The following is a 64,675-nucleotide window of genomic DNA, read 5'->3' as shown; positions in this document are numbered from 1 at the left end:
TAGGCTTGCCTGGAATCATGTCAACAATGGCAGCATCTCCGGATTTGAGGAATTTGGGGCCATCTTCCAGTTTCTTACCAGAACGACGGTCAATTTTCTCCTTCAGCTCAGCAAATTTGCAGGCAATATGGGCAGTGTGGCAATCGAGCACAGGGGCATAGCCAGCGCTGATCTGGCCTGGGTGGTTCAGGATGATAACCTGCAGAATGGTTAAAGACCATTAAGCGGCATTCTTACTATTTAGGGTGTGCACACATCACTTAAAGAACCTTCTACACACAGCACCTTCATCAAATTACCTGTGCTGTGAACCCAGCAGCTTCCATCGGGGGATCGTTTTTGCTGTCACCTGCGACATTTCCACGACGGACATCTTTAACAGACACATTCTTCACGTTGAAGCCAACGTTGTCACCAGGAAGAGCTTCGCTCAGAGCCTCGTGATGCATTTCCACGGACTTCACTTCAGTAGTCACGTTGACTGGCGCAAAGGTGACCACCATACCTGGCTTCAGGATACCAGTTTCCACACGACCAACGGGCACAGTTCCAATCCCTAATAAAGTAAGGCAACAGCAGAATCAGAATTAGGCAGAGAGGGGAAAGAACTGTCATAAAGTTTCAGACAGGCCATTAAGGACTTAAGATGAAAAACTTTTAAATCTTGTAAGCAGGAAACCAGGAAATGTAGAAACCATGTGCACAATGAAGATCTTTCTTCATAAAGACTCAATGTAAGTTTGTTGTGATACATACCACCAATTTTGTAGACATCCTGAAGTGGCAGACGCAGGGGTTTGTCAGTGGGACGGGTTGGTGGCAAGATAGAATCCAAGGCCTCCAACAGCGTAGTTCCACTGGCACTGCCATCCTTACGGGTCACTTTCCACCCCTTGAACCAGGGCATCTGCAAAGAAACAATGTACTATGTGCATTTTTTTCTTCCAGGAGCACAGAATCACAATTTCTGACAAGTACATGCTGAAAATCCAATCTGTAGATCAGATTTTAAGTCTTCATTCAGTCTTAATCTGTTATATTACCATTATATCACATCAGTTAAGCAAAGTAAAAAATCTTCATTATTACTTTTATAAATCTCAAGTGTAACAAAATTGGTTTGTCAAATCTTAATCAGTAATCACTTACATTAGAGCTGGGCTCCAACATGTTGTCCCCGTTCCAGCCAGAAATGGGCACGAAAGCAACTGTATCGGGGTTGTAGCCAATTTTCTTGATGTATGTGCTGACTTCTTTGACAATTTCCTCATATCTCTTCTGGCTGTAAGGTGGCTCAGTAGAATCCATCTTGTTGACACCAACAATAAGCTGTTTCACACCCAGAGTATAGGCCAGAAGGGCATGCTCACGAGTCTGCCCATTCTTAGAGATACCTGCTTCAAATTCACCAACACCAGCAGCAACAATAAGGACAGCACAGTCGGCCTGTAGAGAAAAGACAGTAATAAATTGAATGTATTTTCTCAACACAGGTAAATCTTACTCTAGATTCCCAAAACACCATAATCTGCTTACCTGGGAGGTTCCAGTAATCATGTTCTTGATGAAGTCTCTGTGTCCAGGGGCATCAATGATAGTGACATAGTATTTGCTTGTTTCAAACTTCCAGAGTGAAATGTCAATAGTGATACCACGTTCACGTTCCGCTTTCAGTTTGTCCAACACCCAGGCATACTTGAAGGAGCCTTTGCCCATCTGTTTATTGAACAAGAAAAAGGCAATTAGATTAACACATCTTACAGAGAAGTTAACTGTTGCCAGAAAGAACTTGCTCAAGACGTCAAGCATCAAACACACTGAAATGTAATACACACATTACTATATTTAGCACAGTTTGGCAGAGGCAGTGTGAGATTCCAAATCTGTTTTGCTTACTTAACCCAGTGACACTTAATACAGTGCTGAACTGTTTAATTACTTAACAGCTACTTCAAAGCTTACAGATGTAACAGCCAAATAACTGACAAGATACATGGCACATTCACTGGCTCCTCCATATATTTTCTATGTCCATTTAACTTGTGAATTCTGCTAAGCATCCCATTCTAAACTAAAGCCAGAAGATTATTATATTTATGTAGCCCGGCAGGTTTTTAGGACCCCAACTACCAGAAGCCCTAGTCAGGTTGTCCCTTAGTCCAGAATTCTGGCACCTGGAGGACTACAAGACTGACATAGATACACAAAACATCTCGTGGTGCATTTTTAAAATTACACATTTTAGATGTTTACCATTTACAATTTACCACAATAAATGAACTCCTTAAATACAAGCAGAAGAGACTTGGGAAATCAAGTATACTGGTTGCATTGTAGTAGAGATTAAATAGTGTAGCTATAATGTAAGATCTGAGAGGCCCCATCTACAATGACCATTTAATGCCATTTTGATTACAGAAATCAGCCTGGGGCCTGGCGATTACCACAAACCAGTGATGTGTATAAAGGGCTTCCTTTTGTGTACTTTTCTGAGCGTTTCTTGCCTGGCTACCACAAGCCCCTACTACACTGCTATATAAAATCCATTATCTGCTTTAATAATGATTTATTGCATCACCACCACCCCATTACAGACTCAGGGCAGCTGCTTTGAAATGGATTATATGGCAGTGTAGAAGGGACCACAGTTTGAAGGGAACTGGCAAGGGTAGGTGGGGCCCTAGACTAATTTTCCCTTGAAACCTAGGGAACAGTCCTCTTAAACTACACAGGTTCACATCAATGTAGCCTTACATTCTCATCCTTTTTTATTCCATTTAATTTTTTTACATAAAGCACCAACATTTAATAAATTTAATATCAGAAAAATTAAAAGAAAAATTATAATTGATCAAAAATCCCTTGTTTTGATGTTAGACTGGAAATTACACCAGGGGTGCCATACCCACCTCAGCAGCTTCCTTCTCAAACTTCTCAATGGTCCTCTTGTCGATCCCACCACATTTGTAGATCAGGTGACCAGTGGTGGTGGACTTGCCAGAGTCGACATGCCCGATGACCACAATGTTGATGTGGGTCTTTTCCTTTCCCATTTTGGCAGATGAATAAGGTGGTTCTCGCCCGCTTCAGATAAAAAACCTTTTGTTTTTTGGGGGGATAAATAAAAAATCATTTAAAATTAAAATTAAAAGAGATCAGAGCCTGCTAATTAACAATACGCAAAAAGGCAAAATATTTATCTACTGCAGTGGTTCTCAACCTGTGGGTCCCCAGGTATTTTGGCCTACAACTCCCAGAAATCCCAGCCAGTTTACTAGCTGTTAAGATTTCTGGGAGTTGTAGGCCAAAATACCTGGGGACCCACAGGTTGAGAACCATTGCGTTAGAGGAAAGCGCGCAGGCAGATGCTGTTTGAGGTGTAGGCCTGAGCTAGGCCCGAAGCCTGCCTCGAGTTGCTCAACTCCACCCACCGCTCCAAGGTGGCGGCAGTGAGGAGGAGGAGGGGCGTTGCGTCAGCGGGGCGGAAACCCAAGCTCCCCCCACTCTTCCTCACCGAAGTCTTTCGCGTGTCGTCGTGGCCGCAAGAGTTTAAAAAGGCCCAGTTAATAAGGGGTTGAGGCAGAGAAAGAGGAAAAACTGAGCGAGGGCGGCTCGAGACTCCCTTTGTGTGCGAAGCCGCGCATGCGCACTCAAGGGCCCGGCTCGCGCTCGCTTCCTCCCTCCCTCCTTCTCCCTCCGGCCGGCACGCGCCCCGCCCGCGCGCCCTCCATTTTGTGGCAGCGACAGCCGCCGCCATTTTTTCCCCACAGCGAAGCGAGAGAAGGCAAAAGGCTTCTTCCCAGAGAACGAGAGAGAGGCAGGGCGAGAGGGAGTGCGGCATCAGTGGCTCCCCATGGAAAGGCGCCCCAATTACTCTGTGTAGTGATTACACACACAGAGTAATAGAAAAGAACGCTGAGTTGAATATGCAACAACGAGGGCGTCAGGAACGCAATTACAACGAAGGCCAGCCAATACAACCACACAAAAGGGGAGTGGGGATTGACGAGATGAGGAGCAGAAACAAAGCGTCGCGCTATCCTCAAAACGACAGCATTTCAATCCGAAATTGAGACACGTGTTTGCCAAGCTCGACACGGAAAAGCAAGACACGCGTTCCCGAAAAAGCTTTCCCCAAGCCCCCATTCCTTCCCAATCCCTCTCACAAGCCCCCATTCCCTCCCGACCCCTCTCACATACACGTAACGTGTGTACGCGCTGACACGCGTGTCCCATCCCCTCCCCCCACAAGTCCCCTCCCTTTCAGGCGTCGAACGCCATTGTCCCCGATGGAAACACGTGGGCCCCGCCCGGCCTAGGCCCAGGCCTCCTCCCCTTCCCGCAACACACGTGGCAGAGACTCACCTCCGAAGCAGCGGCAAACCCGTAGCGAAAAAGACCGAAGCGGTGAGCGGCGCCCTTTATATAGCTTGTGCCGAGGGGGCGGGGCTTGTAGGGCAGACGTCACGCCTCCCAGAGTTCCATTCGGCGCTCCGGGCTCCCTCCTCTCCTCCCGGCTCCCTGCCTCGCCCTGGACTACCCCTCCCACCGAGCACTCCCTCCAAGGGAGAGGGGGGAAATTCCCCCTTTGTGACGAAAGCGCGCTCTTTCTCTCCCCCTCCCCTCCCTCCGCCGCCTTGACAATCCTCGCCTGTGACGTCACGCGCGCCACCCTTCTGCCGCACAAATTTCCTGATAGTTTGTAGACGTTCCCTTTAGAGGCGAAGAATGAGCTGAGTGAGAGCAGTGGGGCTTCAACCACTTTCGCCCTTTGCCTTTCTCTGCCCTCGGCCATGTCCTCTCTCTCTCTCTCCTCCTCCTCCTTTCCCTCCCAGCTTCTAAACATTTTATCCTCTCGTCCTCTTTAAGGATCCTTCTTCATCCCATACTGAATCAATTAATTTATTTATCATACTGCATTTGGGGTGTTTAGGATGAAGAGGGATCCTTAAAGGAGAAGATGTGATATTTCAAGCAAGTGGCAGCAACAGTTGAGATCTTCCCATTTCCACCATGGGAGTCATCCTTTTTTGTGCCCCTCACTATACTCATCCATCCAGTCATTTATGCATACATACATATTTATATATGAAACTCATATTTTTGTGCCCCTCACTATACTAATCAATTCATTCACTTTACATATTCATATATGAAAGTCATCTTTTTTGTGCCTCTCACTATACTCATCCATTCATTTATACATAGTCATATATGACATTCCTCAGCATCACACTAAACTTCACTCTTCAATTTTCTGTGTCAAACCCCTTCTCCCAAATTAATTGGGATTCTAGATCTGTTTGACAAATAAAGCTGCCCAAAATGGCACTCTCAGTGTTACCTGATGAGATACAAACTTTCACTTAATTGGTGTTCCATGAGATATACTTTTTTCTTCTTTTTAAATTCTCCCTCCTTCCCTTTTTGTGTGTATACACACACACAGAGATTCTTGCTTATCCAACCTTTGTTCATCCAACGTTCTGTATTATCCAACGTATTCTGCTTCCCATCCGGATCCACAGCTGTTTCAATACATTGCGATGTTTTGGTGCTAAATTCCTAAATACAGTAATTACTACATAACATTACCATATATTGAACTGCTTTTTCTGTGGATTGGTTGTAAAACATGATGTTTTGGCGCTTAATTTGTAAAATCATAACGTAATTTGACATTTAATAGGATTTCCCTTAATCCCTCCTTATTATCCAACATTTTTGCTTATCCAATGTTCTGCTGGTCTGTTTATGTTGAATAAGTGAGACTCTACTGTATATACACACGCACGTACACATACACACATACTTGCAAAGATATGTTGGATAATGCATTTCTAAAAACTGCAGAGGAAAATCAGCCTGTGTTTTAAATATTAGTAGCTTGGTAGCTGGCATTGTCCGGGTTATTTGAAAAGACTATTTTTTAATTGTACAAAATACATAAGGTAGTGGGTAAACTACAACTCACATTATGCCAGGTTAACCCCAAAAGCTCCATCAGTACTTAAAAGTTTGTTATGTTGGGCAAGTTTCTTCTAGGACAGTGGTTCTCATCCTATGGGTCCCCAGGTGTTGTTTTTTTTGGGGGGGGGAGGGGGGTTGGTGGCCTACAACTCCCAGAAATCCCAGCCAGTTTACCAGCTGTTAGGATTTCTGGGAGTTGAAGGCCAAAACATCTGGGGACCCACAGGTTGAGAACCACTGGTCTAGATGCATCATTGATGGGGTTCAATTCGCTCTCTGGCTGTAGGGTAAACTACAACTCCTACTATGGTGAGTCAGTCCCCTAAAACCCCTCCAGTAGGTTGTGTTAGTCATGGGGCTTTGAGCACCAAGTTTGGTCGAGGTCCCTCATTAGTGGAAGTCACAGTTTCTCTGGTTGTGGGTGATCTACAACTTCCAGAAAGGAATGCCAACTCCCCCAAACCCCTCCAATAATCATATTTCCGCATATCAGGTCTGTGTGCCTAGTTTGGTCCAGATCAATCGATGTTTGGGTTTACAGTGCTCTCTCGATGTAGGCGAACTACAACTCCCCCAAATCAAGGTAAATTTCTCCCAAATACCTCCAGTATTTTTTGCTGGTCATGGGGGCTCTGTGTGCCAAGCTTGGTTTAATTACATCTTTAATGGAGTTTGAAGTGTTTGTTGATAGCAGGTGTACTATACATCCCAGTACCTACAACTCCAAAATGTCAAGGCTAATTCCCCTCAAAACCCACCAGTATTCAAATTTTGACATATCAGGTATGCATGCCAAGTTTGGTCCAGATCCATCGCTATTTAGGTTCATAGTGCGCTCTGGATGTAGGTGAACTACAACTCCTATAAATTGCTCCAAGTCCAGTATGTTTTGTTGGTCATGGGGGTTCTATGTGCCAAGTTAGTTCCAGGTCCATAGTTGCTGGAGTTCAGAGTGCTCTTAGGGTGCAGGTGAACTATACATCCCAGTACCTACAGCTTCTATAAATAATAGTGAATTCTCCCCAAACCTCTCTGATCAATTCCTCTGCTTCTGTGTGCTAGAGAAAAGAATAGGAAAGGGTTAAGGGAGAGGCAGTGGGTGGGGTCATGCAAATTCCACACTAATGGAAAGAGTCAGAAATACTGGGATGCCTGTGGTGGAGGAAAAACAGAAACTCTAGGGTGAAAATGTACCCATATGAAAGCTTTCACTTGGGTGGTGGGCAGGCTTGTGTTTGTGGAAGACACTGACAGGGCTCGTGGTAGGCCCGTAGCCAGGATTTCATTTCGGGGGGGGGGGGGGGCTGATTTTTTTTCAGGGGGGGTTTTGGGGGGGGGCTGATTTTCGGGGGGGGGCTGAGTCTGAGTGAAAGAGGGTCTAGCCTAGCAAACCTTTTGTATCATTACCCCAATATCCCCATGCATATGGGATATATTGAGTATGGTGATCAGATCATGATATGAATAAACATAACAGTTTAAATAATGCACCAATAAGGCCTTTTCGCGAACCACCATGAAAATTTCGGGGGGGGGGGGGGGCTGAAGCCCCCCGAGCCCCCCCCCCCCCCCCCCCCGGCTACATGCCTGGCTCTTGGGCATGTTCATGGTGCTCTCTATAACCTTCAATGTCACTGGAGGGAGGGCCATTTGTGTCTCCTGAGCAGTGGGAGCTATAGCTGTTTGTGGAGGCAGGAGCTTGTCTCTGTAAGTGGACACCCTAGCCACATACACACATATATATTATGTGGATGGATAGATAGGTAGATAGATAGATAGATAGATAGATAGATAGATAGATAGATAGAAAGATAGATGATAGCAAACCTATGAATGTGATTTTTTCCCCCAAAATTATACATCTCTCTTAAGGCTGCAACATTTTATTGTCCTGCTCTATTCTCATTCTGTCCATGTGGACAGAATGTGGACAAACAGAGAGTGCATCTATATTGTAGAATTAATCTAGTTTGACACCATTTTAACTGCCATAGCTGAACGCTAAGGAAGCGTGGAAGTTGTAGTTTGGTGAGGCATCAGCATTCATTGGCAGAGAAGGTGAAAGACCTTGTAAAGCTACAAAACCCATGAACCCATGGCACTGAACGGTGTCAAACTGGATTAATTCTACAATGTAGAGGGCCCAGAGTGGTTTCCAGTTGCCAGAAAGGTCAGGTAAAACCGCCTTTTATCACTTTTATGCTGAATATATCCTACCTAAAACAGGAGGAAAGAGGAGTGAACACTGAAGGAATATCAACAATTTAAGATATGCAGATGACACTATACCACTATGCAGGGGGGGGGAAAGACTCGGAAGGGTTATAGAATAAAGTCACGAAGGGAAGTGTAAAGGATTGGGCAGCTTCATAAATTAATAAAAATTATGACTGCAGATTATTTACATAACTTTCAAGTAGACAATCAATACATTAGCCTCTTTTACACTGTCATATAATCTAGATTATCAAAGCAGATGATTCACATTATCTGCTTTAAACTGGATTATATGAATCTACACTGCCATATAATCCAGTTCCAAGTAGATAATGTGGATTTTATATGGTGGTGTAGAAGGGCCCTAGAAGGGGTCTCAATGCAAGTTCCCATGGCCCTGAATTTGCAAAACCTAAGCAGGGCTGTTACTATTTAGGTGACTTTGGGTGCATCTTCTACACTGTAGAATCAATGCAATTTGAAACCAGTAACTGCCATGGCTCAGTGCCTTAGAATCATGTGAACTGTAGTCTTACAAAGTCTTTCTGTGCCAAAGTGCTGGTGCCTCTCCAAACTGCAGAATCCTAGAATACCATAGTATTGTGCCATAGCAGTTAAACTAAATTAATTCTACAGTATAGGTGCACCTATAGAAGTCTCTTGTTCATCGGGTCAAGTCAAAGTTTACTTGACTGCTAAGTTTAATTGAACCGGATTGGTTCTGAGTTAATTGAAACCAATGTGGCTTAAATTAGAGTAATGATTATTATATATCTTTGGTGCAACTAAGACTGTAGTCTTTTCGATTTACTCTCTCTTTTCTATCCACCTCATCAAGGATCTAAGCATTATTTGAAAGCAAGCCACTTGCAACAAATGAAATGACATTTCCCTCCATCTGCATAGGGCTCAGCTGAACAAAACACCTAAGTTAGCAAAATGCACGCCTGCTTAAATTGCAAAGAAGCAACTGGTAGTATAGCAGGCTGTTTTCCACTTTTGAGTGCCAGGATCCTTTGCGAGACATGCAACATAAATTATTCCCCTCTGGCCAGATCATAAGAAGTTTGCTAGAGCTAACTGAGTGGCTAACTATTTATATATAAGTAATTTTACCCTTTTATTGGCCACATTTTGAGACATGCAGTTGTAAGCACCTACACTACAGAAATATTACAAAACCCAGGAAGAAGAAAACCCCAAAGAGACATCCAACTAAGTAAAACATTAATAGGATCGCATGTTACATACAGGAACGTTGCTGTTAGTAAACATGTTGCAGATCAAGCTGCAAGGCACATTTGACTCAGTGCTTCATGCAACTTGACTGCTTTGTTTGGTTTAAAGGTGACCTTCAAGTTTCTTGGGAGAGAGTTAATAATCAGTATAAAGTAAATTGAGCAAAAAGGACACACAAAGCCCAGGCCCAAAATAAGTGAAATTACAATTGCCCCTGTCCTGTAATGCACATCTAGAGCTATGCTTCTGAAAATGCCTTTTTCACTTGCGGATCCTCTGACAACAAGCAGCAAAGTTAATACTGCCAGAGGGGGATTCACAATGGCATGGAGCAGAGGACTGACTTAAACAAACACGTCCAACTTGCTCACAAGCATTTTTCCATTTGGCAAGATCAGACCATTGTTTCTCAACTTTGAATAAACTGTCTGACCTGCGGGGTTTACATAGGACACATGGCAAAAAGGCAGCTTGAATATGGCTAGCCCTCCATCTATCTATATGCAGTGTCAACAGATGTCCCTTAAACTACACTCTTAATATATTTCTACTTGGAAGTAAGTCCTCTAGAACACATTTGAGAGATTAGTGCAATGGATTCTACTGCATTGAGCAAATAAAATGAAAGGGGTGTCAAACTGCATTAAATTTGCAATGTAGAAACACTCAGCGGTGTTGTTCATACAGTGTACAAATAACCAAAGAATTAGGAGATATTTGGGAAATTAATGATAACAACCAATGCCCTTATGCAACTGTGTGGGATGCGATGAAAGCAGTATCAAGGGGCCTGTGCATAAAAGAAGCATGCAACCTAAGAAGGGAGCAAGAAGCAGAGAGAAGGAATTTAGAATTAGAAATTCAAGAACTAGAAAAGAGATACATAAGGGAAAAAGATAAACAAAGTTATCTTAAAGCAATGGCCAAAAGGAAAGAATTGGATAAACATGACTTGGAAAAAGTACAGAGAGATTTGATATACACGAAAAGGGAATATTTTGAATATAGCAATCGGAACTCTAGGATGCTAGCTAAAGCAGCACAAGATAAGAAGAATAAGAACACAATTGGAACTATAAAAGATAAGTGGGGTAGGGAAATCATATCAATGAAAGAAAAGCTAGCTGTCTTCCAAGAATTTTATCAAAAATTATATACAGCAGTGGATAACCCCAACAACAAAATAGAGGGGGTTATAGATAAATACTGGAAAATAAAATTACAGGAGATAGATAAAATGAGTATGGAACAATCAGTATCAGAAAAAGAGATAGGAGACACTATAGATAAATTGAAAGGAGGGAAGACTCCTGGAATGGATGGGCTAGGACCAGAATATTATAAAAAATTTAAATCAATTTTAGTTCCAAAATTAAAAGAACTATATAATAGGATAATGGAAGGAGAACAGATCCCTTCATCATGGCAGGAATCAAGGATCATATTAATTCTAAAAACAAATAAAGATCCTAAAGATCCTGGTTCATATAGACCTATTGCCCTTATAAATCAAGATGCTAAAATATTGACGGCAATAATGGCAAAAAGATTAAATAGCTTTATATATAATTATATTAATAAAGATCAATGTGGATTCATTCCTGGTAGACAAATGTCAAACCCAGTGGGAAGAGTACTAAATATGATTCATACAATTAAGAAAAAGAATATTAAAGCAGGGATATTGGCCCTAGACATATTTAAAGCATTTGATTGTGTCTCATGGCCGGCATTAAAAAAAATATTAGAAAAATTTGGTTTAGGAGAGAGATTTAGAGGACTGATTGAGAGACTATATTCAACCAACTATGCAACTATACAAGTAAATGATGGCCTTACTGGGAAAATAAGATTGTCTCGAGGAACAAGACAAGGATGCCCCCTCTCTCCTACCCTATTCGCAATAGTCATAGAATTGCTAGCAAATATGATACGAGAGGATAAACATATAAAGGGGATAGGGAAGGAGGGAAGATACAAGATATGTTTATTTGCAGATGATACACTACTAACCTTCAGAAAGCCATTAGAACAGATAAAAAGAATAGAAGCATATTTAACAGAGTTTGGAGAAATTACAGGCCTTAAAGTTAATTGGGATAAATCGGAAATCTTATTATTTAACCACACTAAAGAAGAGGAAGAAAAATTAAGAGAAGGGAGATTGGGCAGATTAAAAATAAAGAACTCAATAAAGTATCTAGGAATTAATATTTCTAAAGAAATTGATAAACTAGAAGAGGAGAATCTAATTAAATTAAGGAAAAATGTGAAGGATACTCTGGCTAAATTTGCCAAGCTTAAATTGTCATGGTTCGGTAGAATAGCTCTAATAAAGATGAAAATTTTACCTAAAATAAACTTTTTGTTTAGGATGCTACCTATTAAAATCTCAGCTGGAGAAATTTCAAAGTGGCAGAATATGATAAACACCTTCTGCAACGAGAACAAAAGAGTTAGAATTAACAAAGCAAAATGGTATAAACTACAAAAGAAGGGAGGTCTGGGGATACCAAACTTAAAACTATACTATATAGCAAACCAGTTAAGATATGTTGTTGAAGGGATTGTTGGTCAAAAGGATTTAGAATGGTTAGAAGAAGAGAGTGAAGACATAGACATGAAACTAGAATATATTTTCTTTATAGGGAAAACTAGGAATCTAGACAAGAAATGGTATAACAAAATAGAGAACCCTTTTCTAAAACACATATTGGGAATATGGTCTAAATATGAAGAAAAATTAATACCCTCGATATCCCCATTAACACCGGTGCTGATTACAAATAATTTCCCCATAAATCTCAAAAAGGAGTTGGAAAGTGAATTCAAGGAAAAAGGAATAACGAAATTAAAAGATTGGGAATCAAAGATGAAAAATATAGATGAGATAAAGGTCCAGTTAGGAGGGAACATTGGATGGTTTAAAGTACTACAACTTGAAAGATGGTTAAGGGAAATAAGAAAGAAATATAAAGGAGAGAGAGAATTTACCAGATTTGAAGAAATGATTAGCCAAAGGGGGAGTAAGGAAGGAAAAGAAAGAACAAAAGGTATAACAAGTGATATCTACAAAATGCTGCTGGAAGGAGACCAGGAGGAGGACCACCTTAAAAGAATGTGGGAGTTAGATTGTAACAAAGTAATACACCCACAAAACTGGAAAGGAATGTGGAATATGCGTATATTAAAAAATATGTCAATAAGAATAAAAGAGAACTATTATAAAGTGGTGTGGAGATGGTACCTCACACCAATCAGATTAAATCAAATTGACAAAAAACATTCTAAGCAGTGCTGGAGGGGCTGTCAAGAAACTGGCACATATATACACATGTGGTGGTCTTGCAAATATGTTCAAAATTTTTGGGAAAATGTATTTCAAGAAATAAGAAGAATCACCCAAATAGAGATAACAGGAACACCGGAGATAGCACTGCTGTCATTTATTGACAATGTTAAAATACCAAAAGAACTAAAAGAATTAATTGCCAATCTAGTAACAGCAGCAAGATTATTAATAGCTAAAAAATGGAAAGAAGGAGGGGAGTGCCAATTGGAAGAGTGGTATAGGGAGATTTGGGACATCGCAATAAACGATAAACTGACAGGAAACATTAAGGTTAAAAGAGGATTATCAAAAAAAGATGATTTTGGGAAGATCTGGGGGAAATTGATAGAATATGTATATATAGAAGGTAAGGGTACCAAACCTGTAATAGAAACAACTGATTTTTGGAAATAAGTATTGTAATTGGCTGGTCGGGGGTGAAGGGTTAGCACTGGATGATTGGATGTAATGAAGCAGGAGAATGAAATATTATAGGTATCAAGACATACATGTTCTGTACAATTGTCAATGGAAAGTGATAAGTATAAGAATGTTTAAATACCGAATATGTTAAAGCTACAATAAATAAAAAATTTTTTTAAAAAAAACAAATTAAAGTATTAGTGTTTAACTAGAAGTGCAAAATCTCCCCTACCCACCCCAAAGAATCGCAATTTTCCCCCAGAAAAGGGGAAATAAATATGAGGTTCTGACTTTCTTCTTCCTACAAAAAATAGCCCCATCATTATCACCTCTCAAAGCCTGTGCTCTCTTTCCATGATCCTGTTCATGTCTGATCATCAGGATGACATTTACCTTGGACTAAAAACCTCATTTGATCACAGAGAGTCTTTTTTGTGAGAGGAAAAAAAAACCAAGGAAATGAAAAGAACCACATTTTTCCTTTCCTTTACTAACCTGTGATTCTGCAACTTCAAGAAACAGCTTGCCATGAAGATATTTACAGGCCATATTGGCAACTTAACTTTAACTTGCTGATTCTGTCTATTATTATGACGAAAACAACAACAACGATAATGATAATGATAATGATACTTTATTTGTATTTAGCCCTATCTACCTGAATTCCGGGATGAATTCCAGCATATACAGACTTATATAGTAACAAAGAAAGCATTCAATGTCTCAAAACAATGAAACGCAGATACACAGATAAAGGTAAAAGCTTCCCCTTCATCTCTGGCCTTGGGGGTGGTGCTCATTTCTATTTCAAAGCCAAAGAGCTGGTGTTGTCCATAGACTCCTCCAAGGTTATGTGGCCAGCATGACTGCATGTTGCGCTATTTTACCTTCCCACCGGAGTGGTACCTATTGATCTACTCACATTTGCATGCTTTCTAATTGCTAGGTTGGCAGGAGCTGGGGCTAACAGCGGGAGCTCATCCCGTCCCACGGTTTTGAACCGTCAACCTTCCGGTCAGCAAGTTCAGCAGCTCAAAGGTATAACCCATTGTGCCACCATCCAATTATCATTATTATTTTTATTTATACCCCACTTTTTCTCTCCACAAAGAAGACTAATCCTAATAAAATGTCAGACCATTTTTTCTGGTCTGTTCTCTAAAATAACTATGTTTTTATTTACTGACATTTTCAGTAATACTGATTTTCTTGTCTGTGTGTCAAAATGACCTTGGTTTTGGCGATAACTTTACATTTACTGCCCAGTGTTCATGCAGAACTCCCAGCCACTCCAAATATTTACTCAGAAGGAAACATCAGTTCCATGGGATTTACTCCTACATAGCTGAACATAAATGGTGGTTTTACAGACTCTATCCTACCTACACTCACTTACCAGGGAAGACATCCCATTGGAATAAATTGGATCTACTTCTGAGTAGACATACAGCAGAAAGTGCTGATGGTCTGGCCTTGTTTATGTTTTGTCACAGTATGTCCCATTGAGTTAAAGTTACTGTTGATAGGATGGCAGCCATTGTTATGTGCATTATTCTTCATCTGAAAAATGTAGATTAATTTAGACAAGAATAGTTGTTGGAATATAGTTTACGGAAATGTTCCAAATAATTTTTTCATTTATTATTCCAAATTGTTATGAAAGATACTCCGATTTGTTAAACATACTAATTCATTAGTCCTAATGTGAGAAATGTTAACAGGTAAAAGGAAATGGATGTTGATTTAGATAATTCATAGGGAGGGGAAAAGGGAATGAAGACCTATATGGTTTTGGGGTGTTGCCAAAATGAATATTGGAGTGGGCTCCTGTATCTTTAATGATTGAACAGAAGGAGGATTTTCAGCTGATATTGCTTGTCACTCATCCAGGTAGGAAGCAAAAAGTGCTGGAATTCTCTCTTCTACATATGTTTAAGGATAGGGGAACCCTTTTGTACTTTTACCTTGACCACTCTCACTAGAGCAGTGGTTAGGATTTTGGGGAGTTGAAGGCCAAAACATCTGCGGACCCACAGGTTGAGAACCACTGACCTAATGGCAGTGGATCACATGAATAAATGCTTTCATTTCTCTCTTGAAAAAATAAGATTTTTTTCAGGAAAATCATCTCACATTTTTAAAACATTATTTTTTCATGTAAATGCATTTGGTTTTTTTAACATGAGGACAAGCAAAGCCTGTGAACAGTTTCCTCCATTACTCACCTCCAGTTTAATAGGATACATTCCAGACATACTTTTATGATCTCATTTGCTCCAATAACCATACTGGTTGGAGGACTCTGGGTGCTGTAATTTAAAAAGGTCTTGTTGAGTATGGTATCCTGTACTTAGAAATTAGATCAATTAAATCCAAAATTATTTGCTCTGAATGGGTATACATAGGCTAGCACTGGTGGCCTTTCAAACTATCAAAGTATTTATGTGCGACATTTATATTCTGCCCTCCTCACCCTGAAGGGGACTCAGAACAAATTTGAAATTGTATTTCATTTTGTTAGGAGCAGTGACTTTCCCTGCTGTTGATCGGAAAGGTTAAAAATGTCCTCTCAAAGGTTGCTAAAGTAGACTTTGGACTTTTTGGCTCATGTTCTCATATGAGTCAGCCTTCTGGGCATTTATATTAACTATGGCATGCAAACGTGTCATTCCTTAGCAAGCTGACATGTCAGCTGCGAATCTTTCAGGGGATGATAACAACAACAACAACAACAACAACAACAACAACAATAAAGCTTTATTTATACCCCGCTCCATCTCCCCTATGTGCGGCTTACATGAGGCCATGCCCATCAATACAACACAAGGTATAACACAGACACTATAAAACAAGCAAAATACATAACATGCAAAATCAAAATAAAATACAACACAATATAAAATCAAGAATTAAAGACACAGGAAATTTCACTAGGCAGGGCCAGATGATATACTCCTATGCATCCTCCATATTAACATGTAGGAATATTGTGACTTTAAACAGCTAATAGTGGGCTTTGTTCATCATCTCATCTCCTTGCTGAAATAAAATGTCCAACAGCTGAATTTCTATTGCTTTGTGCAGGCGTTAAAAAAACAAGGTCTCTATCAGATGAATGGTTTATTCAAATCCCCGAGATCAGAGCAACTTGAATCATAAAGACCAAGATTCAGGGTTGTACATTCAATCATCCTTCAACACAGTTACATTCTAACAGACCATTTCCTGCTGCCATAATTCATAAAAGTTACTTTTTTGATTCCAGAGCTGTGCTTGACTGCTCAAAGGACTGCTCAAACCTAAATGTTGGGTTTCAGCTCCAATAATAATAATAATAATACATTTTACTTATTACCCACCTCTCCTGATGGCTTGAGGCAGGGCACAATAAATTAAAAACAAATGAACATAAAAATACAATAATTTTCATAATTTAAAATACACACACACACACACACATGAAAAATTATACCAAATAGAGCTACAGAATATACTGGTGATAGAATGCAAATCAAAACTCATGATTGAAAGTTGACTGGGTAGGTCTGCCGGAAGAGATGGGTCTTCAATTGTTTTAAATTCTGACAGCTCGTTTAGCTGTCGGATCTCTTCTGGCAGGTCATTCCACAGTCGTGGGGCAGCCAATGAAAAGATCTTCTGAGTAACAGTTGCCAGTTTTTATTTATTTATTTATTTATTTCCTATATTTATACCCTGCCCTTCTCCCCTCTGAGTACTGTCAGGTTGGAGTAGCTGCCCCACAGAGGATTTCAGTGTTCTAAAGGGCAGATTGTTCAGAAGAAGGTGATCCTGTAGGTAACCTGGACCCAAACCATATAGGGCTTTAAGGGTCAAAACCAACACTTTGTACTTTACCTGGAAACTAATTGGCAGCCAGTGGAGTGCCTTGATATGGGTGTAATATGCTTGCTCCTAAAGGTTCATGTAATCAATCAGGCTGCTATGTTTTGAATTAATTGGAGTTTCTGAACTTAGTACAAAGGTAACCTAGTGTATAGCACACAGCAGAAGTCCAACCTTGAGGTTACCAGTGCATGCACTACCATCTTAAGGTCCTCCAAATCTAGGAAAGGGAGCAGCTGGCGGATCAGCCAAAGCTCATAGTAAGTACTCCTGACTGTCACATCTACCTGAGCTGACATTTGGAGAGACAGATCCAGGAAGATTCCCAAATTGTGAACAGAGTCTTCCAGGGGCAACATAACCCCATCCAGAACACCTCCATTTCTAGGTTAGGACTCTTTATGGCAAGCAGCTCTGTCTTGTCTGGATTCAGTTTGAATTTTTTCCCCCTTATCCATCCCATTACCTCTTCCAGGCATTCATTCAGAGGAGATACGTTATCCTTAATTGAGGCTGCTTTTGAAGGCATAGAGAAATATATTTGGGTGATAACACCTCACCCCATGCCTGTGGGAGATCTCTCCCAGCATTTTCATATAAATGTTAAAAAGCATTGGCAATAGAATGGTACCTTGTGGGACACCACATAACAGCTTCTTTTTGGAGGAGCAGCAACCCTCAAGCACCACCATCTGGAACCTGCTTGAGAGGTATGACCAGAACCACTGCAGCACAGTATCTCCTATTCCCAGCTCCTCCAGGCATTCCAGAAAGATACCATGGTTGATGATATCCAAGGCTGCTGAGAAGTCTAGAAGCACCAACAGGGGCACACTCCCCCTGTTGGTGTTGAGATGGAGATCATGCACTGAGGTGACCATAGCATTCTTAACTCCATATCTTGCTCTGAAGCTGGTTTGAAATGGGTCAAGAAAGACTGCCTGGAGTTTAAGAGCAACTGCCTTCTCAATCATCTTGCTCAAAAAAGGAAGGTTAAACACTGGTCTGTAATTATTAAGGTCCATGGGATCCAAGGAGGGCTTTTTCAGCACCAGTCTCACTATTGCTTCTTTTAAAGGGGATGGGAAGTTTCCCTCCCTGAGAGATGTATTGATAATTGGTTAAATTTGATATCTAACTGCATCTTCTCTCTGGATGACTAGCCAAGAAGGACAGGGATCAAGAAAGCACATTGTCCTCTTTGCTTGCTCCAGCGGCTTGTCCACATCAACCGTACTCACCAAGTGCAATTCCACTCTTGGAATTACTGGAAATCTAGTTGTTAGCCTCTGATTCAATGACGGTGTATCAATGACAATGACTCTTATGTGAAATATTTTTAACTGTGAAATGGTTGGTTAAAGCATCACAGTGAGCTACTGAAGGTTCTAATAACAGGTTCAGAGGGAAGGGCACCTGAGTTAGGCCTCTCACCTCTCTGAACAGTTTGGCTGAATCTGCAGATGCAATGCATACACAGAAGAAAGCCTTTTTTGCTGTACGTATTGCCACCTTATAGGAGCAAAGGTGCTCCCTATACTGTGTCTGATCTCATAAAAGTGAAGTTTTCCACCATATGCACTCTCCTCATTATCGTTCCAGTTTCATTTCCATGAGGGTCTTTGTATACTAGAGAGCCTGGTTAGTAAGGGATTGGAGAGGATGTTTGGGAGTGATTGTGTCAATAGCCCTGGTTAGATTTTGATTCCACTTATTGACCAGGGTTTCAACAGGATCGTCAGTGATACCAGCCTAGAAGCTTCCTGGAATCTCAAAGTATCCATTAGCCTTTAACGTTGGACCATTTTAGTAGGTCCTCCACCCCTGCAGCGGTAGGTTGTAGCTGTGATACTACCCTGACCAGAAAATGATCTGTCTATGATCACCTCTGCCCACAGACTACAGCTACTACACACACATACCCTTCCCACTTTCCCTCACCTGCTCACTGACACAGTAAGTGGCTGGGAGGACCTGAGCCCTGGTTGGCCCACTATCATCCCCCAGCCATGTTTCAGTGAAGCATGCCAAGTCAGTTCCTTCATCTCTGAGGATATCATAGATGATAAGTTAAAGGTAGTCCCCTGACATTAAGTCCAGTCATGTCTGACTCTGGGGTGTGGTGCTCATCTCCATTTCTAAGCCGAAGAGCCAGCGTTGTCCGTAGACACCTCTAAGGTCATGTGGCCGGCATGACTGCATGGAGCGCCGTTACCTTCCCGCCGGAGCGGTACCTATTGATCTACTCACATTTGCATGTTTTCAAACTGCTAGGTTGGCAGAAACTAGGGCTGACAGCGGAAGCTCATGCTGCTCCCCGGAATCGAACCCGTGACCTTTCGATCAACAAGCTCAGCAGCTCAGTGCTTTAACCCACTGCGCCACTGGGGGCTCCATAGATGATATGTGTCTTATTTTTCACTGACCTGTCTACTTAAGAGCGAGGTGAGGTTTTGTGGGTGATCTGGCTCACTCTTCAAGTTCCCTAGGCTGGCTGGGTGACCGGAAGGTAAGATAGGTATTAACCACCTTTCTCTCCTTCCTCTATAATAACACATGATCCTGCCATGTCTTCCTCTGCCCTGCACAACTTAATCAAAAACAAAACAAAGACAAGCCAATTTGTTGGCTAGTCCAGCAGCTAGTAAGATGTTGTTGGTGGCATATCTGGCCGAATGATTCCCTTTCTTCGCAATGGCCACCTGGAGGGCAGTTGGTGTTGGAGAGGGGCCTCCACAGCCACAGTCATGATCAACTATCAGGGATCATGGGGATTGTAGTCTTGCCATATATATAGTCCCATGGACTACAGTTGACTGTACCAGAATTTCAATCATAAGCTCCACATTGAAAAGCACAATAAAACTAAAGCTAAAAGCAAGTCTTGGTCAACAAGCAACAACTTCCTATGGTCATAATAAGGTTTCTTACATAGTACACAGCTAAACAAAGACCAATGTGGAATTCATACTATAATCCTGTTACCATCACCAGAAAAACTGCAGACTTTTCTTCTATGGCTGGTATCTTTACAGCACCCTGTAATATTTGCATCCAATTTTACTCCTTGTGTATTAATTAAAACACAACTAAGGTTTGGGTAGATTTGTATGTGAGTGTCTGGCTTCAAGTTGTCAGTCAATTTACAGCAACCATATGAATTTTATAGAGTTTATTTAGGCAAGGAATATTTAGCAGTGGTATTCCTTCCTCTGAAATATAACTTACAGCACTGTTTCTTTAATAGTGAGTCCTGATCCCAAATGGAACTCCTTAACGTAATGCTGGGTCACAAAAATTGATCAATAGTATAAGGTTTCTTAATGCTACCTAGATATTTGAATTAATCTGTTAGCAGCAACATGCAGTGTTGACAGTGGACTCTGCAGATAATGCTTCAGCTGTACTTCATAAAAAGGAAAATCAGCCTGCTTAACAAGCCATGCAAATAGTGGTTTATTTGTAATAAACATTTGTTTTATACCTATTTTATATGCCTATATATCTGGGGTCACATAAAAATGTCTTAGGCAGAAAGGGGTCACAAGTGGGAAAATGTTTTAGAAGCCTATACAGTACCTGGTACTTCTGCCTGACAAAATTTTGAGTAGATACCACCTAGTGGGTAAAATCAGAATCCTCACTTTCATTGGGTCAACATAAGACTTAACTTGACTCCCATTTAGATTTACCACTTCACTTTAAAATACAAGGTATATACAGACAACAATATGATGTGTTTATCTCAGGACTAGCTTTGAATGTATGGAATCATAATCTGTTTTTCTTGTTTCTCTACCAGCTGTTGTTCTTTTGTGTGCATGCGTGTGTATGAGTATAGGTGTAGCTATTTTGCATGCTTCTTGTTTGGGCAGGTAGGATTTCCCATAGTCTATAAAAAGCTATCATACGTTGGCTGTAATGCAAATCTAATATGACAAGGTCTTTGCTTGGTTGATTTCAAAATAGGTCTGACTAGAAAGGAGACAAGCAAATCTCACCAATCCTGAAGAACAACTCCGACAATATAACAGCATAATGTTGTGTGTGTGTGTGTGTGTGTGTGTGTGTGTGTGTGTGTGTGCAGAATTGAAGAAGCAAGCAGGACACAGGAGGAAAATAATTTTAGAAATGCACATGCAGCAACACAGGAAATTTTTAGCATTTCAGCTTAATTAGACAGAAGTCAATAAAAAGTTTGCAAGCCGTTTATTCATTTTTTAATCCTGGATTTCAAGCTTTATAAGAACAAATATCCTTAATGCACAAAAAACCCCTCAGGATTATGATAGTAATATTGTTTGGGTGTGTATATTATTAAAAATGTGCAGCCTACATTCGATGGCTAATCCAACTAAAGTAGATCCATTGAATCAATAGCTGAATGGCATTGATGAGAATCAAGTGTTGCTACAGACATTGTTGGTTGGCAACTTCCAGCAGCCCTAGTGAGTATATTCCATGTTGGAAGTTGTTGTTTAACAACTTCTGGAGGGCTGAATGACTCTCATTCCTGATGTGTGTATATAGGGCCTTTTCATTCTTAAGTTTCCCCAGGGAGATTTCCATTGCTCACGTCTATCTATCTTTTATCTATCTATATAAAATGTTCTGTTCATTTTGAGTGACATCATAACTCAAAATCCACTGGACGAATTGCCACCAAATTTGGCCACAAGACATCTACTAACCCAAGGAGCTACCATCACTCAAAAAATTATTTTGTCATTTTGGAGTTGTAGTTGCTAGGATTTATCAACCTACAATCAAAGAGCATTCTGAACTCCACCAACGATGGAATTAAACCAAACTTGGCACACAGGACTCCCATGACCAACAGAAAACGCTAGAAGGGTTTGGTGGGCACTGAACTTGAGTTTTGGAGTTGTAGTTCACCTACATCCAGAGAACACTGTGGACTCCGACAATGAAGGATGTAGATCAAACTTGGCACGAATACTTCATATGCCCAAATATGAACACAAATGGAGTTTGGGGAAAATACACCTAGACATTTGGGAGTTGTAGTTACTGGGATTTACAGTTCACCTACAATCAAAGAGCATTCTGAACCCCACCAACGATAGAATTGGGCCAAACTTCCCACACAGAACCCCCATGACCAACAGAAAATCCTGTGTTTTCTGGTGGTCTTTGGTGACCCTTCTGACACCCCCTCGCACCCTGACCCCCGGACTGAGAAATGCTACCAGTCCAACTATCTTCACCAGGGTAAGAAAACATAATTAAAGCACTCCTGACAAAGAGCGATCCAGCCATAGATATAGATATATATGATTCACACACACACACACATGTATATATGTATATGACAGATATAGTACCATAGATTTGAAAGGGACCCCTAAAGAAGGACAATTATATGTTGCATTTTCCAGAGTAGGCAAACCAGACAATGTCTACATCAACACTGACAAAGAAACAACAAGAAATACTGTTTACCCACAAATATAAAGAAATTACATTGATTAAAAACCAACTTTCTCAGTACTTTACTTTCCAGATCACCAGACTGGGCCACAGCAACACTTGGCAGGAGATGGCTATTTTATTATAAGTACAGTAGACTCCTTATTTTATTATAAGTACAGTAGACTCCTTATTATCAGAGTTCACATTTGTGATTCCATCTGATTCCCCTACTCACAATTTACCAGTGTGGTTTTAGAGGGCACTAAAGAGAATGAGTGTCACTTGTGTGTTGTGCAGGAAATACATTAATTGCTTTGGGAACATCACCATGTTATTTATGTACTGGAATTGCAAATGCCTGGCTTCAAATGACAAATTGCTTGCACATTTCATAGACCACATGCTATCAGCATGGTATCTCTAAGATTGAAACAGTACTGACTTGCTTTCCAGGGCTGCTGTTAAGCCTTGCCAAAATGAATGTTTCCCACATGGTAAAATACCATCAACCAAACTGTTTATGCAATTAAAATACAAATCTATTACAAACAGGCCTCCATATCCATGAGTTCTGCATCTGTGGATTCAACCAACCAAGGCTCAGAAACATGAGGGGAAAAAGTTCCCAAAAAGCAAACTTTGATTTTTATGCACACCAAGGACATACCCTTAATATAGTCTCCTGCCATTTCAAAGAGCCTCAGGCACTCTCCAGCACTTGAGTTATTTACCATTTTATATAATCAAAACCATTTTACTATGCCGTTGAATTCATGGGAGCATCCACTGATTTTGGTATTCATGGAGGTGTCCTGGAGGTGGTGTCCTGGAATCAAACTCTAGACAGTGGTTCTCAACCAGATGTTTTTTGCCTACAACTCCCAGAAATCCCGGCCAGTTTATCAGCTGTTAGGATTTCTGGGAGTTGAAGGCCAAAAACATCTGGGGACCACAGGTTGAGAACTACTGCGGAGGTCCACTGTATTCCCTCTCATGTATTTATGTGGTGCTCATTTGGCTGTATAACAATGAATCACTTTTGAAACAATGAGTTGACAGTCAGTATACCAAGGCCTGAAAACATTAGATCCCATCTGATCTTGAAAGCTATACAAGCTCAGGCTTAGCTGGTACTTGGAAAAGGGATCATGAAGGAATACCAGGAGCTGCAGGCTATATTTCAGAGGAAAGCAATGACACACCACCTCCGAGTGCTCCTCGCCTAATAAAAATCTGATTAAATTCACAGGTTTTCATAAACTTGAAAGTAATTGAATGCCCAACACAGAGAAAACAGTATACTGTGTTTTTGATTCCACTGATTATATGAGTACTTTTCCCCTGGATCATCTGAGTGGCATTACTTCCAGTGGATGTTTTCCATTTCTGGCAGGATGCTCTAAAAATGGTTCGAATTCCACTGCCCTTTTCCGTAAGACAAGACAGCCGTCCTGAGGCCGGGCAAAAGAGCTGGTTGTGTATTGCCAGCCTTCCTTCAGCGCACAGTCCGGATATTGCTCTCTCGATTGTTCCAGAGGCACAAACGGGCTCAGCTTTGTGTGGTTTTAGTTATTTCAAATAATCCTCTTTGTCTCTTTCCTCTGCCAGGAACAGAAGTGCAAAGCCGAGTTTCTTGCCTGGAGAGTGAGACAAAGCAATTGACAGCAATGTAGTTGTGCTTTATCCTGACTCAGCAAAAGCGCCCTGCTGAGAGTAACTGGCCTCCTGAATTAACACTCTTTTCCACATGAAAATATGAGACTTAATTTTCTGAGCTGAAATCTTCCCCTTACTATTTTGAAACTCCAGCCTGACTCACAAAAATGTAGACTCTCAGATTTAAAATATCACCACACCCAGAGAGTAGCTTTCCTTTTATTTGTGAAATAGTTACTTCTTTTAAACTGTAAAGTAAATGTTCAATGAATTAGAACTCAAGCAACCAGCTAGAAAAAAATTAAAAAGGTATAATATTCTAAAATTTGAAAAGCTGATTTTACAACACAGTAAAACAGTGTTGCATTAAGTTTGTCTTTCTCTTAATTTGCTTTTCATTACTGTATTTCGATATTCGCATCAATAGAGAATTGGGACATAAGAAAAACCTCTCACAGGATAGTACCATATTCTGGCATTCCCTGGGCAATGTCCCTGCAGATGGCCAATTCTCTCACACCAGAAGTGACTTGCAGTTTCTCAAGTCTCTTCTGACATGGTTAAAAAAAATACAAAATTGATGGTATGGGGTAGTTAGGCCTATTTTTTGTATTAACTCTCAAACACCTAGCAATTAAATTTATCCAACATTTACGAATTTGGGTTCCAATTAACTGAGTTTCCTGTACATTTTTTTTCACAAGGGAAGTGAAAATATTGGTAGCATTTAATCTTCCTTAAAAATGACCTGGATTTATGAAATGTCAAAAGTGGTTGCTAGGGATGATAACTGCTGAATGAACGCATCAAGTAACACAAACAAGTGGGACATACTGCAAACAGTATGTCAGCCTAGTTGTGTTTGTTCAATTTGTGAAGCTGGAAGGGAAGTAGCTGTGCGCATCTTATAATGGCAATATAATGGTTTCAAAGAGGCAGAGGGTTATATATACAGCCTACAAAACCAACCCAAAATTTGGAACACGGATGGTGTATATTGTAACACTTATAGTGCTCATTTATCATGCATCATGGGCTGTGAATTTGGACATTATCACCTGGAATCCCACATGGGAGGCAGGTATGCATAAGCTCTGTGTATGGTACTCTGCAGTGAATCCTGGTCTGATCTACCAATCTCTACTTACCAGGAAGCAGCCACTGCAATTGAAGAGGATCTGTTCCCCTGTTGCTCAAGAAGCAGTTGACTGGATCTAGGCTATTTAAACTTGGGTCCTGGATTCTGTTGAACCTCAGCTTCCCAGATCACTACCTTGATTGCAGGGGATTCTGGGAGCTAAAACACAACCTAGAAGGATCCATGTTTGGGATCTACTGTTAGACAGAAGGAACACCATACAATAAGAAATGTCCTCCTTAGCTTTGCTTTACAAGAGGGCCTTGATCCACTTCTTTCTGCATTTGGCATAAGAGACACAAGCTGGTTCTACACTGTAGAATTAATGTAGTTTGAGACCACTTTAACTGCCATTGCTATAGAATCTTGTGAGATGTAGTTTGGTGAAGCACTAGCAGTCTTTATCAGAGAGGGCTAAAGACCTTGTAAAACTATAGCTTCCATGATTCTATAGCACTGAGCCATGGCTGTTAAAAGTGGGTAAACCTGCATTACTTCTGCCGTGTAGATACACTCTCAAATTTATGACTCCCCATGCTATTTCTACCTATGTGTCTAGCACATTGCTAGACATGTTTGCACTTTCATAGTAGAATCCTATTCAAGCATACTTGGAATTAAATTCCACAATTTTCTGTAGCTTTCCTTTTAGGTTGTTGTGTACAGAACAGCAGCTTCATTCATCCTTAGAGTAGTAAGTAGTTTTCTACTTGAGAAAAAAACGTTGCTGACGACTAAAGTTGAGAAAGACCAAGGTTTTTCCTTAACTTCTCTTGAAATATTAGTTTTCTTCCCTGTGTTTTTAAGAGGTGCGTGGCCATGCGTTTCTGTCTATGTCTAGTGTGCTTGCATTAGAATTAAATATGATGTCTGGGAGAAGTCTTTGGAAAAACACAGAGTGATGCCCCATGTGAATATTCCAGAGACCACTTTCCCAAAACCAAGCCAGGTTTTATTTGCACAGTAAAATGGCACGAGTCAAGCACTGGCTCAGAACACATTACATGAGCAAATGCCATCACAGAAGAGTGCCTGCCAGATTTCAGAAAGACTAAGATGGAAGGTTAAGTGACAGCTGATTGAACTCTGTTTACCACCTGCTACTCACCGACTCAATTATGCATTTGCAACTGCTTTGATTTTAATCTACAGAGATGCTAGTGCTTTGTTTCTCTGAATGAGACTTAAGATAATAATGAAAGTAGGGAAAAAATCAGATGTCATGTTTTAATATTCATGCCTCCTCAGAATGAGTCCATGAGGTAGAGGATTTTGGTGTATTTTCTTCATCAATTGGCATTTGTTGAAATCCACACTGTATACTTGAGAGGCATGTAGAAAGCACTTCCTCCAGTCTTTCCTTAATAGGGCATGGGAAATAAACACAGCTAAACTGTAATAATGTGTTGTCAAAGGCTTTCATGGTTAGAATCACTGAGTTGCTGTGGTTTTCCAGGCTGTATGGCCATGTTCCAGAAGCATTCTTTCCTAACATTTCATCCACATCTATGGCAGGCATCCTCAGAGGTTGAGAGTGTCAGAAATATTGAAAATTAACTAGGCATTTTTTAATTACAAAAGTGTGAGTCAAGCACTGAAAGAGTTAGTAGGCCGAAGCCTGTTAGAGTCAGTGGGCCAAAGCTAATGTCATCCTGAGGAGTGTGAGGGAAACCTCTGTGTGAGTGAAGCCTTGTGTGTGAAAGCTGCTGTGTGTAAAAAGCTATTGTGTGATGCTCCAGTATAAGTCCATTGTGAGAGGAGGCTCTGTGACAGCAAAGCTGTTTATCTGCATGAGGAAGAAGCTCAGCACTGAAGCAAAGAAAGAAGTATGAAGGACTTTATTTGTGTTGTGGAAACCTTGTTATTGTAAATAAAGAAAAGCCTCCTATGGAAGAGATAACATTGCTCTGTGTGTTTTTGTCCTTTTTGTCACTTCGGGCTACTGGTGCTGGTCACATTGCTGCTAATGAGCTGCTCTGCTGCGTGTTTATGAGGAGGGTCTTTTGTTGATAAGCCCACTTGCCCATCAGAGAGGTCTGTTGGAAACAAGACAAATGAGGTTTATATATCTGTGGGATGTCCAGGGTGGAAGAAAGAACTTTTATCTGTTGGAGGCAAGTTTGAGTGTTGCTAACACCTCCCAACAAAGTTTCTGCCAGGCAGCAACCAGCCAGGCTTTGAAGCTGCAAGGCCATTAAATGCTAATCAATGTGGTCAATTGCAACATTCACACTTGACTCAAGCCGAAAAGAGTTTTTTCTCCCACCCTGGACATTCCAAAGATATATAAATCTCACTTGTCTAGTTTCCAACAGACATCTCAACCTATGGATGCCTGCCATAGATGTGGGGGAAAGGTCAGGAGAGAATGCTTCTGGAACATTCTCTTCTGGAACATTCTCTCCTGGAAAAACTCACAGCAACCCAAAACTGTAATAATTCTCACAACTCTTTGTTAAAATAATTTCAATACGTTAAAAACATTATTCACTATGTACGGTCATTTTCTAGATTATCTCTTAATTTTGATAATAATTCTGCAATAATTTCATCCATACACAACATTTTAAAAAGTTGATACTTTAATTAAAATGTGCCAGACTCACATGAATCACAGACCAAGGGTAAATTCAAGACTACAGTAACATATCCCATTTTTTTTACAAAATAAAATAAATCAATATAATAAAAGGTGAAATGTCTTCTAATCTCTATAAAGAAGAGTTGGCAGAAGGCATTGTAGACGTCATGTGAAAGGCAATGCAAATCACATGATTGTAATGCTTGAGGATGAACCCTAGTGTCCTTTCAGTTCCTATGTAAGTGGTAACCATCAAGGGCCCAGTCTTGTACTTCTCCGCTGCCGAAAAGTGCAAAGAAAAAGGCTCCAAATAAGTTAATGGCAGCAGCGATGTAGAATACGAGCTGCCACTCTCCCACAGTGTTCTGGAAAAAGAAAGACAGAAAGAAGCAATAAGTCATAACCTGATGAATTAAGGATAAGATTCTTTCCATTAAGACATTCTTTTTCTTAGCTCCCGGTGGCGCAATGGGTCAAACCCTAGTGCTAGAAGGACTGAAGACTGATAGCTTGGAGGTTAGAATCCAGGGAGAGTGCGGATGAGCTCCCTCTGTCAGCTCCAGCTCCCCATGCAGGGACATGAGAGAAGCCTCCCACAAGGATGGTATAACATCAAAACATCCGGGCATCCCATGGGCAACATCATTGCAGATGGCCAATTCTCTCACATCAGAAGTGACTTGCAGTTTCTCAAGTTGCTTGTGACATGGAAAAAATCTTTTTCTTTCATCCTTCTAGGTCTATTTCACCTTACTACTGTTAGTCCCACCAGGACCCTATTCAGATCTCTTTCCCCATAAATAAATTGCTATGTAGCTGCATTTAGTTCATATAACTCTACACTTTCACCATCCTTGTGATTTATTTGTCTGCAGGCTATAGCAAGAGGAAAAACAGGTTGTCCTAATTTTGTTTTTGATTCACTTGGAAGAGCCCCAACAAGCCGTTTTGATGAATTCGAGAGGGTTACTATGGCAAAGCTCTCAAAGTAATATACCAGAGCATATGTGAGATATATATATATATATATATATATATATATATATATATATATATATATATAAACACTGAGCACAGTACAGTGAGTATCAGAACAAAGACGCATTTTCCCTGTTGTACGACATATGATTATTTTTCACGGTTTCATATAAATGAATTTCATGAAAGAGATTTCAATTTGACTTTATTTTGTTTATAAAAACAATCATCTCTAACCAACACATGGCAACCCTTCAATCTTCTTTTTTTAACAACTAAGAATGACTTACACTATGAGTCAGGCTTTTAGCAACAAGTGGCCCCACCATTCCTGGGATAGTAGCAAATGAATTTGTGATTCCTAGCAGGATGCCCGCATATCTAAGAAAACAAGGAAAGCAATCAGTTACAGAAACCAAAATAGCATCTTCTCAGCTCCAAAGGAAAAGGGTTTTTAGCCCTCAAAAACCATAGGTCTAAATCCAACTCTTTATCCTAGTAGAGTAGACATACAGAATCAGTGGAACTGATTGGCTTACCGGTTTGGTTGGGTTTACTCTAGGCCAGTAACAATTGGATCTAGCTCAAGGGTCTCCACACTAAGGTCCAGATGTGGCCCTACAAGGTCATTTACCTGCCCCCTGCCCTAAACTTTAGACTTAGGGTCACCCTAATGACTTGAAGGCAGTCAACAACAGTCCTTTTTGTTGTTTATTTGTTCAGTCGCTTCCAACTCTATTCATAACCTAATTGACCAGCCCACGTCAGAGCTCCCTGTCAGCTGTTGCCACCCCCAGCTCCTTGAAGGTCAAGCTAGTCACATCAAGGATTCTATCTATCTTGCCCTTGGTCAGCCCCTCTTCCTTTTTCCTTCAATTTCCCCCAGCATCATTGTCTTCTCCAAGCTTCTCCGTCTTCTCATTATGTGGCCAAAAGACTTCATCTTTGCTTCTAATATCCTTTCCTCCAGTGAGCAGTTGGGCATTATTTCTTGGAGTATGGACTGATTTGATCTTCTCATGGTCCAAGGCACTTTCAGAGTTTTCCTCCAACATCACAATTCAAAAGTGTCCATCTTCCTTTGCTCAGTCTTCCTTCTGGTCCAGCTCTCACCTAACAACTACCTCATCAGCCAAAAGCAGGCCCACATTTCTCACTGAGAGACTGGTAAGTTTATGTTGGTTAAAACTGTTCTTTATTTTGGATTGTTCTTTCATGTTTTTTCACACTACAAATAAAATACGTGCAGTGTGCATAAGAATTTGTTTATATTTTTAAAAAAACTATAGTTTGGTCCCCAACAGTCTGAGGGACTATGAACCAGCCCCCTTGCTTAAAATGTTTGAGGATCCCTTATGCAACGAACATGCCCCTTATATATAAGCAGACATGTCTGAGAAAGGAGAGAGTGTCTCAATTCAAGCCCCACTGTTTTGGCTCCAAGGTCCCCCTGACAGTGAAATAGACACTAGAAGAATTTCACACATGATTCGTCCACTTGTCTGGAGGGGATTAGAAGAGCTTCTCACATGTACAAGCTTCCCAATTAGGAATGTGCAAGGGAAATAAAATCCGAAGCATGAAGCTACTGCTGTATTCAGGCTCTAGTCCAAGGATTCTGACTGTGAGGGAAGTAGCACCCCCTTAACTCTATTTGTGCATGCAATTTATGCAGGAGCAGACACTCTGCAGCACAGAAATATGGGAAATAGCAATTTACTAATAGGGTATGTGTATGTGTCTGTAGATGTGTGTGTGTAAATAGTGACTGAAAAAAACAACAGAGGTTTTGTATTAATTTTGAAAACATTTCAAACACTAAAAAGACTAACCCAGCACAACCTATACAATAAAATAACATAGATATATACGGCTTGCAAATATTGCAGGGGAAATGCAGAAACACATATATGTAGAGAGAGATGTCTAGATAGAGATAAACATATATATATATATATACACACACACACACATATACAGGGCTTGCAAATATTGCAGGATGAAAATGCACATATATATAGAGAGGATTTGCAAATGTTTGAGGGGAAAATGCATATGTAAACCTCACTTGCCTAGTTTCCAACAGACCTTACAACCTCTGAGGATGCCTGTCATAGATGTGGGTGAAAGATCGGGATGCTTCTGGAACATGGCCATACAGCCCAGCAAACTCACAGCAACCCAAACTAAGATAATTTCAATACGTTAAAAACATTATTCACTATGTACGGTCGTTTTATAGATTATCTCTTAATTTTGACAATAATTCTGCAAGAGTTCTTTCTCCCACCCTGGACATTCCACAGATATATAAATCTCACTTACTTAGTTTCCAAGAGACACCTCAGTCTCTGAGGATGCCTGCTATAGATGTGGGCAAAAGGTCAGGAGAGAATGCTTCTGGAACATGGCCATACAGGCCAAAAATCACACAACAACCCATACAACAGTTGTTAATTATCTATTCACAGATTGTATCACTGTGTACTCAATTTTAAAAAATAATATTTAAAAAGCAATCCTTACAAATGCTGATTTATTATATTAATTTTATATCTATTATATATATCTGAGGCCATGAATAATTTTCTTGGGCAGAAAGGGGTTGTGAGTGGAACGGTTTGAGAAGCCCTGATATATACAACCAATTTAACGTAATATGTAAGAAAAGTACTGCAGTATTAACTAGCATTCTTCCTACACCCCCCTGCCCCACTTCTTATTTGCAGATGTTTGCCGTTGGAATGAAGCACACACAATGAGAAGTATTGGCCTGAGTGTTAGCAGAGTTTGGGGAGATTCAATACAAAGACAGCAACATTAGAATTGGAGGTTTACAATTCCTGACATTTGACCCATAAGGGTTTTTTGAAAAAAGTTGTATAGTTTTATAATAAATACAGCCTTTGCAGAGAAATGGTTGTGAATGCCAGAGAAGGGCTAAAAGCAGGATAAGAAAGTGATAAACTGGGATATATGGTACTGCTTCGATTTTCAATTAATGTCAGCCTATGAATTAGACATTCTGAAAGAACTTGGCACTTTCACGTCTCTTGGGAAGTCAGATGTGCTTGAATATGAATGGCAGTGAAGATAGATGCCAAGGAGTAAAAAAAGCCTCACAGGACAGATAAGTGTGTAACAAGAGTCCATAAATCCTTTAGTGGTGTAGCACATTTCCTCCCTGGGATGCTTAAGTACTGCAATGGCATTAATATGCATTTTGAGAAATCAGGCATTGTTGATTTAGGCTCATTTTCTAACCTTTCCTAGCTTGTCAAATCTCCAGGTGCACACTTAACAAACAAGTTGCAGTGGTAACAAAAACCAGAAGAAAAGAGGTCCCAGCCCATCCCAGCCTGGGGCCAGAGCCAGGGGACTGATATGGCCGAGGAAAGTAAGGAAGGAGAGAAGTGGATCACCATTGAGAGCATCCTGTTCACCTTCCTCCTTACTTTGCTCTTTCTGGGCCAACGGGGATGAACACCTGGCCAGCTTTGTAGGAAAGGAGCAATAGTTGCTCCCATCTGCTTGGCCAAGGGCTTTCCTCCACCTCAGACATGAATGGGAAGCAATTTTCTTAGCCTAAGAGGAAGGCGATGACACCCTTCATCCTTTAATCAATCTAGACTAGAAAACCCTAGGTGTCATAACTCAAGAGTTGATTTGAAGACACATAACAAGAAGCATGTGCTCCATTATAAAGAAGACAACAATATTTTCACTGCTAACAACATAAAGATGTATAGTAATTGAATACTGTGGACTGCAACCATAAACCACAGTAGACTCTCAGTCAACCGGAACTCAATCAATTGGAACTCTCAAACAACTGGCAAAAAACTGAAGAAATAATATCACATTCACAAAGTTTTTATAATACAGTAAAACTGAATTACATTAAGTTATGTTTGGGTTTATTTGCTCGTAATTCCTGCATTTCAATATTAATATCAAGTCAAGTTAATGGAGCCTCCGGTGGTGCAGTGGATCAAAGTGCTTAGCTTGTTGACCACAAGGTTGCAGGTTCTAATTCGGGGAGGGGTGGAAGCTCCCGCTGTCAGCCCCAGCTTCTGCCAACCTAGCAGTTCAAAAACATGTAAATGTGAGTAGGTCAACAGGTACCGCTCTGGTGGGAAGGTAACAGTGCTCCATGCAGTCATGCTGGCCACATGACCTTGGAGGTGTCTACGGACAACGCCAGCCCTTCGGCTTAGAAATGGAGATGAGCACCACACCCCAGCGTTGGACGCAACTGTCAGGGAACAACCTTTACCTTTACCTACATATTAAGTCAATACAAAGTTTATGGTATGGTATTGTATTACAGTGCTTCTCAATCTTTGGTTTTCCATTTCATTCAGACCAGCTCCTACAATTCCCAACAGCTGGTAAACTGGCTGGGACTTCTGGGAGTTGAAGTCCAAAACACTTGGAGAACCAACAGTTAAGAATCACTGGAGTATAGCACTAGTAAGGTCTATTTTTAATAGTAATTTTCAAGCAACCAGAAAGAACGTTTATCTAGCATCTACCAATTCAGGTGCTGGTTAACTGAGAGTGTACTGTATCATGAGCCATCCTGAAGCAGTCTTGTGGCTCTGCTTCATCAAATTTAGTTCATCTTAGCATACTGTATGAAGATGGTTCCCACCTCCTCTGGAAAAATTACTCAACAGTTAACAGGGGGCGAGAGAACAACTTACGATGGTGCAATATCCAGGTGGTTGATGCTGTAGCCAGATGTGGAAAAGCCCCCTAGTGACGTTGATATGGTTACAAATGCAACCGCCAGTTTGTAATTGCAACCTATAAATCCGGCTGCCACGAGGAATACAGCAGGCCCAATCATTCCTTAATTAAAAGAAATCAGAATTATTACTTTTCGGAATTATTACTTTCATGGACATTCAAATGCAATTATTCTTTGTGCAGAGCTGTAATGCAGTATTTTGAGGGGTGCTACTACCAGATGGGAAAAATTAGTAGAGGGGTTCATGTTGATACAAGAATTTTGGAAAATTGATTTTTGATTTTTTTAAAAAATGTAACTTCCTTATCTAGATATTCTAGGAAATCACACTGTGTCCAACTCTGGGCACCGCAATTGAAAGGAGATATTGACAAGCTGGAAGGTGACCAGAGGAGGGCAACTAAAATGATCAAGGGTCTGGAGAACAAGCCCTATGAGGAATGGCTTAAAGAGCTGGGCCTGTTTAGCCTGCAGAAGAGAAGGCTGAGAGGAGACACAATGGCCGTGTATAAATATGTGAGGGTAAGTCATAGGGAGGAGGGAGCAGGTTTGTTTTCTGCTGCCCTGGAGACTAGGACACAGAACGATGGCATCAAACTACAGGAAAGGAGATTCCATCTGAACATTAGGAAGAACTTCCTAACTGTGAGAGCTGTTCAGCAGTGGAACTCTCTGTCCGGAGTGTGGTGGAGGCTCGTTCTTTGGAGGCTTTTAAACAGAGGCTGGATGGCCATCTGTCAGGGGCACTTTGAATGCAATTTTCCTGCTTCTTGGCAGGGGATTGGACTGGATGGCCCACAAGGCCTCTTCCAATTTTATGATTCTAGGACTGCAATTTCGATGAGAGAAAAGTAACTGCAATTCAACACAACTTTGAAAAACTCACAAGGATGGAGCTGTAGTGGACTGCAGCCATAAACTATCATAGTAAAGCCACAGCAACTGTGATTTATATCAGCTTCTATGTCATCTGTTTTAGACTGGTTATAACTGTTTTTGCTTTACTGGGATAGCATTCTGTTTAAACATTCAAAGCTGAGTTCCACACTACTCTACACTCGGTTGCCATCTAGTGTAAATAATATGATACAGCATACAAATGAGGGGACCATTCCTACACAGCTCTATTTTATGGCCGAATCCACGCTGCTGGTGCAGTAAGGATCATTACAAACAACACACCTGTTGTTGATTTTTTTGAGTAATAAAATTAATCAGAATACAGAAAATATCAACCATGTCTCATTCAGATCCAGATTATTGATGTTATGATAAGGCAGAAAATTGCAGTTGTGTAGAAAGGCGGAGGAGCTAAGGAAATAACTGTTTTTATCTTTTAATTAAACTGTCTGGATTTGGGGTCATGCTTTTCACGAAGTATCTCATCCTTGAACGCAACGGCCATCTCTGGTTGTCCTATGACAATGATTTGTAAGCACAAGGCAGGTCAAAACATGGAAGTTGAGTTTTGTTGGCTTATTACATTGTGGCAGAGCTTGAACTCTGCATGTGAAAGGCCCCAGGATCAACTCCACATTTATTTAGAAGTGGATGGACAGATCCCTGTCTGGATTTTCAGTGCCACACATTCAACAATAACAATACAAAACATCATATTACAATAAAACAATAAAAACATATAAATACCATAAAACTGTTAAAACTTTATGCCTAGTCCTAAAGTCATCCTTTGTGTGCTATGCTGTGCTGATTCCGTACTGCTCTACCCAAACACCTGACTCCAAAGCCAGATCTTCATGTGTTTCCTGAAAATTAGGAGGGAGGCATTTGATATCGCTAGGGAGGGACTTTCACAGCCGAGTGGCCACCACTGAGTAGGCCCTGTCTTTCATCCCCACCAGTTGCGCTTGTGATGAGGGTGGGATTGAGAACAGGGCCTCCTCCTCTGATTTTAATTCTATAATAATGTACTAGACATGCAAGAGGCTTGGTCTCCAGACCCTTGATAATTTTAGCCGCCCTCCATTCCAGCTTGTCAATATCTCTCTTCAATTGTAGTGCTCAGAATTGGACACAATATTCCAGGTGTAGTCAAAGCAGAATACAGGGGTAGCATGACTTCCCTGGGTGATGATGATGATGATGATTACTACTACTACTACTACTACTACTACTACTACTACTATTTGGAAAACACAACAAAAACTTTCTTTCTCCAGGGAAAAAAAGGAGAATGTATTCCACAAGGAGAAGGAATCCCTCTTTTTTTGGATGTTGGGTTTGATAATATTGCCTTAGTATGAAGGCAGCTTCCTTTGATGGGCCACAGTGTCCATGCTCTCATCTACAATTTGCACTGGCCAAGGCATTTTGACATAGCATTTTCTCTATAAAAACTAGATGCTAGAATAGAGGAGGGCAAAGTTAAAATTGTGGCTGGCATGTGATCTACCACAACCCTGTGTACATTGCTAAACACCCCAAGTGGTTGCAAAAATGGTTATTCAACCCCATAGTCCTTCAAGGGGTGAAAAAGTAATCATTAAAGGCAAATTGGATCTATTTTGAACATATTTTAGAACCAGACTCCTCTACATAGCCTTTAAACAGGAATATAGCTGGTCGTTTTTAACTCCTCCATTCTGTCCAAAAAAGAAATAGGAAAGCACGACCACGCCATGTTTGGAAAAGGGCAAAAATGGCCATCAAAACTGCCACCTTGGGCAAAATCCATCCTAAGAATCTCCACTTCTCTTTCCTTTTACAAAACCTCAAATGAACATATATTCATTTGTGTGCTTATTCTAAAACTGTTTGGAAATAAACATTGCTGAGTCTCTACTGTAATTTTGGGCCTTACACATCAGCACAATATTCTTTGTGTTGCCTACTTTAGCCATCATATTTTTGCCTTAGAAGGGGACCCAACCAAGGAAAGTTCCTTTTTATTACAGCTCTCATAATACATATTGGCAATTGTGGTCCCCAAATGCAAGTATTCCTAACTTTGACAGAGAGCTTCCCAAAATCTTTGTCAACACCCTGGATCTAGTTTACAGTTTAGAGGACATCCGAGCTGTTAAGCTGAACAAAAACAGCAGCTATACACTAACACTGCTTGACAGTCCCAAGTTTTTTCAAGTTCCAGGCAAGTAGCAAAACTATGAGGGTCACCAAGTTCCTTGTAATCATCACACTTGGCTGGGAAGCATTGTCTTATGTGTGAGTGTTACTATTTGTCACTCTTGTGAATAACTGCCATTGACATGCACAAACCAAAGAGCTTGGCAAACCAAAGAATGTGGTGAAGATAAAGTATAGCTTTTAAAAGTGCAACCATATTAAAGATGGATTTATTTATTTATTTATTAAAAGAAGAGACACCAATTTTGATGCTGTATTATGGTTCTCCAAATAGTAAACATGCTCAAAATGGTTAGTGACACTCTATAAATGAGAACAGAAACCATATGTGTTCTCATGACCCAACAGATTAGGTTGTGGGGAAAAACAACCCAGAACTTTCTTCCCTTACCTATTAGAGTAAATGTTTTACGCACACATACGGTAGAAAAGTTTTGTTTTTCTCGTAGGTAATCTGCAAACTGGCCAGAGAAAATTATACAAACCCAGCAGCCAAAATAAGGGAGTGCAGATAAAAATCCATTCTGCAAAGAAAGAGACAATAAAAAGACAGAAACAAGTTATAATGGGATTAAAACAATCATTTGTCTTTGCATTATTGCAGTAATAGGTATTTTTGTACTATAAAATGAACAAAAGCAACAACAACAACAATAATATATTTGAACTTCCAAATGAGGTTTCTCCCAAACATCAGCTGTACTTAATAACAAAGGAGCCCAGTTACTTACTAATCACAGAAACACAATATTTCAGGAGAAACAAGGGATCATCTGGGGACCTTGCACACTACACAGGAATAGTGTTGTGGCTATGTGCCTTCAAGTAATTTCTGAGGATTTTCTTGGGGGAATTAGCTCAAAGGAGATTCACCTTTGCATTCCTCTGAGGCTGAGAGGGTATGACTTGCCCAAGACCATCCAATGGATTTTCAAGGCTGAGTGTGGATTTGAACTCTAGTGTTATTCCACTTTAATTGCCATGCCTGCAGTGTCTTAAGGAGTTTTGGGATTTGTACTACAGAAAGACATTGGGGAATTCTCTGGTTTAGTCTAAATGCTCCTTCCTAATCTGCAAATTGTGCATTACCAAAGGAAATTGCCACAGTGGTTAAAAGCAAAATCATAGACGGAAAAACTGAAAGAGCTCCCATTCTTTTTTTATTATTATCTTGGAAGCAGAAGAGCCTAAGTGCACACATTTGGTACAACTGAGTTCTATAATACACAGAACAAGCACACAAAAAGAAAAATGAATAAAAAAGGATTTTACCCCTGAGCAACAAAATGATTACCTTATTTTGTTGCATAATAATCACATTTTTTATCCTTTTTTTTAACTGAAAAGGGGTGTGTGTGACTATTACGTGAAGAAAAACTCTACCTTTGAATGTCTGATTTCGGGGTGTATGTGTGTTTTAAACTGCCTTACCTTCAAGACAAGAGGAGGAGAAGGGGGGATGATCCAACCTCAAACAAATAGCTCAATTTCTGTGTTTCAGAGAAAGGAAGGGGAAGGGAAGATTCTCCTTTCCTTCTTTTTTTCTCCTAAGGCAAGGCAGTTCATAAAATCTGAAATGGAGCTCTTTGGAGAAAGAAGGAATGAAGAAAGAGCAGAACTCCTGGGAACCTCATTTCATGGTTCTATAAAACTGGAAGATGGAAGGAAGGGGGAATCACCCTGAAACAGTTCTGTGACTATTTTGTGAGGAACACAAAAATACCAATTTTACCATCCCAAAATTCGGGTTCTACTATTATGTGGTGGCAACTATTATGCAATGAAATATGGTACTTTGTGGCAAAAAACTTGGGAAATCAAGTACAGATCACACTGCAGGAAAATTCCTCAGGGAAGCTCCCAGTAGGTTTCAGCAATTTCTTTTTGGAAAAAAGGAATACACAAAGCAAAGGATTAGTGGTGTGGGAAAATTTTTCTACATGTTTCAACTCCAACAACAAATGCATTCCCATCAGCTGCACTTTTTGAATCTCAAAGCCTTATAAAACCATTTGTTTTATCATGCACAAAAAGAAGAGTGACTACAGCATTATGAGAAAGAAGAGGGAAAAACATTTTCATCTACTTTCACATAAAATAAAGTGATAATAAAGTAAAATTTCAGAATTCAAAAGCATCCAGAGATTTATGGGCTTCATTGCCAGAACAAATACTGAACAGAACACTACTGAAGAATAAGGTGGGTGAGTGCATCAGCCTCTGGCCACAAACTTTGGCTCAAATTGCTTGAATGATGTTGGGTAAATTATTATCCTTGTAATATGTGTTATGAAAACTAAAAGGTGTAAAATTAAAAGACAAAGGGTATCTTACCTCCTGCACATCAAATCTCAGAATTTCCTTCATGTAGGTAGGTAATAAGGTAAGGAGGGTGTAGAAAGTCCAGTTGTAAGAGAAATGTGCTACAACAATAGCCCAGAGTGGAAGGGATGTCCACATGGCTTTCCAAGGCACAGATTTCTGGCTAGAAAGCTAAAGAGAAGAGATTAAATCTACAAAGATATTCTTTTTTTAATATTCTAAATGCAAAATTGTTTTATTAAATACGCTCAAAATTAAAGCTTTCTCTCAGACCCACTGTATCAACTCTGCATTCATACCTACCTCTTCTTTTTTTAGAATAACTTTTTCCACCTTTTTATTAAAAAAAATATACATAACCATAATCACCATGCTTTTTTCCCTTTTTCATTCCCTTCTCCCTCCCCATACCCACCTACCCCCTTCCCTGTTGATAATCCTTTTGTTTCCAGTTACATGAGCCTTCTTTCCATTCTATCAATTTTTTCTTCCAGCTTTCATCATCTGGTTTAACAACCGTAACCATCTGTTAAATGGAGTCCAAATTTCTTTAATTTTCTTCTGTTTGTCTGACAATAATTTTTGCTTCTTATAATGTCCATAATATACAGTTGTATTTGGTCCCACACATATTCATACCATTTTTCAAGTGTCCATTTCTTTTTATCTTTCCAACCCCAAGCTATTACTGTGTTTGCTGTTCTAAAAATCACCATAATTAATTCTTGGTCTTGGTCCTTAATTCTTCTAGCACCATATGTCTCCATTAACAAAATTTGTATATTTATATCAAATTTTATTTTACTACGTAATTCTACCTGGTTTAAAATTTGATTTCAGATTTTTTGTATCTTTTCACACTCCCACCATAGACAATCCACAAAGATATTCTGAAATTTTTGATTACTGTTTCTCAATTCTAAATAATTTAGATTTTGAAAAGTATGTTCTTGTGAATCTGCATCATGGGAAGGCCAGTTCAAACAAAATAATAGATTCCTTCTACTGGGTGAAGGGATCAAGGACAGGCCATTCTATCAAGTTCCTCTCCAAGCACTGTGCCCTGTGCCTCTTGCATACAAATTTTGCCCATCTTTAACCCTAATCTTTCACAATGGGTATACTCACATTAATGTGAATAAGGAAACATTTCTTTGAATCGTGGCCTTTAGCAGAGCTAAAATTAATGCAATTGTCACTAATATGTTACCTGGAGATGAGTGTCAGTTACAATTCAAAAGTAATATAAAAACTAAAAATTATGAAAATTTAATTTTTTTCCCTTTAAAGTTATGTATTATCCAGCCTGTATTTTTAATTCATTTTTTTTAAAGAAATGATAACAGTAAGTGGAATAATAAATGATAAATAACAGCTGCTAAAATCACCATCACAACCACTCTACAATGTTAATGTGAACAAATTATTTTGGAATGCTTTCTAAGGATATAATCACTCTTAACTTCCAAATCTTTAGAGATTCAGCTGTTCGGGATTTTCTTTCCCTTCTCCTTCTTCTCACATGAATATGCATATATACATTTAATGGAAAATGTATTTTTTCACAATAATTTCCCTTGTACTTTTAATATTACAAATTTAACAATTATAATATTTTTTCAGCAGCAGTAAAAAAAGTATTTGCCAAAACTACACACCTGATCAGTAAGAGAAGAGAGAATGTATTCTTTTTCTGCATGAGAAATTCTTTTGTGTGTTTCAGGTGTATCACTAACCATCAATATCCAAAAGAAGAACCACAGCACACCTAGGGCACCTTAAAAGACAAACGGGAAAAGAGATTATGGTTAAACCAAAGGAAAGGTTTGCTATTACATTATTTACACTGATAAACAGGCCACACCTAGATTGATTATAAATTTAACATCCTAGCACAGTGGTTCTCAACCTGTGGGTCCCCAGGTGTTTTGGCCTACAACTCCCATAAATCCCAGCCAGTTTACCAACTGATAGGGCGTTGAAGGCCAAAACACCTGGGGACCCACAGGTTGAGAACCACTGGTCTAGAATCAGAGGTATATGGGGGTGCTAAATGTGCTGCATCCAATTACTCTTCATAAAGATTTAATCAATGTTCCCCAACCAGATGACCTCCAGATGTTTTAGTTTACACTGCCATAATATTTACTGATTAGTTATGCTGTCTGGGGATGATGTCAAATGTAGTCCAAAACATTTGGAGGGCATCGTTTTGGGGAAGAAGTGGAGAACACATCTCATCCTATCGTTTCTACATGCAAGTATTTGCAGGATCTCATCAGAACGAACCTGAACCTGTGCGTACGAACTGCTATATGTAAACAATACTCAAAATAGGTTTTGTTAGCATACATCAAGTGTTAGCTACACATACACATTTGTATATCTGTAGGTATCAGTAGAGAAACAAATGTGACGAGTACATTTCAAAAGAAAATGATTAAAATGAATGAAAAAAGTTGTTTTTTTTGGGGGGGGGGGGAAGAGAGATAAGACCTCCACATTGGCAGGAATTCTCTCAGTGGAAAATCTGTATCGATCACATCCAGAATCAGTCAAATTGCAAAAAAAGTATGCAAGTTTTTCCTGATCCTGGAAATTTTAATTAACCTGCACAACACATTAATTGCACTCTGATGTGACCTAACTGCAGATTTTATTTCTACTCACACTATAGCTTTTGGGTTTACTTCTTGATAAGCATGCACACCTATTACTTAGACAGGGCAATGTCGCCAAATTGATAGCTACTGGGTTGTGGACACAAAATATCCATTCATTAATGAGCTGTACAGTGCTTTAGAAAAAGATTTACTTAGTTGCATTTACAATGTGAACACTTACCAAATATGTAGAATACATAAACCCAATCCATATAAAAACAGATCAAGCCAGACAATGGAAGAGACACAACAGTTCCTAGCTGTGCACCTAGAAATTAAATGTTCTTTTTAATGTTTGTAATACATAGCTTTGTAGCCACAAATTTCAAATATGGATTACGAATGAGGGATAATGGCAATGAGAAGCCATAAATACAGAGAACCATAATTATAGTCAGTAACAAAATCATTATGTACGGAGAGGAAAATCATACGTTTAAGGATGCATCTTCATTGGCTGGATGTAGAAATGCTTATGGTCTCTCACCTGCATATGAAATACTAAGAAGTTTGCTGCGTTCCAATGGAGGAGACCAAGAGGACCACATTGCATGCATGGCAGGAAAGGTGACACCCTGGAAAACAATGTTTATTTATAGCATAGTATTTATTTCAAGGGTCCATGAATTTTTATTTATTGAGGTGAACATTTTTACGTCCACGAAGCCTGAGAAAACACGGGTTGCATTAGCATGAAGCTATTTTCTCAACAAGTGGACATAACTCATGGGCAAGTAAGCAGAACTAATTTCTTGCCCGCCTCAATTCTTCAGTTGAATATGCTTTGTGGACAAAGCAATTATGCTGAACTTTTGGTTTCAGCGAAGCAACAGCAACAAAAATACAGTGACGTGAATTTTCTTTAATTTGGATAGCTCCATGCCAATTTGCCAAGAAGGTCAGGCAGTGTGGCAGGAAAGAGGCGTCACTCTTCATCAGAAAAGGCAATTAAAAAACATACTGCTAAAGGACACAGGAAACCTAACACCTAATCTGGAATTTAAATGACAAGAATCAGGTACAATCTGTAAAAGAAATCTGGCTTCTGCTAAACCTGCAAAAAATAACACCCATAAATAATTGAAGAGCGGCTTACCCAAAATATTACCTGCACTCATATCAAGCTGTCTGAACTTTGTGATCACTTTCAAAGGCTGAAATCTTTTAGCAACAATTAGTAGGTTGATGAGTATCAAGGACAAAGTAGTCTGGGGTTCTCTCTTTTATTTATGTTTCCAAGTTGAATATTCTTTATCAAAAATGTTTAGGAGCACGTTTGGAATTTCAGATGATTTCAGCTATTTGGGACATCTGTATTTGTTCATATGTACATCATGCAACATTTTGGGGGTGGAACACATAGTCTGAAAGTAATTTTATACATACATTTTATATAATTTTGTGTACGGGACAAATTGTGAGTACTGTACACTAAACCACCAGAAAGCAAAAATGTTACTAACTCAAGTCACCCATGTTGACAAGTCTGGAATTCTTGATACGGGATACTCTACCCACAACACATATACAACACTTGATGCAATAACATACTTAAAAATGCAGATGTAATACAATATAAGATCAACATGATGAAAATTTAAAACAATTTTACTATAATAAAGAAAAACCCCAAAACAAATCTCATTCTAGGACCCAGTCCAAAGAAGGATATTTAGACCCATGCTTTATTTATTTCTGTAATATTTTTGGTTTTAGTTGGGTTGTTTTAGTCCACTGAGACTGTTGTTGGGTGCTGTTACAAATTCAGCTTTTGATATGTTGCATTTTATGTTGTGATTTTATAGTGTACTATTCCACTGCCCCCTGGTGGTGCAGCAGGTTAAACCGCTGAACTGCTGAACTTGCTCACTGAAAGGTTGGCGGTTCAAATCCGGGGAGCAGAGTGAGCTCCTGCTGTCAGCCCCAGCTTCTGCCAACCTAGCAGTTCAAAAACAATAAAATGTGAGTAGATCACTAGGTACCGCTTCTGAGGGAAGGTAACGGTGTTCCATGCAGTCATGCCAACCACATGACCTTGCAGGCTTCTACGGACAATGCCAGCTCTTCAGCTTAGAAATGGAGATGAGCACCACCTCCCAGAGTAAGACATGATTAGACTTAATATCAGGGGGAAACCTTTACCTTTATCTTTACTATTCCACTTAAACTCTGGGAGCTATGTATAAGACTAGATGTATATTGCAAATTTGCAGAAGCACCAAATGTGTTGTTGGGTGTGGGATTCAGCTTGAAAGAAAATGCATCATCATCATCATCAGTTATCGTAATTATCATTATTCTAATTCTTTTGAATACATACTCATAATGTGTAGGCAAAATCTGCTGACATTTTCTTGTGGGTGGGAAGGTCTGAAAATAATTTGTGATAGGTCTTTAGTTCCTTGGACTCTAACTAGTAACATCTTTCCATTATGACTAGCAGAAATAGGAAAAAGACCCACATACTACAGAATACGCTTTATGAAATAATAAATTATGCCAATATGCTTTATTTGCATAATGTGTACAGATTACAGAATTCATATATTCTTAGTGCTGAATTTAGATTACCCTGACATTTTTTATTTCAATCCCTTTTTCCGATAGGATACACAAAGCTTGGTGGTGACCATGCAGAGGCAGTGTTTCATCACTCCTAGGGCTCAGTAGCTGCCAGGTTTCCCATTCACTTCCCATCTCCTTCATTCTCCTTAAGTAGCACATTCAAGGCTAGCAAACCCTTTACACAGCCTTTCATGTAGCATTTCTAATTACAATGTGTCTTTGCAATATGCTTTCTCTAATAAACAATAACATTCCATATTATTATTCTCATTTTCAGGGTGGCCATAAAAAGATGGCCCAAGCAACTCTCACTTCCCAGATCCAAGGCCATTTCATTCTGTTGAACAATGTTTATGATTTCTTCATGGCATGCTCTGGAGACACAAGGTCCATCACATAACACTATAGCACCATATTCCACCTGCTGCCATGGCTGCATTTGGAGTTTGGTCACAGGCACTAGAAGAGTCCTCTGGCTGGGAATTCCTAATCTACCAATTGCAGAATTCCATAGGATGTTGCCATGGTAGTTAAAGTGAAATATAGTGTTATTATTGTGCAGTGTAACGGGGGCTCCAGTGGGAACTCATGCGAATGTCAAGCTCCAATGAAGAAAAGTAGGATGGAAAACACATTACACAAGCAAATATAATTCAGCAAAGGCAACCTCTCTCTGAACAAACTCTAACAAGAAAATCCAATGATGATTTGAATTTGCATGATTTTAAATTTAATGTTTAAATTACTGTTTTAATTGCAATTGTTATTTATGAATCTGTTTAATGGCACCAAATGGTTGTCTGTTGTAAGCCGCCCCAAGTCCCCCCTCGGGGGTGAGAATGATGGGATACAAATATGCAAAATAAATAAATAATAAATATGTTCACCTTTGGATGGCTGTACATTGGAAATAATGTGAAGGCACATAACAACAACAGCAAAAGGGAAAAGAAGAGATTACCTCACCCAGGCCTTCCAAAGCTCTGACTGCTATGAGGAATCCAACTCCTAGGTCTGCTGCTACAGGCGTAAACAAAGTGAAAACGGCAGTGCCGAGGATGCCGAAGCCCAGCAGCAGCTTCCCCCCAATCCGGCGGGCAAGATACCCGCCAGGAATCTGAGTAATGATGTAGCCATAGAAGAAGGAACCAAGGATCAAGCCTTGGGTATCTGCATCCCAGGCATATTTTTTCCCCTGGAAAAGAGAGAGGCAAAAGGTCTCATTTTAATATTCTGAGTCATTAAAAATAAGAACAAAGGACCATATACTTGCACCCACCAACTACGCATGACTATGTTATTTGTTCTCAACTGAAGAACAGGTTACAACTTATGCATTTGCATGTCATGACAATAAATAACTATGCCCAGTTTTATGAAACGTGTAACAACAACAACAACTTTATTTATATTCTGCCCTTCTCACCCTGAAAGGGACTCAGAGCGGATCACAGTACACCTACACAGCAAATATTCAATGCCACTTTGTTTACACAATACAAAGACAGACAGAACAGAAAGGAGGTGTGTCGTTTCAACTCAATGTCCAACTGTTTTGGTGCCATGGAAGGTTGGTCTCGAGTTCAGCCACAGGGGGTGCTGTCACTCCATCCTCTTTTGGTCGCCCAGCATTTTCTGATCTTCTTTCTTTATGGCATCATAAAACACCTCCCCCGCTTTTAATGGTACCTAATTTCTCTAATTACAGCTAAAGCCGTTTTCGACTGCTTAGGTAAACAGGGAGCAGAGCTGTCAGTTGGCAGCTTATGCTGATCCGGGGGTTCGAACTTGCAACCTTTCGGTTGACAGATCTTATAGTTGCTGGTGATTTACCAGCTGCGCTAAGCCTCTGGTGTAGGTTCTCAATATTTTGGAAATCACATAAGAATATATAATCCCCAATTGCAATCATTATCCCATTAATTGTTTTCACTCTGTTTGCAAAACTACCTTCTGAATTAAGCCAGCTATGAGAGATAATGGGGTCCATTAGACTCCCAGGAGAATTCGGATAGCTACACTACCTGCAAAAAATCTGACCTCCCCAAAAAGCCCTCTAGAAGGTAGGGGAGCATTTGACTTTGTTTTCACTCCCCTCCAGAATCACATATGAGGCCAGTTTTAGGAATAGGAAATGACAAGTCATTTTTCTTTAAAAAAAAGATCTCTCCTAGGTCTAAAACAGCCAAGGAGTGTCAAAATGTGTTGTGGCCTGTCAGTAGGCTGAGCTGCTGTAACCAATGTTGAAGAATCCCAGGAGTTGTAGTTTGAAAACATCTGGAGGGTCACCGTTGTCCAACCACATTAGAAAGGAACCAGTGTGTGATGAATACAGGAAGAATGAAAGACGATCATAGAGAAAACAGCATCACTGAAGAAATCCTGTCTTGGGATTCACCCTCCCTCTTGTTCCCTTCAAGTTTATCAGCAACATCTTCTGGATAATGTGTTTGATTTGCTTATTTATTCCAATAGATATAAATAGTTACAGCTCATTTTTTGAAAATAAATCTGGTAGACTTACCGTCGTGTTACGAAGTACAACTGGAGTTGCAGAATGCTCTGGGCACGTCGAAGATGTATTTTTGGGTAAGCTTGCATTTGATTCCACCATGTCCACCAAGGCAACACTTAAATTCACACGGAGGGCATATAAGAGAAAGAAACCAAAGAAGGCCCAGATGGCTAAACCGAGACGAGCAGAGCAGCATATTGGAGCTAAAAGAAAAGAGACACACATTGTAAAGGGTTAACAGCATCTCCCTAACAAATCCTTATAGCCACTCACAAAGCCTGGTATCGTGTGTGTGTGTGTGTGTGTAAGAGAGAGAGAGAGAGAGAGAGAGATCAAGGGCTCAAAGTCCAAAGTCTAACTTACCATGAGATCTGAACACTGAGTCCATGTACTAGTCAGTTTACCAGCTGTTAGGATTTCAGGGAGTTGAAGACCCAAACATCTTGGGACCCATAGGTTGAGAACCACTGCATTATGTGTTCTCAGTGGAAAAACAGGGCTCTAATGGTCAGGAAGCTCCCTTGGAAAGGATTATAGACTAGCTAGAATCTTTCACAAATTTTCCCCAGGCATGACATCCTCTCTGATCTTGGACACTAAGCAGGTTCTGACCTGGTTAATACTTTGGTGGTAGACCACCAACAAATTCCAGGTGCTGTAGGCTTTATCTCAGGGGAAAGAACTAGCAAAACCATCTCTTAGTGTTCCCTGTCTAATAAAACCCTCTGAAATGCAACAGACAACTTGGAGGCACGTATACACATACAAACACACGCTTGAACAGTCCAAAGTGTTCTATTCTTCACATTTTTCTATGCAGAATAATTCCTCCACAACTCTTTAGGATATTGGAACACAAGGGATTTATTGTGGAAGAATCTTCCTTTGGTTCCACATTTCTGCACTGATGGACAAAATAGTTGACTACATACATTCAGGTCACTGCGACATCTATATATATAAAATTGCTCTGTTCGTTTTGAGTGACATCATAACTCAAAACCTGCTGGATGAATTGCCGCCAAATTTGGCCACAAGATACCTACTAACCCAAGGAGTGACCATAACTCCAAAAAAATTGATTTTGTCATTTGGGAGTTGTAGTTGATGAGATTTATAGTTCACCTACAAAGAGCATTCTGAACTCCACTAATGATGGAATTGAACCAGACTTGGCACACACGACTCCCATGACCAACAGAAAACTCTAGAAGGGTTTGGTGGGCATTGATCTTGAGTTTTGGAGTTGTAGTTCACCTACATCCAGAGAACACTGTGGACTCAGACAATGAAGGATCTAGATCAAACTTGGCACGAATACTCCATATACCCAAATATGAACACAGATAGAGTTTGGAGGAAATAGACCTAGACATTTGGGAGTTGTGGTTACTGGCATTTATAGTTCACCTACAATCAGAGGGAATTCTGAACCCCACCAATGATAGAATTGGGCCAAACTTCTCACACAGAACCCCCATGGCCAACAAAAAATACTGTGTTTTCTGGTGGTCTTTGGCAACCCTTCTGACACCCCCTCACTCCCCCAGGGGTCCCGACCCCCAGGTTGAGAAATGCTGCCTTAAGGCCATCCAGTCCAACTCTCTTCACCAGGGCAAGAAAACATAATTAAAGCCCTCTTGACAAAGAGACATCCAGCCATACATATAGATATATGAATCTCTCTCTCTCTCTCTCTTTCTCTCTCACACTCACACACACACACATGTATATGACAGATATAGTATCATAAATTTAAAAGAGACCCCTAAAGAAGGACAATTATATGTTGTATTTTCCAGAGTAGGCAAACCAGACAATCTCTACATATATTAGAAACCAACACTTTCTCCTTACTTTATTTTCCAGATCACCAGACTGGGCCACAGCGACACGTGGCAGGGGACGGCTAGTAAGTTAATAAAATCTGCATTATTGTTGGAGCACCTAAATTGAATATGTAAGAAGAAACTGTATCATGTGTATTATAAACTCAGTTTTCTCAGAGAAATTGTTCTAATTTGATGACGTGGGACTTGTTAAGATAATGAACTACATTAAGAAGTCAATTACCTCTGATATAAGTCGTTTTAGCAGGAAATGCATTTTCCATTTACATCACAACAATTCTTTGTTCTGCACTAACAAGATCAAAATTATTTTCGCAGACTAGACTTTAGAAGGGGAGGAAGCTACTCAGGCTGTGTTTTAAATACTGTAAAAAGCAAGCAGGCATAAGAAATTATGCTCTGAGTCAATAATCACGTCACAAAGAGATGAGATCCCAAAGTAACGTGTCCACACAAAGAGCAAGCAGACATGTTCAGAGCAAGAAAACAACTCCACGACGTCAACATGAGCTCATGGCAAAGGCTAATCAAATATTTTACAAGAAAATCTGAAACGCATCTATTCACAAATAAGTCCAAAGAATTCAATGATTTATATTCCTTACAAGGAAAGGGATGAAATTAATAGTATCCTGCATTATCTGTTTTGTCTCCCCTGTCCCTTTGCGGACTATTACATTGCAATGAAGAAGAAATAATCACCATCTTTTATGGACAGATGACTCCTTTGGATAGAAGGACAAGATACAGACCATTCCTTAGAGACTGAGGTTCCTTCTATACTGCCATATAATCCAGATTACCAAGAAGATAATCCAAATTATCTTCTTTGAACTGGATCATATAAATCTACACTGCCAGATAATCCTGTTCATGTGAAATAATCTGGATTTTAAACTGCTGTGTAGAAGGGGCCTCATTCACAAGTAGGAGACCCCATCCTTATATAATCTTTTCTTTGCTTTTTAACTCTTTCAAGCAGAATAAAAGGGAAAACAGCTTTTAAATGATTGATAGACTGAAATAGATACAACATAGCCTGAAATACACAACCCATCTTCTCCTGAGAAAAAAAAATTATCGCAAAGATTACCACCTCACCCCTTCATAAGAAATCTGCTACACAATAGGAGCTTCTTTGCGGAGTTCCAGGTCAGAGAAGCAGATGGTGGAAACAGAAGAATGCTCTGCCTCAGGGGAGCATGTTTGCTCCATCAATGTTCAACGTTTACACAAATGATCGGCCACTGCCAGAAGGGACTGAGAGTTTCATCTATGTTGATGATCGTGCCACCACAGCTCAAACAGGGAACTTTGAAATGGTTGAAACGAAGTTCTCTGAAACGTTAGATGCTCTTACTGCATATTACAGGGAAAACCAGCTGATTCCTAATCCATCTAAAACACAGACATGTGGTTTTCAACTTAACAACAGACAAGTATCTTGAGCTCTGAGGATCACCAGGGAAGGAATCCCACTGGAGCATGCATTGCAGCACACCAAAATACCCAGAAATTACCCTGGACCGTGCTCTGACCTACAAGAAGCACTGCCTGACTATCAAGCAAAAAGTGGGTGCTAGAAATAATATCATATGAAAGCTGACTGGTACAACCTGGGGATCACAACCAGACACAGTGAAGACATTTGTCCTTGCACTTTGCTGCTTAATATGCATGCCCAGTGTGGAATACATCTCACCACGCTAAAACAGTGGATGTGGCTGTTAATGAGACTGTTAATGAAATACGCCCTACACAACTGGAGAAATTATACTGTTTAGCTGGTATCGTACCACCTGACATCCACCAGGAAGTAGCAGCCAATAATGAAAGGACCAAGGAAATGACATCTCCGACCCATCCTCTGTTCGGATACCAGCCAGCACGCTGTATCTTAAATCAAGAAATAGCTTTCTAAGATCTACAGAGATACTTGCAGGAACACCTCAGCAAGCAAGAGTCCAAAAGTGGCAGGCTAAAACCCAGAACCTCCATCAGTGGCTGAGACAGGGTGAGAAACCCCCTCCTGGGCACACAGAAGATTGGGTGACTTGGAAGCCACTGAACAGACTGCGCTCTGGCACCACGAGATGCACAACCAACCTTAAGAAATGAGGCTACAAAGTGGAGTCCATGACATGCGAGTGTGGAGAAGAGCAAATCACAGACCACCTACTACAATGCAGTCTGAGCCCCGCCACATGCACAATGGAGGACCTTCTTACAACAACACCAGAGGCACCCCAAGTGGCCAGCTTCTGGTCAATGGAAATTTAGCATAATGCCAAATATTTAAACTTTGTCGAAGGCTTTCATGGCCGGAACCATTGGGTTGTTGTAGGTTTTTCCGGGCTATACAGCCATGTTCTGGAGGCAATTTTTCTCCTGACGTTTCGCCTGCATCTATGGCAAGCATCCTCAGAGGTTTAAACGTTGTTTCTGGTTTTTAAATATATTATAACTGTATTCTCAATTCACTTCTGACACGATAAATAAATAAATAAATAAGCTTGAGTTAGTAAATGTTGTTTTTCTATCTAATTGCAGCTTGTTTTTCTGGTTTATTAACTGACATTAAGAGAAAGTTGCATTTTCAGATATAATGGGTGAACTCTGGTTTAATACAAAGTAAGGCATTTACTCCAGAGTTGACACATAGGAGGAGGAGGCGGCTCTCAACCTTTATTCCTGACTTCAGAATTTGTTTATGTATCCATCTATTTCAGGATCTGTGTTGAAGATTGTAAGTCATTTTTTCCTGAGCCATTACAAACTAGCCTGCACTGTGCAAATAAGCTACATTGTGCTTACGGATCCTTTTACTTTAAATATAAATATGTATATATTAGAAAAGCTCTCATTTGTTTATTTTTTTTATGACAATTACATTTTGGACAGCATTTTGCATCACTCAAACACTGAATCCTTTCCCAAAAAAAAAAAAAAAAAAAGAACCCACATAATAAACACATCATTGATTTCACAGTCCACAAAACAACACGAACATTTAGTTCTTTACCGTTAACACCACCAGGATCTTCTACAATCAACCTAGTCTTTGAAGACATGTTTCCTAATCTCCTAGTAACGGTTCTGCTGGATCAACAAAACAGATGGAAAGTTGCTGAAATATTATCCATTTGAGGAAGCTGCTCTGGATGTAGTTCTTTTAAATGAAGTGAGGTCTAAAACAGACGTGGTAGGTTTAAGACCTTGGTGTTCTAGTAAAAGACATTAAATTATCTATGACAGCCCCTTCCATAGTCAGTTACTGTTCATCAGAGGCAGAATAAGAATCCAACTGTGTCTTTTATCAATCTCTTCTTTGGCCTTTCTTCCGGATCCACCTCTGCTGTTGTTCGATGTGGAATATCCTGTTACGCAACTTTCCTTTATCCACCCCAAACCTCCTGGCTGTCAGGTCACGCTATGTTCCTTTCAGGAAATAACACTTTGCCCTGCCTACCATAAAGACAGATTAAGGAAAACTAAGGAGAATCCATTGCTTTTATTCATCTCTCCATGGGATTTCCTACTTAACCATACGTGTTATTATAATAACTGCATTAAATGCTTCTCATCAGATCCATCTCCAAATATTTTGGATTTCAACTCCCAGAATTCTAGCCAGCCTGATCAATGATTTAAGTTGTATGGGAGTTCACATCTAAAACACGTAGCAGACCAAAGGGGAGCATGCTTGCTCCATCAATGTTCAACATTTACACAAATGACCAGCCACTGCAAGAAGGGACAGAGAGCTTCATCTATGCTGATGATCATGCCATTACTGCTCAAGCAGGGAGCTTTGAGATGGTTGAACAGAAGCTCTCCGAGGCTCTAGGTGCCCTTACTGCCCACTACAGGGAAAACCAGCTGATCCCTAATCCATCTAAAACGCAGACATGTGCTTTTCATCTCAAGAACAGACAAGCATCCCGAGCTCTGAAGATCACCTGGGAAGGAATCCCACTGGAGCATTGCAGCGCACCCAAATACCTGGGAGTCACTCTGGACCGTGCTCTTACCTACAAGAAGCACTGCCTGAACATCAAGCAAAAAGTGGGTGCTAGAAACAATATCATACGAAAGCTGACTGGCACATCCTGGGGATCACAACCAGACACAGTGAAGACATCTGCCCTTGCGCTATGCTACTCTGCTGCTGAGTATACATGCCCAGTGTGAAACACATCTCACCATGCTAAAACAGTGGATGTGGCACTTAATGAGACATGCCGCATTATCGCGGGGTGTCTGCGCCCTACACTACTGGAGAAATTACACTGTTTAGCCAGTATTGCACCACCTGACATCCGCCGGGAAGTAGCAGCCAATAGTGAAAGGACCAAGGCAGAGACATCTCCAGCTCATCCCCTGTTTGGATATCAGTCAGCACGTCAATAACGTAGATCAAGAAATAGTTTCCGAAGATCTACAGAGACACTCGTTGGAACACCTCAGCAAGCAAGAGTCCAAAAGTGGGAGGCTCAAACCCAGAATCTCAATCAACGGCTGATACCAAATGAGAGACTCTCCCCTGGGCGCACAGAAGACTGGGCGACTTGGAAGGCGCTGAACAGACTGCGCTCTGGCACCACAAGATGCAGAGCCAATCTCAAGAAATGGGGCTACAGGGTGGAATCCTCAGCATGCGAGTGTGGGGAAGAGCAAACCACAGACCACCTGCTGCAATGCAACCTGAGCCCCGCCACATGCACAATGGAGGACCTCCTTGCGGAAACACCAGAGGCACTCCAAGTGGCCAGATACTGGTCAAAGGACATTTAATCAACTACCAAGCTTGCAAACTCTGTTTTGTCTGTTTGTTAAAAATTTGTTAAAAATGTAATACAATTGTCTGGTTGATACTGACACGATAAAAAAATAGCAGACCAAAGCTTTCCTAATCATTGCTTTGTGTTGTTTGCTCATTTGGCTATTCTCAATACAATAAATTGTCCTATGAAAAAGGCACATTGCTAAGCTGATTTTTGTGCAATTGCACAAGCTTTATGTCATAGAGACAACCAAAGAAGAAACATATTTTTACATTTTCCACTGTGAACTTTGGTACCAAATAAAATAGGCATAGTAAGCAATATGAAAGGGATAAGAATTGTCTTGTTTGATAAATCTATATAAATAAAAATGTAATGTTTGTTTGTGGGATTAACATAACTCAAAAACCACTAGGCGAATTGACACCAAATTTGGACACAATACACCTACCAGGCCAACAAGTGATCACCACTTATAAAACACTGAAAAACACACCGGATGAGACTTAAAAAGCCAAAAAATAAAGAATACATTACAATGCATGCACAAAACCACATATATACACAAATATATACACACACATATACACCTATATATACACACAAAACATACATACACAGACTGGGCCACAGCAACGCATGGCAGGAGATGGCTAGTCTATATATATCTATATCTATATATATGCTCTGTTCGTTTTGAGTGACATCATAACGACTAATTGCCTAGACTAATTGCCACCAAATTTTGCCAAAGACACCTGCTAACCCAAGGAGTGACCATCACTCTAAAAACCAATTTTGTCATTTGGGAATTGTAGTTTATAAAATCAAAGAGCATTCTGAACACCAACAATTGAATTGAACGAAACTTGGCACACAGGACTCCCATAACCAACAGAAAATACTACAAGGGTTTGATGGGCAGTGAACTTGAGTTTTGGAGTTGCAGTTTACCTAGATCCAGAGAGCACTGTGGACTCAAACAAAGATGGATCTGAACCAAACTTGGCATGAATACTTAATACAACAATTTGGGATTGATAGTTCTCCTACAATCAAAGAGCATTCTGAACCCCCACTGACGATAGAATTGGGTCAAACTTCCCAAACAGAGCCCCCATGACCAACAGAAAATACTGTGTTTTCTTGTGGTCTTTGGCAACCTTTTTAAAAAAATTATTTTTATTGTTTTCTTGATATTTACATTAAAAGGGTAGGAACAATAGGTTTCTGCAGGGTAAAGTAGGAAAGTGAGGAGGATGAAGTGGAAAGAGGGAGGAAAGGTGATGGGATGGGGGGGGGAGATACTTTGGCAACCCTTCTGACACCTTGTCGTGACCCCCCCCCCCCCCCCCCGCGTTCCAACCCCCAGGCCATTCAGCTCAACTCCCTTCACCAGGGCAAGAAAACGTAAACAATGGCCTTCTGACAACGAGCTATCCAGCCATAGATATATATGATTCACACACACACACACACACACACACGTAGATGACAGATATAGTATCATATAATTAAAAGGGACCCCTAAAGAAGGACTATATGTTGCATGTTCCAGAGTAGGCAAACAGACAATCTCTACATCAACACTGACAAAAAAAAACCCAACAAGAAATACTGTTTACTCACAAGCATAAAGAAATTACATATATTAGAAACAAACACTTTCTCATTACTTTATTTTCCAGATCAGACTGGGCCGCAGCAACGGGTAGCAGGGGACTGCTAGTCATGTATAAATCAGGGCAGGTTTTGGGATTAAAATTATGGATTTTGATACGATTTATGGATAAGTCAAGGGTCATTAGTACCAAAGTTATCTCAGGAGGCCAGTTGCCTCTGGTCACCTCCATCATTTCTCCTCCAAGGCATTCAAAAAGGCCAGAACCATGGCAAAGAGAGTTGAAGGGAATCAGTGTCTCTTTTGGGTTTTTCCACGATGAACTAAGCTATTGCCTTTTGTCACTCTAGGCAGAAAAGGGGGATAGTACTTTTTGTGATAGGAGTTAAGTTACAGTACTTACATTGGCTCATGGATAAGTCAACCCAAGTTGTTTCAGGTTGGTATTTTTAACTGCAATTTCTAGACTTATATGTGAGTATATGTGACCGGATGAACCAATTTACTGTTTTGCGTTTTAGTTGATAAATTTACATTTGCTCAAATCTAAATGGCATTATGAATCTAAATGGATACGCTCCTAACACAGATTCCCTCTCTTTTTGGTAACACATTCAAGTGTTATAGCACACATGATTTCACAGAATAAGAGATATTCATTTTGTACACGGATAGTGACGATACTAGAGAAGATGTAATGAGTTTAGTTAATCGTCCATAAAAGTTCTAATTAAATTACATGAAATAAGAAGGGAAAAATGACTACAGTATAACATTTATTCTAAATCGCATTTTATGTCTAGGTTAAAAGCCAACACTAAAAGGCTTATCAGAATGGAACCGGAAATCCCTTCCATGGTTTTACTACCTCTCTTTGTATCTTTCTCCTAAGTAGCAAAGACATTTTGATTCCATTTAGATTTTAATTATTTTTAATATGGGGTTTATTCTTCTATTTTAAGATTTTCAAGACAGTTTACGTTGCCAGTTTGGCTAAGTATCTGAACGTCCATTCATTGATATTTGTACTCTTGAGTTAAGGCACTTGCCTAAGCCAAAAGTTAGGTTAAAATATTTTAATATATAAATAAAAATCCTTCTTGAGATCTTGTTTGTGACATGTAGTATCATTTTTATGTTATTTTGTATTTGTATTTTATATGCACTTGTATTAAAAAAAGTACAATATATTTGTTAATTGGGAACAGCTCTATAAAAACCAATGATTCAAGAACACATCAAAATTCATCACACTGCTATTCAATATCGCTTCTCTCTGACCTGTACTATTATACCTGGTTGCCAACAGTTTTGCCTTTTAATCGGAGCATGGAAAAGTTATCCAAGGGGGGGGGGGGGTACAATACAACTCCCACAACTCCTCAAACCCAGTGATCATGCTGTCTGAGGGATTCTGCAGGTGGTAGTCCATAAACATTAATATTTCCAAGCCTTGCTCTGAAAGTTGGGGATCATACGCCTGGGGGAGTTGGAGAGCTTGGTCCATATCAGCCATTGAATCATATTAGAGCTAGATGGGTATTTCAGGACTTTTGAACACTTTTAAGACTTATTATTAGGTACATCTTCTCTTAGGGAAGGAAGAACAAGACCTCTGTGAACAAGACATGTTGTAACACTCCAAGTATTTGCGGTGAAGATGCTGATGTTCTGATATGACTGTCTAAACCTGATCTGTTGGAGTAAGATTGGAGAGCCTGTGGCTCTTATAGATACCATTGGAGTTCAATGTCCCATTTGTCTTAGCCAGAAGATTAAACTCTTTGAAGTAAAATTGGAATTCAACATAATCTGAAGGACACAGAGTACTGGACCTGGATCCAAAATACATTCTGGCTCATCTACAAAGTGACTTGGAAGTTTTTTTCAAAATGACCTCAGAGCACTGGTCTCTCAGGAGACAGCATACTTGTTAAGCGTCTTTCCACAGGTCTTTTACAGGAGATGGCCAGGTAAAAGAACCAGCTTAGTTATACAGTTGTCCTTCCACATTTGCAGTTTTGATTTTTGCAGATTTGATTATTCACAGAATTGACTGAATCTGTGAATGATCAAAATGTTCCCTCTAAGAATCCCTAGGTCCTCTAGTGTCTCAATGGGCAACTTCATCCAGTTATGCTGGAAGACCTAGAGATTTCCACAGGGAAGACGTTTCTAGCAATTTCTAGGTCTCCAATATGATTCTATGACTGGCTTCCAATTAACTTCCAGCAACCTCTTCCAGTAGAGGTTGCTGGAAGATGTAGAACTTCCAAGGGTGTATTTTGTTTTGTTTTTCAGGTAAAAGAATAGAAATGTCTTTATTCAGAGTTATTCACTTTCATGGGAGTCCTGTGTCCCTAACCTCAGTGAATGTGGAGGGCTGACTGTATCTTTGGCTGAGGTGGAAGGATTTGATGAGAGCCATAGTTTTCACCTCTTGAAGAATCTCTAGGTCCTTCAATGCAATTGTATGGTTAGCTTCCAGTAGAGGTTGACCAGAGTTATGATGGAAGACCTAGGAATTCCTTGAGAAGTGTTCTCTCAGATTTTAAAAAATAGCAATTTGTTATTTGCTTTTCATTGTGACCCTGTGCCCTACCCTCAGTGAAAGTGGAGGGTTGATTGTATATCTTTGCAATGTGGATACTAGCTTTGGCATTCCATTTAGTATAATGAGACATTTCTCCTGGTTTTCCTCGAACTGCATCCCTAGAAGCTGTCGTAGTTTATTATTTATTTATTTCCAACATTTATATCACGTCCTTCTCAACCCCCGAGGGGGGACTCAGGGTGGCTTACAACCGGCAACAATTATTCTTTACATTAACAACCTTCTGAGGTGGGGAGAGGCCAAATGACAGCAACTAATCCAAGACTTCCCCGAGATTTTCACGGCTAAGCAGAGATATACCCAAATATCCACACAGTACAATGTTTCTGTGTTTAAGACAGTCATTTAGGACAAAGAATTGGCTAATGAGTTTTTTCAGAAAACTCATAGTAACCCAGAATTTTTAATTATTTGGAGCTGTCTATTTCTTTCCTAATTAAACAATTGCTAATGTTTTTGAGATAATTCTTTTTCACTGGTTTGTGTTTGGATTAGGATTTAGGAATGTGAAACTTGATTGATAGAAAGGGACTTCATCAGCTCCTTCTTTGCATGGCAAAGGTTTCAAAGAGGCACAAGACACTCTGATGAGTGAAGTGAAATGTGGAGTGGGAAAGAGGCGAAAACACAGGATTAGGAACAAAATCAGGTAGAGGAACCTTTTTTGAGTCCTTCTGCATGTGGAAGGAAGATATTTGATCCAGCCAAGAGTACTTCATCTGACAATGAATTGTTTCCATCTATTAAATTACATTTGGTTAGACCAAATATTTTCATTTCCTTACACACAGTAAGTGGCATAAATGTGTATTTCTAGGTCACAGAATCCTGAATTTCATGAATTTCAAGTTTCCAATACTGAAAACTTCTACTCTTACTTAAAACTAGACTTAGAAATACTACAGCAGTGCAACCAAACACCTCTTTGCTGGCTTTTTCTTTTTTACTCTTTTTTAAAAAGCTAATCCTTGCCATGACTGATCTTGACATGTGAAACCTTTCAGTTCCAAAATAAGCCAGTTATGTGGTCAAAGAAAAAAAAAGTTGGTGTGCAAGAAAAAACCTAAGCTAAGCTGTCAGAACTGGTCATATGGCTGTTTGAATCCTGCCCATTCCATATGGCTCTGAGCTCCACAAGTGACCATTGTTTGAAAGCATCAAATATTCCTAAATATATACTGCATTGGTGACCAATCCAACATAGTATTTTATGAGTAAAACAAGAGCTTTAAAATGTGGGACCAATCACAGGACACATGACGGCCTAAGCCAGCTCAACAAGATGCCTAACAGGACAGGTGCGCACATCCAACAGGATGGAAACAATTATATATGTGCATATTGTTTTAAATTCATATCTGTGTTTTTAAAAATCATTTATTTTATCAAGCATACATGCTGCCTTTTGGGGAGCATCTAAGAACAAATAAGCTACAGTCAGCCAGAGCTTCCCAACGTACTTCCCAATGCTGAGAAATATGTTGGAGCATTGTATGTCTTGATTGACATTTCCGTGGAATATAAAACAGGGAATTGGAAAATCTGTAACATAAAGTCATCTTCTTTTAAACATTTTGCCCAGAACACAATGGGACACTATTTCCATGCCCACTTGCCGAGACAATCTTCCAGCAACAAAAAGATGTAGATTTGTTGGAACATAAACTTTTTTGAAGACCTTTAGGAACAAGGACTATAGCTCATAGGAAAACATACACAGGATATGCTACATGCAAGGCCTTTAACCTCTGGGCCTAACATCAGAGGGGATTTCTAAGCAAACCGCATAGCGCTCAACTGTTAGATGACATTCCTTCACCTTTTATAGACTTACTGTCCAACATGATCATCCTATCATTATCATACAGCATCTTTGCTGTGGTTTGTCCATCAACAAACTCGAAAAAGTCTGCCCTTTCCCTTGAAAACAGGAAGAATGCGACTCTCCAGACAGAGGTGTTTCTGTTTTTTTGTCAGACTGTGGTCCAATCATGTTAACACATAGAGGTTCACTATAGCCTTTGTGTTGAGTTTAAAGTCTAATTTACAACTGTTTAGTCTCAAAATAATATAACACAGTGTGATATATACAAATAGATCTTTCTAATCACTGTGATAACCACGATGCCACTCCCACAGAGATCCATGTGCCATAGCAGGATGGAAACATAGGAGGAAATGTCATTTTCCTAGTAATGTAGGAAATCTGCTGCACTTCTGCCGACAGTGGAAGAACACATAGTGTACTATAAGGCAACATAGGTTATCTCAGTGGTTATTCTTAGTTGGCACAGAGACAATAGCAATGAAGTAAAACAAAAGAAATGGCATTAAAAAGGAAAGATACAGTTGTATGATCTGCAAAACTAACTTACGCAATGGTTAAGTTTCTGCACAGTGGTTGTGTAAGCACACACAATAGTTGATTGGGTCTAGATAAGATAAGGTCACAAAGAGTCGGAAGCGACTGAACGAATAGATGACAACAGATAAGATAAATGTCTTGATGACACTCCTTTAAAAACATTTAGTGTTACTTTGAGTGCATAATTTGGTTTTTAGTTGCTCACTGAATGTATGAAAAGGGCTGTAAAACAACATACACCACCTCAGGGGTCTAGGCGGGCTGAGAGGTGATCAATAAATGCCATACATATTGCTAGAACTATATAGCCTTTTGGCTCCTCTGGTCAGTCTTCCTTCTTATCTCTATGGCTGAGCCGATCCTCTTGCATCTTTGATAAAGTTGGTGGTTGTCCATGAAAAAGATATGCTTCAAGAAGTGTGTATTTGTTGCATTTACTGCCAGAGATGTCTCTAAAAATCATTTTATGGGACCCTACGTACACCGATTTCCCAAATAACTCACTGAGAATCATACTGCTGAGGAAGCATCCAAGTGCAAAGGGATCTTGATGTACCTTTGAGACTGATTGGCGGAATCAGCTTTTGCAAATCAACAAGATTTAAACCATGTATCTGAGAAGCCAGCTAAAGTCTACATAAACTTTACCCAGTTTCTCTGTTAGTCTCAAAGCTGCAAACAACAAGCTCCAACTTTCAGTCCTCTTGGTGTTTTGGGGTTGATCTACAGCAGGCACGAGCAAACTTTGGCCCTCCAGGTGTTTGGGACTCCAACTCCCACAATCCCTAACAGCCTATTGGCCTGATCTACAGCGTAGAATAAATGCAGCTTGACATAATTCAAATTACCATAGCACAATGCTATGGGATTCTGGGATTTGTAGTTTGGTGGGAAAGCATCACTCCTGGGCCCAGAAGGCTAGGTTTTCAGGAATCCGCAACTCCCAGGATTTCGTACCATTGAGCCATGGCAGCTAAAGTGGTGTCAAACTGCTTTCATTCTGCAGTGTAGACCAGTGGTTCCTAAATTGTGATCCGTGCACCACCAGTGGTCCCCAAGAACAAAAATATGGTCCTCGGTCTCACCGTTACTACACCTTTGCCTTGAAACCATGAGGCAACATGAGTGACTGGTTTCGCAAAATCCTCTTATAGTGCTGAAGCAATGTGGATGTTGGGAGGGGAGAGGCTGCCCACCCATGAAAGATTACTACTACCACATCAGCTCTGGAATATTAAATATGGTTTTCTGTGGGTGAGCAGATGGTGACTACTGGGTAGCATATGTTCTGTATCAGAACAGAGCTGATGTGGTCTATCCAATGCAATTTTCTGAATCAGCACCCCAAATAACCAAACTAAGCTCTAGATTATTAAATATGGTTTTCTGTGGGTGAGCAGATGGCAACTACTAGATGGCATATGTTCTGTATCTGAAACTAGAGCTGATGTGGTCTAGCCAATGCAATTTTCTGAATCAGCACCCCAAATAACCAAACCGAAACTAAAGTTGACCAAAAACCAATTTGTAACCCTTTTGGTACTAATGTTGGAGAGTGGTCCCTGGTCAAAAAAAAGGTTAGGAACCACAGGTGTAGATCTACAGCTGTAAGGAATTGTGGGAGCTGAAGTCCAAAACACCTGGAGGGCCAAAGTTTGTCCAAGCTTGGTGTACTCACACTCTTGGACTTCAGCTCACAGGATTCCTGACTGTTGCCCAAACTGACTGGGGCTTCTGGGAGTTGGAGACCAAAACACCTAGAGGGCTGAAGTTTGGGAACCACTGTGCTTCAAGATCCCATTGCATCCCAAGTTAAACACACTCAACGTAGAGGGAGGAAATCTGCAGGCACAGGGGGCCAGGGGTGCATCTGCACTGTAGATATAATGCAGTTTGACACCACTTTAACTACCCTGGCTCAATGCTGTGGAATCATGGATCTAAGGCCTTTAGCCTTCCCTGCCAAAGAGGGCTGGTGCTTCTCCAAACTGGATGGATGGATCTCCCCCTTCCCTCCCTCGTAAGCAATGCTGGGGATGGATCTCCTCACCCGCCTTGGCAATGAACGGTGATCCCCGCAATAGGAGTGGGGTGCGGTCTTCCTCCTCCTCCTCTGCTCCTCCTTCTCCTTCGTCTCCATCTCCAAGCCCAGGAATCTGCATCTCACCCTTCCTTCAGGGATTGTAAACCCAGCCGGCGCCCCAGGCTTCCTTCGCTCCAGAAAGAGAGTGGAGCTGCTGCTGCTGCTGCAAGAGAGGCAATCATGTGACTGCCATCCGGGCGGAAGTACGCCTTTCCCGTTCCTTATCTCGACGCTCTTCTTTCGGCCATCTTTGATACTGGCACACGTTTCTTGTTCAAAGGAAAAGGAAGATTAGGGATTGGGGACCCTCCTCCAATTTAAATCTTTTCGCAATAACACTCTTAGCGCACTAGGGTTTTCCTTGCCGGCATCCTATAATAATCTGGGCTTTGTAGTTTGCTGATTCCCTCACTTTGCTCCATCAGAGATTTAGGACTTCATTTCCCAGAATTCCCGACCGTTAGCCACTCTGGCTGAAGCTTCTGGGAGTTGAAGTCCGAAACCACTTGTAGGGCCAGGGTTTGTAAAACACTGCTCTAAGGGCCCTTCCACACAGCCCTATATCCCAGTGTGGAAGGGCCCTGGGTTATATGGCTGTGGGGAAGCGCTTTAGGGCCCTTCCACACAGCCCTATATCTCAGAATATGAAGGCAGAAAATCCAACAATATCTGCTTTGAACTGGGTTATCTGAGTCCACATTCAGATAATGTAGGATTTTCTTCCCTGATATTCTGGCATATAGGGCTGCATGGAAGGGCCCTAAAGCGCTTCCACACAGCCATATAACTCAAGGCCTTTACACACTGGGTTATCTGCTTTAAACTGGAATATATGAGTCCCCACTCCCAGATACCCTGGGATAAACAGATAATCTGGATTCAGATCCTGGGATAATCTGTTTATCCCAGGTTATCTGGCAGTGGGAACTCATATATTCCAGTTTAAAGCAGATAATCTGGGATCAGATCCTGGGATAAGAGGTAGTGTGGACGGGCCCCCAGAATATCAAGACAGATAATCTACAATATCTGCTTTCAACTGGATTATCCAAATCCACGGCGCCATATAATCCAGTTCAATGTGGATTTTATACAGAGATGCAGAAGGGGTTTCAAAAACCTCCAGGATGCCATAGCACTGAGTCATGGCAACGAAAGTGGTGTCAAACTGTGTTAATTCTATAGTATGGATGCACCCTTCAGCCCAGATGTATGTGGTTACTAGGGCCCCTTCTACACAGTTTAATATAATCCCACATTTTCTGCTTTGAACTGGAATATATGGCAGTGTGGACTCGGATAACCCAGTTCAAAGCAGATATTATGGGATTTTCTCCCTTGTTATTCTGAATTATATGGCTGCGTGGAAGGGCCCAAGGAGTCATATCAAATCACAAACTGAATGCTTTATAGTAGGCCCTAAATACCTTTCTGTGGCTAATAATAATATAAACAATACAAACTATACACACACACACACACACAAACGGGCATATAAGCAACACAGACACAAACAGTATGTATTTACTATTTATAAACATACCTAGAATGAAAAGCAACAGATGCATGGTTGACCCACTCCAGAAAATTTCAAAGTAACCTTTCTATTCTGAACTGATATCAAATTTCTTCAGTAATTGTTATACAATATGTAATTATCACTCATTTTGAAGCGGATCAAATAGGGATTACTTCACTAAAATAGGAAAGGACACTGAGAACCCTTGTTGAGAGGCCAAAGGCAATCCCTTTTAATTTGAGGAGAAAATAATATATAATTTAATGGCATGGAGAATTCCACGTACCTTCGTCCATTGCCAAGAGTCAAGCAAATAGTTATGGTGGCAATTAATAATTCTTTTAGAAAGGATTGTTCTGCTGATATTTTCGTTGCAGACAAGAGAAAGCACACAACTATTTCAAGGCCCCATTTAATGCAGTTCAGAGCTACAAAACTACAAAGAAAACCCTTAATTTGCTTCCATGTTCTGTGGCTTGGGTCATCCCCATCTTCTGCACAGTTAAGCCACTTTCTTCAATACCTGTTTGAAAATGCAATAAGTGCCATGGACTGACTTTAGGATGCATGTGATATGTACACTCTTGGATGTTCCCGTAGCCAGTCTGGTTGCCATATTCCTCTCTTAAAGGACAAAAAGATAGCCCAATGTAAAGCGCATTGCAGAAGTCCAACCTTGAGATTACCAGTGCATGCACTATCATCTTAAGGTCCTCCAAATCTAGGAAGGGACACAGTTGGTGTATCAGCCGGAGCTGATAGTAAGTACTCCTGACCGTCGTGCTTGGACTGACATTAGGAGGAACTGAGCACTCCCAAGCTGTAAACACAGTATTTCAGGGGGAATGTAACCCCATCCAGAACTGGTTGACACACCTCCATCCCCAGATGAGGACCCTTGATGGCAAGTAGCTCTGTTTTGTCTGGATTCAGTTTCAGTTTGTTTTTTCTCATCCAGCCCATCACTTCCTTCTGGCACTCATTCAGAGGAGACACGTTATCCTTAGCTGAAACTGTTTTGAAAGCATGGAGAAATATATTTTGGTGTCATCAGCATACTGATAACACCCCACCCCACCCCACTTC

The 64,675-nt window shown here is 40.2% G+C and overlaps 2 protein-coding genes across 3 annotated transcripts in view; both read right to left on the bottom strand.

Annotated features, from left to right (window-relative positions):
* EEF1A1 (eukaryotic translation elongation factor 1 alpha 1) overlaps positions 1-4,468 on the bottom strand; it is a 5,746-nt gene extending 1,278 nt beyond the window's left edge. The window contains exons 1-7 of the mRNA XM_060752914.2: positions 4,366-4,468; positions 2,910-3,099; positions 1,537-1,716; positions 1,150-1,446; positions 757-907; positions 300-556; positions 1-199 (exon numbers count right to left, since the gene is read on the bottom strand). The exon at positions 1-199 is cut by the window's left edge and continues 36 nt beyond it. Of these exons, the coding sequence (XP_060608897.1) occupies positions 1-199; positions 300-556; positions 757-907; positions 1,150-1,446; positions 1,537-1,716; positions 2,910-3,053 (1,228 nt within the window). The 5' untranslated portion in view covers positions 3,054-3,099; positions 4,366-4,468. The remainder of the gene's footprint in view (positions 200-299; positions 557-756; positions 908-1,149; positions 1,447-1,536; positions 1,717-2,909; positions 3,100-4,365) is intronic.
* Positions 4,469-27,983: 23,515 nt separating this feature from the next.
* On the bottom strand, positions 27,984-62,257 carry SLC17A5 (solute carrier family 17 member 5). Of its 2 annotated transcripts, none has more exons than XM_060752915.2 (11): positions 62,038-62,257; positions 46,763-46,956; positions 45,200-45,433; positions 42,161-42,248; positions 41,855-41,941; positions 40,669-40,787; positions 39,023-39,181; positions 37,080-37,212; positions 33,537-33,684; positions 29,121-29,211; positions 27,984-28,217 (listed from the first exon to the last, which is right to left on the bottom strand). In XM_060752915.2, the coding sequence occupies exons 1-11, from the start codon at positions 62,147-62,149 to the stop codon at positions 28,080-28,082; spliced, it is 1,503 nt and encodes a 500-aa protein (XP_060608898.2). In that variant the 5' UTR covers positions 62,150-62,257; the 3' UTR covers positions 27,984-28,079. The 2 variants fall into 2 exon arrangements, with proteins under 2 accessions (XP_060608898.2, XP_060608899.2); XM_060752916.2 differs by lacking the exon at positions 62,038-62,257 and adding an exon at positions 51,626-51,930.
* Between the last annotated feature and the right edge of the window lie 2,418 nt (positions 62,258-64,675).

The sequence above is a fragment of the Anolis sagrei genome, chromosome 1, assembly GCF_037176765.1.
Source record: "Anolis sagrei isolate rAnoSag1 chromosome 1, rAnoSag1.mat, whole genome shotgun sequence".
Taxonomy (NCBI): domain Eukaryota; kingdom Metazoa; phylum Chordata; class Lepidosauria; order Squamata; family Dactyloidae; genus Anolis; species Anolis sagrei.
Note: the sequence above shows the minus strand (reverse complement) of the source record. Positions and strands in the feature narration are given on the sequence as shown.

What these genes read in the sequence shown, in the direction of transcription:
- SLC17A5 (XM_060752915.2), bottom strand. Translation starts at nt 62,149, where the DNA reads ATGCAGATTCCTGGGCTTGGAGATGGAGACGAAGGAGAAGGAGGAGCA. An exon ending in TTGTACTTCGTAACACGACG is followed by an intron (nt 45,434 to 46,762) that starts GTAAGTCTACCA and finishes TCTCTTTTCCAG; the next exon opens with GGGAAAAAATATGCCTGGGA. An exon ending in TGAGATTTGATGTGCAGGAG is followed by an intron (nt 37,213 to 39,022) that starts GTAAGATACCCT and finishes CTTTCTTTGCAG; the next exon opens with AATGGATTTTTATCTGCACT.